Source organism: Phaethon aethereus (genome assembly GCF_964289735.1).
Source record: "Phaethon aethereus genome assembly, chromosome: 1".
In the NCBI taxonomy this organism is placed as follows: domain Eukaryota; kingdom Metazoa; phylum Chordata; class Aves; order Phaethontiformes; family Phaethontidae; genus Phaethon; species Phaethon aethereus.
This window is the reverse complement of record NC_138575.1, coordinates 23,158,685-23,221,679: the sequence shown is the minus strand read 5'-3', so window position 1 is coordinate 23,221,679 and position 62,995 is coordinate 23,158,685. Positions and strand designations below refer to the sequence as shown.

Here is a 62,995-nt window from a genome sequence, read left to right as displayed (position 1 = left end):
TCAGATAGCAACCCGATGAGAAAGGTGTTGAAAAAGAATACTCTTAGGGCCAGAGAGGTATTCGATTAATTTCTTAAACTTATGGACTGGCTTGGTAAAGACGTCAGGAACGTGGGTGGATGCAGAAGCCTGGGGTAAGGGGGACACTCGCCTGCGGAGCCCAGTTTCACTCCAGTTGCTGCATGCCAAAGCGACACTCGGGCGAGGGACACCGGGCTGCCCGCGAGCTCTCTGGAGCCCGTGCGAGCGGAGCTCTGCGCGCTGGGCAGCTGTGCCCACGCACGGGGGTCGGGCTCACGGCTTCGCCCCGAGCGCGCGGGAGAGCCGGGCCGAGCGGGGAGCCGCCCAAAGGGGCTGGGCAGTTGGCTGGGCGTGCGGGTCTGCCCTCTCCCTCTGCCAAGCAGCCTCGTGCCGTCGCTTCGCTGCAGAGCGGTAGCAAGAGCAGCTGCGTGGAAGTGCGGCCCCCAGGGATACCTGCATAGATTTAGCAAGAGCGGGACTTTTACTGAGTTTTAGTAAGGCTCTTCAACTTCTTGCGGAATACATGGAGCACCTGGCAAAGGGATGCTACCGTCAGGCCTAAATCAGCCTGGTTCAGTTCAGTTCTTCTCCTTTGAAGTGAGATGACAGATACAGAGAAACCACATTTACTGGATAAAACACAGAGCTGGCAACAAAACATGAAAAGAAAAATGACAATTCTTTTAAATATGTCTTTAGTTCCTGGAACCTTGCATGCTGTAATTTTTTTCTGACTTATTTAAACACTGTAATTTTCCCAGTAGCTTAGAGTAAAGAAGACAGCTAAGGAGGAGTCAGTGGGGGTTTGCATTGATTTCAAAGATGCTGGGATTAATAACCTAACATTTAGGTATAAACATGTAAATGATATGTATAAGCACAAAAAGCTGCTATTTCTGAAAAATGTATTTCAATCAAGCATCAGTAGTACTAGATGATGCACTATTATGAGCATATTCCTTTTAGCCTAGTAATCAAGCCAGATACTTTACAGTAGATCCACCTACGTATTATTAATATCTGAAAATTTCTGCTAATAAATCATGGACTTGATGATCTTAAAGGTCCTTTCCAACCTTAATGTTTCTATGATTCTATGTAATAAGAAATGTAAATAAAAATTAACACTCATAACTAATTGGAAAAATGTTTTTATCAAAATAAAATTTTCCAAAAAAATCGTTTTTTTAGATCTTCCACTCTTTTAACTAATAATCTGACTTTTCTATTCATAACAGGTAAGCTACACATTAATCAGACCCTCTGTCACCTCAGTTGATTCCCCAACTTCTCTAGAGCACAGAGCTGTTTATCAGTACTATACTAAGAATAGTAATGAAGTACTCAGTAATTCTGTTAACTTTTAACTTAAGAAATGTAATACTATCTTTTGCGTTACAGCCAGAGAAAGTACACATCTGGTATAATTTTCTTTCATATAGTTTACTGTAATTATAATTTATTGATAAATAGGTGAAACTGCATTATTTGAGCAATTTTAAGTGTAGCCAGGTTCATTTGAAATAATAAAGATGTTTCTCGGTATGTGTAACTGCCTTTTCACTCTGAATAAATACCGATAGCCGCAGCAGCCCTACAATGTTAAATCTACCACTGAACTTAAGTAAATGAAAGATGTGAGTTCTGTAGCTATCTGATAGGCTACACGCTCCAATCAGTAAAACAATTCTGTATTTTCAGCTGTCTACTAAAATTAATAGAAGTTGGGACCTTTAGCATGTCACAGGGTAGGGAGCCAAATTTCCAGACAAAATACTTGGTTAATAGTGGGAGGCTGTCTCTTTTATAGCGCTTGACCAAAGAAAGTCCCTCTTCTACATTGTAAAACAGTGGAAGAGACATGGGCAATTAGCACAAGCAAAACATTTTCACTTGATAAGTCAATCTGGGCTGTTTTTTCTGCCCTGTCAGCAGTGTCTGAAACCAAAGGAGACACAGCAGCCCCAGGAGACAGCCTGTCTGCCCAACCGTTTTTCTGAGGGTTCTCTTAATTTGTTTTAGAAAGCACATAGCAAACCTTCTAGGTGTCAAAATTTAATATGCCACATAGCTCGCTGCAGCAACTGACACCATAGGACACGCAAAAGGCTGTACCAAATCCATGTCCTAAAGGAACATACTTCTATACTTTGTCTCCACCTCCCTGGTTATCACAACAATCCCCTGAATAGGCAATAAGACCTGGTCTTGTCTCGAGTGATTTGATAAGCAGTTGATAACTAACAGTTCATTAAGCTCTTGGGATATATAAGCCACAAGGTTTCCAGCGTGCTCTTGTGCTTGGGGAGTTTGACAGCTCAGCAGCCCGAGAGTCACTGGAAGATGTTCTTGACTGCAAAAATACTTGTTTTTGCTCTGAGTGATTTCCTAAGCATGGCAACAGGCTTTGACATCGGATTATCCACAAAATGTGTGGTGATACCCAAGGAGATGGACATGTGCCACAAGATTGGATACTCTGAAATGAGGCTTCCCAACCTGATGGGACACACCAGCATGGCAGAGGTTATCCTAAAATCTACCACCTGGCAGCACCTTGCGCAAACAGACTGTCACCCTCACGTGAGGACATTCCTGTGCTCCCTGTTTGCACCCGTCTGTTTAGATACGTAAGTACCACAGGCCAGTACAAAACTCCAGCCTTTATTTGCCGAGCAGGGATCAAATGAAAGGCATGTTTATCATAATCTAAAGGCAATCTTCAATTTTTCTGAAATAATTCTGTTAACTTTTTTGTATTCATCGGAAAGTACTGAAAACCTGTTCCGCTTAAACTTTAATTTGCCTTGGGAAAATGAACGCTGTTGTCATAGGAGATCGTGTTTTATTTTGTTATAACTGAAATGTTATTCTTATTAATTTAGGGTTGAAGCACCTATTGTGAATAGAATCAGACTCATGTTGAAGCTTTTCTCAGGTTGTAATAAAAGCATTTTAAAAACCATGACTTAACCCTGTAAGCTCAGTCCAGTCCATATACAGTCTACTTGCATAGTGTGCACAGCTGCCACTTCTAGAATCATGTTATTACTGAAGGATGTTAAATATCAGGGGAGACGATGTACTTTGCACAGAAATCACTGTTGCGATAGTTTCTGTTACCCCTGACTGAGTTTAACTGGTTCAGCCTGGTTTTTCCTCCGGCGACAGGTTTATCCATCCTTGTAGGAGTATGTGTGTTGCCGTCCGTGACAGCTGTACCCCCGTGCTCGCCTGCCACGGACATCCCTGGTCCGACAGTCTGGACTGCGATCGATTCCCTGCGGACGAGGACATGTGCCTGGCATCTCTTACAAAGGAATATAAACACTTGCACAAAGGTAGCTGGAAGCTGGCAGAGGGGAGGGTGGCCATGCTCTGTGTTCCTGGGAATCGTGGAGATAGAAGGGACACTCTTCCGAGACAGCCTGTGATTCTGTAAACGGAGCCGTGTCTGTCTGTATTGCTTCACCCCCTTCATGCAGATGGCAGGGGAAAGTGCTAGTCCTTGCGGTGTAAGCAGACCTCAGATGGTGTAAATCAGCAGGGCTTCAAAAAAATTAAGTGTAGGTGGTCTACGCTTAGGTAGTGGAGGAAGGCGATTACCATCCTGCACAGCTATGGGCAGTATCATACAGCACACCGTGTGGGGTTTATTTTGAGGTCTCTTTATAGACTTACCAATGGCCCTTATCATCAATAAATTTACCTATACAATGAATCAGTTCTCAGATCAGCTTAGAAAAGTTGGGATGATTTATTATCTGATTTTCCTTAGGGAAACCTGAGTTATCATGACATTAATATTCAAATCTTCAAATGCACGCAGGTTTATTAACTTCTGCAGAAAAAAGGAGGAATCGATTGCTGCTAGCACACCCAAATTCATATATTGACAATCCTAGCGCAGCTGCAGCCTGAGTCACTGATAGAATCAGCCACCTAACCCCTTCCCCACCCACTGAAGCCTTATTAAAAATAATACTGCATTTGCTACTGTATTTGATGCTGATAATTGAGCTTGTCAGTCTGAACAAGGGCTGAATGCACATGGAAAATGAAAGCCCTTTTCATCCCTAGGCATGTTTTCAGAGAAGTGTGTAGACTTTTGCATTATCACTGACCAATTATGTATTTTCTCTGTGATCCCTGTGGCTAAACATTGGGCTCTCAGCTTTGACAGCAGAAGATTAGAACAAAAGATAACAATGAGATTTTGTCATTTCTTACCAGTCCTACCAAAGCCTGCCTGCCAGACCTGCCCAGCAGTGGAGGAATTCTTTACGCACAAAAGAGTTCTTGAAATTTTCTGTGACAGTAACTTTGGTAAGTCCTTACTAATACGGCTGCTATTAAAGAGACTAACAACTCTCCTAAAATGCTTTAAAATTGGAATTACAATAAGTGACAGTTTCTGCTGGGATTTCAAAGGATTAAGAGTTTGGCTGCTGACTTAACTTTAGGTTGTTTTTCAGAATATGTTCTTTCTAATCAAAATATAAGGAGGATTTATCTTGCATGAAAGATTTATTAATGGTCTAGTTTACAACCAAATAGCTCTTCTGTTCTTGTCTAATTGGCTACACTGTAGTACAACGTGCTTTATGGAAAATAATTCTGGCAAAAGCAGCCAAATAAGCAGGTTTGCCTTTTATTAGTGGTTAAACTCAAAGTAAAGCTTTGGTGTTTTACCAGCAAACGGTATGTCCTTGTTCCTTGTGTGCATGAGTTTTTCACGGCACATAGCTTACTTTAAAGGAGACTCAGAAAATCATATCCGTAAAAGAAGTTCTTACCTTGTGTTGTCTTATTGGAGTGACAGGCAATACTTCTGCGCTTGCCCTAGAAACTTCCTGCAAAGCCCTTTCATGTCAGTGCAGTGACTCTCAGCGACTTTGGCTGGCTTTAGATCAGGCAATATAAAGAAATTTCATGCTGAAAACTGTTGGTGGAGTCAAGTGGGGTGGGTAGATGCCTATAATGAAAAGGGAATATATAAGGGTGGTATCAGCAAGCAGTACTAGCTATTTTTGCTGAGGGGTTCCTAGCATGGACAAAGTGAGTTTCAGGAGAATTGCTTGGGCAAGATGGGCAGCCTCCTGACACAAGAACACCACCAACAGCTTAAAATATCTAACTATCCAAAAAGTCTGACATACGTACTGCTGGTAAAAATACATTACTCACTTTTTTGAAAATATTTTTCCTAGTTGCCTAATTCCATGGGGGAAAAAACCTTTAATACATAACCTTTATTTTTAAAAAATGTTTTAAAATGTGTACTGCTGCTGGAGAAGGCCTCACTGTACTCTGTCAGCATAAATGATTATAGTATTTTTAAGGAATCATCTTGTTTTCATTGTAGTGTTTCTTTCTACATTTGACTAAATGGAGTGACTTACATGTTTCCTTTTTCTTCCTTAGCAGTGAAAGTAAAGCTGTCCAAGAAAAGAACAGTATTTGGTGACCAAGGGTATAAAATTGAATCCCAAGTGGAATTCATTACCCAGGGCTCACTCTTGCCTTATGAAACTCAGGGAATGATACAACAGTGGCTGCTTATCAACGAAAACTGTACACAGAGGATGACTCTGACCCATCGTCCCATGGTGTATCTTCTTGTGGGGAATATTGAAGAAGGCATCATTTTAATAAACCAGGTTTATCGTTGGCAGAGGAGAGACTCCCAGCTGACTCTGGCCACTCAGAAGTGGAGATACCATAAATGCTTGTAAATATTTATCATATCATTTGTAAAAAGATTATTATACTTCTCATGCCAAACCTATCTTGTAAATAGGAATGTATTATAAGTGGAATGTAAAGTCTTAATTTCCTTTTAAATTGTATTATAAATTGAACTTAATCCCCAGTGTTATCAGACCTACTTTCTATAGTGTTACAGCAGTTCACATCAAATTTGAACTTGGCCAACCATGTATAAATGTTTCATTGTGTTATTGAAAAAAATGTTGTAATGTGTGCAAAAACTGGCATAAACAGCTTTAATCCAGCTGACTACCTTTAATGTATTTTTCTATACCACCTGCTCTGCCATTTTCTCCAGTTACTTAAGCTTTCCCTTGATTAATGTTTCATTGATCCACCTCATTTTCTCCCATTAGAGTATTTTAAAAGAAGGCAGCCCTCTGCTGGTCACTTTTGCTGGAATCAAAGTGGAATAAATAGGAATAAGTAGCTGTAAACACGGTATGTTTGGCTCCAGCCACAAGAAGATTTGGTTACTGGGTGTCATTTTACAATGACAGAGCTGACAGCGTCCCAGTAGCAACACCTGAGAGCATAGGCTAAACACAATTTTTGAAACTTTTTATTCTTGGGTGACCATCTCAAACATAACACACTTCAACTGGAATCCAAATTGGGGGCCCCCTGCTCAAAGGCTCCTTTTTATTTTCAGACACATTGAAAAAGCCAATGCAGAATCTTTACCAGTTGTCTAAGTGGACTGCAGGGAACTAATAGAGTGATAATATTCAAGAAATGTGCAATTTTACAGTGGCCACATGATTAGCATCCTCATTGTCAGTGCAGTACACTGACATTAAAGACCACGTGAAGATGAACAGAACTTGACTTTATTTTAGTTTTACAAATATGTATAATAGACCCAAGAACAGTAATTGATAATACATAAATTAAAAGCATACTCCTGATAACACCTGCTCCATCACTTTCTACCATGCACCAGAAAACTAGTAGAAAATGAGGAGCAAAAGTCGAAACAACCTATATTCAGTTTATATTGTATAATGAAGTCACTGCTTAGAAAAAAGTAGGTTGTTCAAAAGCTCGGTTCATTTGATCCTGCTGAGTCTGTCCTGGTCCCTGCAGGAAAACTGGTAAATATTTAAAGAAGCCTGTCCTTGCTTTCCGCGCGCCGGCTGCTGCGGAGGGCTCTCTCGGGGGCTCCCCAGGGCGACCTGCAGCCCGGCAGCCAGTGACCCACTTACGATGTGCAGGAGATGCCTCGGCAGATGGGCTTGGTGTGAGGGCTAACGGCGTCTGGGGTCACCTGCCGAGAACGGGGTTCCTCTTGCTCTGCAAAAATGATGGAGTAATCGTGTTGGCTCAAGTTTTTATTTCATTTCTCTTCACGTTAGAGTATACCATACAGTCCAGGGTTGTGAGTTTTTCTTGCTCTTGGATTTGTTATGTACTAAAATCTTGACAGTACCTTTGGTTGAACTATCCGTGGCACGGAAACGTAATTCAGACTGTCAGGCCTACTTCAGCGAGCTCTGGCAAAGCAGAAGCTTTTCTTTGCACGTACTGTAAGGCCTCCCGTTATACACCAGTGAAATCGGCGGCGGCACCAGTGCCGGCGAGAGTTAAACTGGGGCATTGAAGTCCCGCTCACCCCCCGGGCCGCCCGCGGGGCGGGGACTCCATTCGGCACTCCCCGAGCCGCCGCCGCGGGAGGAGCGGGCGGCCGAGCCCAGGCATTCCTGGCGGTCGGGCCGTGCCGTGCCGTGCCGCGCCGCGCCGCGCCGCTGAAGCCGGGGCCCGTGTCGCTGAGGCGCGCCGGCCTCCCGCCCTCGCCGCCCCCGGGAGCCGGGGTCTACCCGCGGCCCCGTGTGAAGGCGCCTGGGGCGGCCAGGCTTCCCCGGCGGGCGGGAGGCGAGGAGCGGAGCGGGCCTGCGGCCCACCTTAACGCGCCCTCCGGCGGCTCCGGGGCTTCGGTGAGGTGGCCTGGCGGCCAGCGGTGCGCTTTAGTCTCTCTTTCTTCTCATGGGTTTCTTTGTTTTCTCTTAAATGTCTCTCTCGGGTTTTTGAAAGACTGATGAAGTTTTAAGCACAACAGATCCCTGTAATCGTGCCAGCCGTGCTGTATATAATGCTATTTTTCATGCTTTGTGGCTTTATAACTTGGGTTTTCCTAAGTAGCCGTTTGGTTTCACGTCAGCTGTGACAGGTAAGTGTCTGTGTGCAACGGCGGGATGAGGAGGCCTGTACAGCCGGCCTGTGCTCGGAGCCTTCCCAGTCTTCATAGGGCCCCGAGCGCAGGCTAGAGGGGCTTAGAGAGATGGGGTAACCCCCTTGCCCCCACCAGAAATACCTGTGCTGGGGTTTTGAAAATTCAGATAATTGTGAATCCTCCCTGCGTGCACCCCAGTTCAAGGTCTGTGCAGCAGCTTTGCACTGCTGCCCGGCTCCTCGGCCTTGGCAGGGCTCCTCCTAAACGGTTCTCTTTGGTTCTGTATTGTAAGTACAAAGTCTGAAGTGCAAAACTGTGATGCAAGCAGATATGCTGTGTACATATATTGTCACTAGCTAATATAACATTAAGCTTTAGTATATGTTTACTTCTTGCCTGAAATATGCGCCCTGGGCTTTTTGTTTTGTTCTGTCTGTAGCAATGGCTTCAGGAACAGCGCTGATTTATGATGAGGAGATGACCACTCATAAACTACTTTGGAGTGAGTAAGTCACTGCCGTCCTTTTTATGAATAGGTTCCTATTAGGACTTCTGAGAGAAGTATCAAGTGAATGCAGCTTTTGTAAATGTAATCTGAAATACCTAGTGATAGATGCCCTGTCATTTTCCTAGAAAACAGAAAGTCTTTCCTTTTGGAGAAACATTTTTATTTTATTCCCAATTTGTATCCAGATGCTGTAATGATAATCTGAAGCTGGATTTGAGAAGCTGTAAGCCTCCAGTCTGGTAGGCCTTAACAAGAAGTGTTTAGGCATCTGAGCAGCCCCCTAAATAAAGTATTTTAAGCTAATTAAATTGTTTATAAAGCTAACGTATTGTTGATCTTGGAAAAAATATGTAGATCTACTCACTCAGCTGAAACCCATCAATTAAATTCAGTTAGAAGTTGATATATGCCACTTGCCTGAATTTACATAAATTAGACCAGTACCTTTGCAGTGCTCAGAGTAACAGTCCCCTGTTGCCTTCTCCCACAGACCCACTTCTCCTCTGTTTACCTTCATTGTAATCTACAGCTTTTCATTTCAGCATTCCCGTGTCTGTAGCTAACAAAAAATTATGCTATTTTGTTTCTTTTTCTGTTTAAAGAACTTTGCATATTTTTCTGCTTACATATTTTAGAACAGATTTTTGGCTCCATTCCAAAGCAAAAAGTATTTAAAGATTTTATTTTACTTTCACATGTCCCTCTATGAGGGTAATGAATCTTCTTACAAAAGGAAGATAAAAGCTAGGTGTTATGAAGTGCATTCATTTGCTGTGCTGGTTTGGTATTATAGTAATAAAATTATTGCTTATTTTTAGTCCTGTTTGTGATATTGAAGTGCCAGAAAGACTGTCAGCCTCCTATGAGCAGCTTAAATGTTACCATCTTGTGGAAAGATGCGTCCATGTGCCTGCCAGAGAAGGAAGCGAGGAGGAGATCCTGTTGGTTCACAGGTCTGAAACTTACTTTCATCACCATTCGGATTAAGTCAACGAAATAAAACAGATCTCATACCTCCATGTCATATTTTGGTCCATTTGATAAGGTCTGCTCCAAAATTTAATGACTTCCAGGAATTTCAATGGAAAATGTGTCACACTTAAAGGTTCTTAAGCAATGAATGTTGATTTATACAGAGGATTAAGAGTAAACTTTAATAAAAATTGGGACAAGATTTTAAAAGTGTAGAAAAATGGGTATTTATTTAGAAAGATAATATGCTCTTCTTTCTCCCAAGCATCTTTGAGGTAGAGTGAACCAAACAGAAGAACTTTGCAGCTAATTTTGAGGGGGCGAATTCAGAGGAGCAGCAGCCTGTCTCTTCTGAAGTCATGGCAATGAAGTCTGCTCTGGCACGTCACCTCGGTGTGATGATTCTGTGTATTGCTTGTGCTCTCATTTGCCCTTGTCAGGGAGTGGCAAGGGCAGCCTCCTCTGAAAGGCAAGGGGAGCAGGGAGCAAAGCATGATGACAAAGCATCTAGAGGCAGTGGCTTCATGGACGAGGGCACAATCCCACAATGCCCAAGCAAGGCGAGCAGCACAGGCCCAGTGATGGTGACCGGATTCAGCCACGAGTTTAAATTGCCCGACGAGGCCATAGCGACATGGCAGGTCTGAGGTCAAGTTAGAAAGACAGTCCACAGGTCAGGGTCTAGGTCCAGGTCCAGATCTCTGGTGTTCATGGCCAGACACAGACATGGCTACACAACACAGCTGCAGTGTAGCAAGGCTGAGAGCCTTATCTTAAAAGCAGGTGCCAAGGGAAGGAGGGGGAGCACTTCTTAGCTGAGCTGATTGCAGGGAACCTCTGCTGAGGCTCCTCTAGCTCTTTCTTTCAAGGCAGACAGCTGTACTATCTCTAAGCTGGTTCTGAACCCAGCAGCCAAACCCCATGAAGGGAGGGATGCACTCAGGGCCCTGACACCTGTGATGAGTACCAGAGCTCAATCCCAAGTCATGCTTACATTTTCAGATTCCAGAACAGTATTTTTTCTCAGAACATACTTGGAATGCATTTGTTAGAGTGCAATTAGTGCTGTGTACCAATATAATTTATTTTCCTAGTAAATACACTGCTCACTGGGTACAGAAGAGACTTGTTCACTATTTCCAATTGAGTTGCTCCTGCTAGATGACTGGTGACAAATTAATTACTAAGTCTTATCTTGGTTTCCATAGGTAAGCTCTAGTAGAGCTCTTTTCTTTCTAAAACACTTTTAGATTGAAACAAATTTTTAACTCCTATAAAAATGTTTTCTGCTCACAGTTATGAGGCTGCTGATGAAGTTAAACTAGTAATTATGCAGTCATTCAGGTTCATATGGTTTTATTCCTGTCAATGCCTTTGTTTTGAAGGCACTGTTTAGCTTTACGTCCATTAGGCAGCACTAGTGTGCCTCATTTTGTTGTGAAATTCTGGTTGTTTTGACATTGTCCACCTGGAGGAACACATATGGACATTGTGTGCTGGATTAGGGCACAGATGGGAGATCAGATGCCATCAGCCTCCATTTCCAGCTTGCTACACAAGGAGGGAGAGAGTAGTGACAGAGAATTGGGGGAATCACAGAATCACTAAGGTTGGAAAGGACCTTCAAGATCATCAAGTCCAACCATTAATCCAGCACCACTGTGTCCCCTAAACCATGTCCTGAAGCGCCATATCCACACGTTTTTTGAACACTTCCAGAGATGGTGACTCCACCACCTCCCTGGGCAGCCTGTTCCAATGCTTGACCACCCTCTCAGTGAAGAAATTTTTCCTAATATCCAATCTAAACCTCCCCTGGTGCAACTTGAGGCCATTTCCTCTCGTCCTATCACTTGTTACTTGGGAGAAGAGATCAACACCCTCGTCGCCACAACCCCCTTTCAGGTAGTTGTAGAGAGTGATAAGGTCTTCCCTCAGCCTCCTCTTCTCCAGACTAAACAACCCCAGTTCCCTCAGCCACTCCTCATAAGACTTGTTCTCCAGACCCCTCACCAGCTTCGTTGCCCTTTAGACACACTCTAGCACCTCAGCACCCTTGTAGTGAGGGGCCCAAAACTGAACACAGGATTCGAGGTGTGGCCTCACCAGTGTGGAGTACAGGAGCATGATCACTTCCCTAAACATTAGTTCTAGAGGCTTAGTACTTACTGCACTCTTGAACCAGTGAAAAGAGGGAGTTAGTACACACCTGATAAGGGAGTTATTCAAATACTTGTTTTCCATAGAACAAGGGAGGATTAGACACACATTCTCAGAGTTATAATTCACACTCTGATAACTGTAAGAATCCTAATTTATTTCTTGTTGGCATGGTATTTTTATGTAGCATGGATTGCAACATAGATTGCTGCGTGATGGACAAAGAGCCTTTTTTTGAAAGCAAGACTAACTGCTCTTACCACTGGAAAAGGGAGAAGAATGTCATATTTGTAGCACATCCAAGAAGCCTTGCTTTCATAGTGCTCCCTATTTTTTTCACCATATCCTGCAACTAGCATTCCAGAGTGCCTATTGGACTTGTGAAGTCTCACAGAAAGCTCCTTTGAACATACATTCCATTACTTTTCACTACATTTTGCATTTTAAAAAACCTTTATAGTTGCTTAGTTAAGTGTTGCGTTACTGTCTCTCTCCTCTGCAGTTCGGAACACTTGGAAGCAGCAAGAAGCAGCCAGACAATGAACGAAGAGGAACTGAAAAGACTCTCTGGAAATTATGATGCTTTTTTCTTTCATCCGGTGTGTGAGTTAAACTGCTTCCTCTATTGGGAGTTACAACTATTTGTGTTATTGCATATGAGTGGCACTTTTTTAAGTTGGGGAAAATTGGCAATACATTTTTTTTGTATTTAAGCAGACTTGCATTTATTTATTATATTATTGTTATCTGTTTCAAGTTTAGTATAATGCTGTAATTTAAATTGGTTAAGTGTCCTGTCATCTATTTTGTAATTGTATTGTGCTGGTATAGTGCACTACTCAAATTCTAGCTCTATTTTTGTCACTTAATGTCACTGTAGACTATTAGTGACCTGCAAATCGCATTTTGGTAACAGTTACTCTTAAGTGTAGCACCGGGTAATGGAGGCGAGTCTTTGGCGTTTTGTTTCTGTAAGGTTTCATTCCTTATTTTCAAAGATGCCATGTTATTCCACTAGTCAGTTCAGGAAGTCCATCTCATGTTTCTTAGCTGCTCCAGCAAGAACATCGTTATAAAGGATATGGTGATCACAGGTAAACCTAGTAGAAAGCACATTGGAATTTGTGTTGTAAAATTCTGCTTTCAACTATCTATATCCAGCCTCAGAGGGGTAGAATTTTGTCCAGACAATTTGCTGTTGGGGTGCAAAAGCATGTCATGTGTGATCAGTTTAAAACAAGCTGATGAGTGAATGATGACAACTATGGGTTTCTCTTTTTCAGAACACTTACCGCTGTGCCAGACTAGCAGTAGGAGCAACTTTGCAGCTGGTAGACGCTGTGATGTCAGGAAAAGTGTGCAATGGAATGGCATTAGTAAGGTAAGAAAATATGTAAGAAAGTCTTCACTTCTCCCCGAAATTTCCTTTGTTGTGAGTAACCATATATTGTTTTAGACCTCCAGGTCACCACAGCCAGAGAAATGCAGCTAATGGGTTCTGTTTGTTTAACAATGTCGCTATTGCAGCAGAATATGCAAAACTGAAATACGGTCTACAGAGGTAAGTGTGTGGCTGACCCTAGAGAAGCTTATCATATGCAAGTATGGCATTTACATAACTGTTTGATGTTGTACTGTTTTAGATTAATGTCTAGAGCTTTCTGGGTGTCATGTAACTTTTGGGACACAAAAATCTTATTCATCTGTACCCCCTTTAGATCAAGATGCTGTGGTTCTTCCACTGAATGTTTTCTTTTGCTGATCTATGCAGAATCCTAATTGTTGACTGGGATGTGCACCATGGGCAAGGAACTCAGTATATATTTGAAGAGGATCCAAGGTTTGAAGGATATTTTATTTATTTTTTTATGTTAGCTGGTTAAATATTGCTTTCCTCTGTAATGAAGGTTTGTTAACTTTCTAAAACTAGAATCTTGCTAAACGTTCTCCTTGCTATTTTAGTCACTCTGTTGTTTTTACTTGTTATGAAACAGAGGGAAAATTCTAACAAAATCTGTAAATCTATTCTATTGTAAAGACTAACAATGAAAATGAGCAATATGACTACCTTGGTTTGCCAGTAGTAAGATCTCTCAGTGACAGTATTCAGGTAATATCTCTATTCAGTAATCTCTTGGTTCAAGTATTCATGTAGTAGCTGGATAAAACACATGAGCTTTATATTGTTTTCTGAAAAGCCACAGGATTAGATTCTAGAAACAAGTCTGCTCTTCTGAAAATGCCTTGTCTTTGATGTGAAGGAATTACACGCATACAACAAATTTTTAGCAGTTGTCCTAGGTTAATTTTGGCATACTGTACCAAGTTTTGCAGTCCAAGTCAATCAAGAGAATTAAGGGGAAAGGACAATTCTATTTTCATGCTTTCAGTCAATACAGCCACCAGGTTCAGTTTCAGAATCTTTTCATCAAGCTGGATTTGTTTCTTCTATCTTTCAGTGTTTTGTATTTTTCCTGGCACCGCTATGAACATCAGGAATTCTGGCCATCACTCAAAGAATCTGACTATGATGCTGTGGGTCTGGGAAAAGGGAAAGGTTTTAACATAAATTTGCCTTGGAATAAGGTAAATGTTGTTTACAGTGTAATAAAGCAAATACAATTGCTTTCTATCTCATGCTTTACATAACAATTTTTGAGAAGTGCACTGCCTCACTTGCTTGGCAGATGTCTTAGTACAGTGTACCTCCTTCCTGTCAGTGGAATGTCTGCTGAGAAATATGTTTCAGAATGGCATAACTTAAAAAAAAAAAAAAGAGAGAGAGAAACGTGCACATATTTGTTTTTTTCTTGAATATCTTGCTTGGGCATCAAAACAGCAAGTGTTTCAGGAGATGAGAAAAATGATGGATATTTACGCACTTGACTTAAATGGAGTTTGTTTTACTTGACCTCATAAGGTTCCCTTATCTTTAACTTTTGATACTATCTTTCCCTAAAGTCTTGAAGAACCCTAGAAAATTTGTTATTCCAACAGGAAAATATGACCTATATTTCTCACATTTTGCAGGTTGGGATGGGAAATTCAGATTATCTTGCTGCGTTTTTCCATGTGTTGCTTCCAGTGGCTTTTGAGGTAATTGTTTACTGTTCTGCTATTTGAATAGCAAAACCAAAGACTATTTCCTAAGTACTTCTTAAGCAGGTACCACTGAATATTTTGTAGAAACACACTAATTGCCAGTAGCACAGTTTATTTCTGCTGGTATGAATAATGTCCTGATCAACTGAATAATATTTACAGAATGTTAGTTTTTAAATAACTAATATCATGATATGCAACTAATTAGCAGGAATGAAAATAGTATAAAAGGGTAATCTTAGTTTTTATTCAAGGAGAGTCTTTATTTGTGTTCCTATTTTAGCTGAAAAAAACAGCTGAACATGGTACAGTTGAAATCCAGTACAAAATTGAAAATAGGACATAAGAATGTGCTACAACTCTCTCTGTTTTGTAACAGTTTGATCCTGAACTGGTTCTTGTCTCCTCTGGATATGATTCTGGAATCGGAGACCCTGAAGTAAGTAACTTGTTGCGGCCTTTGTATTGTCATTCTGAAAACAGATTCATGACTATTCCTACCTCTTAAATGTCCTGTGATTGCTGGGTGAAATTCACTTTGACCAAGCTAAAAATACATGTTTGAGTCTTTAAGCTGACCCTAACTCATTAAATACTACAAGAAGACACATAAAGACAGATTATCCCATGGGCATAATTACTGTGTTGTTTACTTGCACCTTCCTTTAATGCAGTTGGTTCAGTATTTTGTTAAAAACATTTTGTTAAATACAAAATATATTTCATTTACAGAATCTCTCATTTTGTTAAATACAATGAGAGGCAAGTGTTCCAGTATTCCAATTCAGACTCACGTATTTCAGATTGTATGGGGGTTTTTTTACCAATGTTCTTGATTCAGGGTTTCATCTCTTAAAATTTTTTCTTTGATTTAGGGTCAGATGAATGCCACTCCTGAGGTTTTTGCCCACCTTACCCATTTCCTGATGCAGTTAGCTAATGGAAAGCTGTGCATCATCCTAGAGGTAAAGACTTTGGAAACATACTCCCAGGGGAAGGGTCTATGTTTTGGAGCCATATAGGGCAAGCTAGAAGCGGGGAAGCAAAACTGCTTAATGAAATAATTTATTCTTTTGAGAATCGGGAATCCAAAAATGGCTAAGATTTGACAATGCTCTTAAACATTAAAAGAAATGCGTGTCTTCAAAAAAAATTTTTTTTTAACTTAAAATGTTGAAACAGCAGCATATGCTCATTGTTCAAAAAAACCACATTCTCCACAGGTATGTTCAGTTCTTCTGAACAGTGACTAGTCTGCTGCTCTGGGGAGTCCCAAACTCATTAAAATGTATTTAGTGAATAAGCTGTACTACCAATGTTTTTGCCGGTATGTCTTACCCGAGGAGAGTTTGAAAAAATCTTTAACCTAAATATACTCTTAGTTAGTAATGGAGCCCTTATTAAATTCCCTCTTTTTTGATTAAAAGCCTCTGTGTAAGCCCTTTTTTTAAGAGCTGTTGGTGGGTTTTTTTAACCAATTAGAAATATTTCCTCCTTTTGAAATCTAGATTTCGACTTGCTATTTCTGCTGCATGTTAGAAAAATGGTGGCTTTTCAGGTAAATAAGTGTGTGGAAATATTACTGCCAACAAGGTCTCCAAGAGTGAACAGTTTATGAATTGATTCACTTGGCCTCTGTTTTGTATGACCTTTCTTCCATCATCCAACCAGCAGGTTATTATAGGTATTTCTGTCTACTAGTTGAAGTGCAAATAAGCATCCCCTCCCAATACAGATGATATGACTGCTCCACGGGTGCCACGCAGGAAGCAGTCTATCATCTGCAATCTAGCAGTCTTAAATCTATCTTCAGTTGTTCTCCAGATTCTGCCAAATCATTAGGACAACCTTGTCTTTAAAATGTCAGGCTGTGGGAAATTTCCCTTGTACAGACAGTTTAGAGGACAGGGGTAGTATTTGCCTTCTAAGGAATCTTCCACAAGAATTGCTGAAGATGGCATGTCATGGATAGGGATGGAGAAGGAATATGTTTTCAGGGTTTTCATGGCAAAGTCATGACTGATTTCCAAGATGAATCAAACCATGATAAAGTGAGTTGAATCACAGGATGCCAGTGAAGTTCAGTGAGTAGCCTCTAACTTAACTGTTTTCATATTGAAAATCATTGACTTAGATGTGCTTGCACATCATCTTCCATTTCTGTAAATTCAGATATATTTCAAAAGTTTAATTTAGTTTCCATTATGATATTCAGATAGATAGTACAAGTACTTGTTCCTTAGGTGACACACAATATTTATTTTTTCTAGGGTGGATACCACTTAAAGTCATTGTCTGAATCAGTCTGTATGACTGTAAAAACTTTGCTTGGAGACCCTGTACCTCAAATAACTGGAGAAATGGCACCTTGCCTAAGGTAAGCATATGAAGAATTTTAGATTAACCCATGTGTCTATCAAAGAGACTAGAGATATGCACGCTCTGAACATTATGCTGAAGCAAGTTTTTAATATGATACTTTATAATATATTCTTTTCTGTTTTGCATAACATGCTTTCCAAAAAGGTAATCCAAGGTACAGTTTTGTATACTTTTGTTTTGAAATTATTTCAGATTGCCAGAGTTCTTAATGGCTTATAATTTTATGCTATTTATCCTTGAGCTTTGTTATCCTGTAAAGATCCGTCTCACTCAAGGCTGAGACAATCCTGCTGTAATCAAGGCAGTGCCAGTTAATAACAGCCAGTACTTGGGAAGGTATGTAATTGCAAGCGTTAGTCCTTCAGACGCCAGAGCCACTTCAGTGGCTGTAGTACAGCAATAGCTGGAGCTAACCTTTCTCTCATCACTGAGAGCTGTGCAAAGCCAGTCTTGACTCCTTGTTTTTCTTGCATTTGGCCTATCGAGGCGTGGGGTATGAGAGCACTCAACTGTGTAGACCTGTACCAAGATAATTAAACTTAGGGTCTAACTTCTTCTTCGAGACGGTAAGATTGTGTTTGCACAGTGGTGAATCTGACCTAGTAAAGCATTCTGAATCTTGGGCCTGAGTCAGTCCCGCATCTAAACAGTGTCTGTCTCTCTACCTGTTTGTACCACCTCCTTCACATCTCTGTGTTCCATCTTCAGTCTCTCTCCCACCTAAAGAGTTGCTCAGTGCCTTTTTTCAGCAGTAATGCTCCTCATGCACCTTGGTGGCAGCACCTACCGGTCAGCTGTGTTAGCTAAAACTCGGAGCTCAGATTCGTCAGGAGAGCAGTGTAGATATGCACAGGCTGTGGGCAGAGTTGGATTTGGTAAACTCAGATGGAGCAAAACTGGTTATTTTGCTGCTAGTACATCTCATAGTACCTGTATCACCTCTCTTTCTTCTCTACCAACTGTAGTATCTCAGGTTGCTATCATCCTAGGTAACAGAGAGTTGATTACATATTCATCCATTATATCAGTCCAGCTCCTGAACACCTTACAAATAATCTTCAATACATGGACTTTGTAATGGATTTTAACATCTCTTGTATTATGTTTGTATTATAGCTAACGTAATAGGACCATTTGCCTATAGTGCTGCGAATAGCAGTGATGATAAAAAAGATTTTGACACTAAGAGTAGCAGGGAATGTGATTTACTTGGTTTCTGCCCCACTCTGAATCTTCCTGAACAGATAGTCTTGCTTTTGAGTGAATCTAATTACATCTTTACATTCTGTAGATAAAATCTCTGACAGACCGAAGACTGACAGGTGAAATCCTGCCTTTCCTGAAGTCAGGGACAGGTGTTCTTCTTCCCACAGCAGGATCAGGATTTCACTCAATGTGTGTAAATGTGTACTTAAAAGGCACATACTGCATGTGTTCTTCACTTTCTTTTTTTGACTCATGCATCTAATCTTTCCAAGCAATCTGCCCATTGACTCTCATTCTCTTTATTTTTCTGTTCTGCATTCTTGGAATAGACTAGAGGTTGTTCATTTTCAGTTGGGTTTTTTTGGTTTTGTTTTTTCATGGAGTTTCCTGTATTTTCTTTACTACTGATACTGTTAATTGTGTTTCTTTCGTAGTGCAATTGAATCTATTCAAAATGTGAGAGCAGCACATAAACCCTACTGGAAATGGTTGATGTATGAAGGTAATGTCTCTTTCTTCAAGCAAATGTGATTGGTAAATAGATTCATACAGATATTCAAAATGATTAATACCAGTGGATTAAAATAATTGAACTACCAATTATTCATCAAGTGACTGATGAGGCACTGCGAGACTTCATTCAGGGCCAGGGCCCCAGCTGATCTGAAAAGAACTTCTGAAGCTGGCAAACATCAGGCCAAAAAGTAGCGCTTTGATATCTTTGCTTGAGGATGCTGTGTTCTGTGTCAAAAATAGGGACATAATTGCTAGATTGAAGCAAATGTAGCAGCACTGAAAAATAATATCTTGTGGCAGGAAACAGTGTAGCTAGTGTGGAAACAAATATGCATACTATGAATACAGATGTACTCTGTTTTGTAAATAAATGTAACCAAATATTAACACACTGCTTGGGAATTAATGCAGGTGAAACCCTTTTTCTCTCCCCTCTTTCTAGACACATCATTTTTACAAAATTTGAGCACCAAATCACACCCACTAAAGAAGGCTAATGCAAATCCCTCCACAGAACATGAATCTAAGATGACTAACAACAATGAAACTGTCAAAGTAGAAAGGTTTTTGGAACTGCACATGAAAAACATTCTATTTCCAGTGCCTCCCATCAAAACAGCAGCAACAACTGCCTGTAAAGGTTCAGCACATTTGCTTCCTGTACCTGTTCATTTGGTGAAGGAAATGGATGAGATGGAAATAAAAGTTCTTGTCAGGTTGGTCCTATCTAATTTTCAACATATTTATGAGGATGACAGGTCTCTGTACAGACTGTCATCTAGCTCTCTTTCTGCCATGGTCATCTTTGTGGCCGTAGTCTACTCAGTTGTAGCCAGTTTCTTTGAAAAAGTGGTGTTGGTTATCACTCGTAGCCTTGAAGTCCTTTAAAGAACTAATCAGAATACTTTTAGAGAAAACTGTTTCAATGGAGATAGAACAGTTAGTGCAAATGTATTCATTTAGAAAGAGATTTTTCTAGGAAGGTGCCTTAAAGCTCTGTGTTCACTTTTAGCTGAAAAAAATGCCAAAATGGTCTGATTTGAGAAGCTCAACTTTTTGTTTTAGTCTAATTTTGACAGAACTCTATATCCTGAATATCATCAGACTTTTTTTTTTTCTTTACAGTGCAGAATGGAGAGAGGTTTAGAGAGCTCAAGACTGTCAGGCAACAGTGTTGTCATCTTCCTGCTAGAGCTAGGTTTTTGAGAATGAATGTGTAGCACCTATACAAAATGTACCCCATCAATGCTAACTGCAAAGTACTGTATCAGTGTCATCTTCAAAAGCGTTGTTGCCTCTAACCTAGTTTTTCTTCATATAATTTATTTTTACAGTGGCTTTTATGCAGACCTTGTGAAAGAGGACAAAACTTTGCTCTCTCTTGGCAGTATGTTGGCCATCCTAGATAAAATACTTCAGAAGGAGGTAATAATAACCTGCTTTGATCTTGGGGGTGTGGGGAGAGTTGGATTCCTCTGATTTCTGCTTCTACTATATCATCACCCAGGTGTTAGTTGCTGTGAAGTTCACGTCTCCGCTAATCTCAGCTAGAATGTGCTTAGCTATGAGAGTGAGTATGCAAGATGAGAAAACAACTCTTTAGTGATAGTTGTTAACCCCAGGACATCTTTCTAATGATCTTTGGCCAAGACCTTGTCCTGCTTTTCTTCAGTCACAGTGTATGACTCAGTAAGAACTTTCTTGTCACTCTCAGACATACAAGCGAGCCAGGCATTCACTCTTCCAATCGAGGGGAGCAGAAGGTGGTATATCAAGCACCAGTAAGCAGCAGCAAGAAATATAAGCAAGAAATGTAAAAAAAAACGTTCTGTCTCAGTGCATGGAGTTTTGCTTCCTGTATTTAGGAGAGACTCTACTTCTGCATTACCTTTCATTACAAGATGCCATGCTTTGTGCAGCTGCACTCACTTCCCATTATTTGTGTAACAATTTACTCAGGATAAATTTTGATTTACACACACAACCCCACACACCCTTTAGTGGAGCTGCTGAAAACACTACTGTATGCTGTGATTCAGAACAGAGTCATTCCAAATCAGTATTTGGATTCTTGCAGGGTCAGGAATGACGAGAAGGCAGGCTTAGACGGGTGCATGTTTGTATTTATGCATAAAAAGTGGAAAAGCAAAGAGGAAAAACTGCAAACAAGTTAAGAATATTACACCATAATAAATTAGTCTCTCCCTTTGAATGAAAAGCTCTCTTTAAAGTAGCAGGCCTGCAAGGAAGAGTAACGGCCAGAATGGCCTCTTTCTTCTAAGCCATCTTCTTGCTGTTGCAAGTCACGTATGTAGATTTCAGGGACAAATTTCTAACACTATAGACTGCACATACATCTAGGAGAGCCTATAAATAGATCAAAAAAAATGGTAACTGGCAAAAAGAAATAGAACTTTTCATGAGCTGCAGATGCTTAGCTGAGCTTTTTTGTGTTGACAAATACAAAGAGGAGTAGGGAGGGGGAGCATGCATTATCTTTTTGCTTAGCTTTCATGTAGAGTTCAAAGCACTACACAAATGAATACTTAAAGGTTGACTGAGTAATACTGTCATTGTATTTTGCAGAAAGGAATAGCTTGCCTAGGTTAAAGGAAGAGTCAGAATTAGAGTTCAGGGACAACCTTCTTTTCATAGGGTGTATTTTTCTGGTGCAGTTTGCCTACTGGCACTCTGAGTGTATCCAATATGCAGACTATCAAGAGAACCAGTAAAGATGACCTTCCCCTACAAAAGCTATTTTTACAATTGCCTTTCAGCATAGCACCATACTTTTCAAGTAATAGAACAGCTCTTGGCATAATAATCAAATATGGCCTTTCTGTAGAAAATGAATTAATAACATTTTCTTAACCCTGCTATGACAAATTGTTAAGATCCCTTTCATACAACTATAACTTTGTTTGAATGATACATATAAACAAGTAAAAACACAGTTGTTACAAATAAGAAATGATGTGATCTTGTGCAGCATTAATTATTTCTGAATGAAAAATATATTTTGTAGGTATGCAATGGCATTGCAGAATCACCCGCAGCTGCTGTTTCTGTTGCTGTTGCACTAAGACATTCTCTTCGTTTTGGATTTCAAAGGTGAATTTTTATCTTTTGCATTTGGGGCCCTTTGACAAAATGTAAAAATAAGATAAAAGTGTGTAAAACATGGCAAATTGTCTTTGAAGCCTTAATTTTAAAACAAATAGCATCTCCATACACACAACATTTTCAATATGTAGTACAGACAATATTGTACATGCCAGCAAAGACCTTTTGCCTTACCAAAGGCAAAACTTTTGTAAGGATGAGTTCTGTGCTAGGCTACGTTTTCTTTGTCAGATTTCAATTGTCTTTGGCCTAAAGACATTTTCTGGGTTTTGTTTCTTCTTACCAGTATTTGGTGGGAGAAAAGGAGTTCCCTTGAGCTGTCATAAATGTGCTTTCTTTATACTTCAAATGGACCAAATTCAGAAACAATATACATCCTTTTTTATGCATCTAATCTACAAACTCTTTAAACAAATTGCACTAATTAAAAAAAATTACTTGTAGAGGTACATGTATGCATATTTTTCTTTGTTTTCTGCAGAGTGCTTTGTGTATTTGTTGGAGACATGCAAATCGTACCAAACACAGAAGATGGGTGAGGTTTCTCTTTACTTCAGGAAGTCAAATCCCAAAGGCTTTATAAATGTTCCTAAGTGTCCATATGTGTGATGAAATCTGCACTAAGGAATTAGTCATGATCTGATGTTCATTAAGTTTAGCTTGATACAAAACACCCCCAAATATATCTCTAAAGACAAACTACTGTCTCAAAATGACACTTTATGAGTTTAGTGGTAAGATTAAAGTATAATCCTTCTTAGTCCTGTATTAATGGAAATTTAGATTGTTATTGGAAATAGAAAGTAATAAAGAAGGCAATTATTAATTATATTGGGTGTACCCCCCTACAACTGCTGAGATCACATACTGCTGATGCTGAGTTCCTTACAGAAAGTCATCTTTACTTATCTATAACTTTTTTTGCCACTTCCCCTTTTTCTTAGAAGTAATTTGCCCATAGTCTTCAATGCTCTTTTTAAAAATACCTTAAAAAGTATTTCAGTTTTAATTGGTGTTTACTTTATGGCATGTAGTAATGCACATAGTTATTTGCTCCTGTGTTATGAGTTGGTATTTAAAGAACGATGAAAGGAAAGATCTTTTTATCTCATTGGAAGTTGTTGCTTAAATACTCAGATAGGGTTTTTATTTACAGAAAAATACTCATGATACATATTTGTGAGAAAGAACAGTCTGGAAAGGCCAGCTCCAAACACTATTTTTCTCTAAACTGGAAAGAGGTAAGATTCACTTTCTGGAAATAACATAGGAGAAAACCCTTTTTTAACAGAAAGAATAGAATGTATTTACCAATTCATAAAATGATGCTGAGAATTACACCCCTCGCTGCAGTTTGGACCTTTGAAAATATTTCCTTTTCTTGCTTGCCCTTGCCAGGGTACTACTCCTTCACAGATCTTTAGAGTGTACTAGAATGCATAGGTTTGAGGAAACCTTCAGTAGCTACTGTACTTCAAGAAGGCAGAGTTACAGTGTGAAGACACTAAGGAAAAGATGAATAATCTGCATGTTTAATATAAAGCAATTGCTGTGAAAATAGATCAAGATCAGTATCCTGTGTCCTAGGTCAGTCAAAAGCTTTTTGAGATTCACCTTACTGTTCTGTATCTGGCAATTTGGGGCTTTACATTTGTGCTAAACAGTTTCTCATTGTTCTTAAAGGATGCTGAAGGAAATGACTTCTTTTCTGCTGTACTTGGATTCATTCTTCCTGTAGCATATAGTTATCAACCAAACTTGACAGTAATAGCTGTTGGACCAAACAGGAGCCTTGGAATAAGGGGGATTTCTCTGCTTTTTGCTCTACTACAAGGATTATCCGAGTCGCGGATTTTTGCAGTGATCGAGGTAAGAAGTGGCACTAAGCCATGGTACTTCAGAGTGCCTAGGACAGAACTCAAATCAAGCAGCAGCGTTCTTGGTATGAACTGCTTCAAGCTGCCCAGTAGAAAATACCGGCTGTATCTGTACTGTCTTTGGTACCCCTGAGTTCACGACGCAAATGGCCCAAGCTTCTCTCTGGCCTGAGAGCAAGACCAGACACAGATGCATACCGAGCTGTAGGCAGCCTGCATGATTGAGAAGCTGAGGTGTGAATGCAAGCCCATGGTTATGTTTACAGACAGCAGATGTTCTGACAATTTGCCACAGTTTGGGGATTAACTTCCCTTTCCACCCGGGATTCACAGCTCAGAGTTGTCTCCTGAAAAAGAGGCATTTGTTGTCTGTTAATTATATGGCCTCTTTCCATCAAATGTGATTGAAAGCAGCCCATTGTCCTGTTTATCATAAAACACTAAATTTCCTCTCCTTCTCTCCTCCATGCTATACTTTATCACACTTGACTTCCGTCATGCAGAAAAGACATCAAAATGGCACATATTCTTCAAGTGAACTTAATTGCCATAATACATAACTGAGGACTAATCTACCCAAGCTTTGTGTTTCTGATAGAGGGCATGGGAAAGGAAATAAAGAATATCTGGATCTTTCTGTAGTCTAGTGTTTCCCTCCACTACCACATGAAGGATTTCTAAATTCAGGAAGTTGGAGGCTGTATCCAGACCAGTGTGTGATAAGTGCCAGTGAGCATATCTTCCATGAATTTGTCTAACTCTTAAAGAACTCAGTTTAGACTCCTGGCCTCTGGAGCATCTTGTGGCTTGTGTGTAACACAATTTCTCTGTGTGTTCTGTTAGAGAGTAACTTTGGCTTGCTTTTGTGCCTTGTAGTTATTCTTTAATGATGAATTGTTCATGTATGCCATTTTATTCTATTTTTTTTTCCAGCAGGCATACAGTTAAAGAAATACTACTCATTAAGTTGCCAGTCAAGTGGATTTTGACATACTTTATTCTGTAGCCTTCTCAAATGTTATTTGTTTTAACTCACAGTGCTGATACATAAATTGTCTAAGCCAAAATAATTTGTACATTGATATACAGTATACAGATATTGTGTATTTGCACATTACTAATTAGGAGTATTAAAAGGAAAGAATTATTGATACTGTGAAGGCTAAACTCAGCAATAAAAAGGAAGTTAGACATACATCTTTAAAAAATGACTGATACTTTTATATTGGTACTCTGCAGGTAGCCCCGTAACAGGATTATCTAATGTGTGTGGATTTTCTAATGTGTGGGTTTGGCTTTTTAGAATAATTGAAAAAAGACTTCTATCTTTTAAAAATGGAATAGTTACAGTCTTCAAAATAAGTGTTAATAACCTTCATATACTATGGACACCTCGGAATATAATTTCTATGAGCACATGACATTGATTTAGACTGTCAGGAGTCCAAAAAATGTCACTTTTTGATGAAGCAAGATAGATCACTATTTTCTACAGATAGAAAATAAATGATGCATGAAGTAAACAAGCTCCATGCTCCCTTTCCCTCCTAACATTTTCTACCTTTACCCCAGCACGATTTCTTTTCAATCATAAAAGAAAAAACTGAGATTCTTTCTCTATTTAAAAGAAACAAGTTTTACAGGAGATAAAAATTAATTTACCTATTTCGAACAAAACTTCTCCATTTTCACACATTTTTATTTGAAAATTGAAAGTTACTCATTCTTGCTACTAATATTAGCAACTTAATTACAAAAGCTTGTTTAAAAATATTTCATGTAAACCATGACAATTGCTTAAACGAAGAAAGTATGGTTCCCAGGAATATTTTTTTTTCTTCTTAAATAGGACACAGAGATAAATTTAATGCAAAGTGTAGCCAAAGCATTAGTGGGTGCTTCTACGCCTCACTTTGGAGTTTACATACCTCCTACCCAAGAAAAAGTAAATAGAACAAAAATATTAAGAGACCAGTTTCAGCAGGAATGGAAAATGCTTCAGTGTTCAGGTAAGTTGTCTGCTTTTATCTTTAATTCTTACTAATACCTGGGAGTTTCTGAAAAAGTGGTGAAATACAGCTGGATCCTGTAAGTCAGTGGAATATTAAAGTCAGGGGGAGCACATTGATCTAATGTGAAAAGGATGAAACTCTGCGTGATTTTAATTCTGCCACTTGAGCCAGAGAGCAACAAATTTCATAGCACAGTAATTGTACCCTTGGGAACTTTCAATACTGTTACTCCAAAATTTTGAACTGAAACTACCAAAACATTATGTGCTTAAAGAATGGTCAATAAGAGTGCAGTGGCTCTGGCTGCAAACATATTTTCTGAACATAGTGCAGAATCAGGTTACATTTTTAGACATTTAACTTGTCCACAAATAACTTCATTTAACTCAATAGTGATTAGTCATACTAAAGTACATTCATAAATGGCTGAGGATTGGGTACTGAGGATTGGATTTGTATAGGAATCAGATTAGGCGGGTGTGTATGTTTTCAAGCATACTTGTCTAGAAGCATTTCTCTACTGAATAACTTCTGTTTTTCAACAGAAAAAGCAATGATAAAGGCAGGCATCTCTGACAGAAAATGCCCTGCTCTCTTTCAGAAGAAATGGCCAAGAACAGTGGTCCGGTTCCAATGAAAATGTTCTTACGGGGAATTGTGGTACAAGCTTGATTAATAACTGTTTTTCTTATTGCTGTTCTTTTCAGTGAAGGATGTGATTTCAAGAAATTGACTTCACTTCAGAAACATTTTACACAGCAGAAGAAAAAGAAAATGTGTACTGTTCATGTTGCCTTTTAAATCATCAGGAAAAGAGATGATCAATCTCTAAACAGAATAAGAGCCATTCGCAATTGTCTCCTGTTTTTAAAATACTTAAAAATCTGTATTTTCAGCTAGAGAGCTGTGCTTGAAAATTCTACATTGGCACTAACTATTCAAGATGGACACTTAAAACAACTCCTGCACTTCATTACTGTAAATTGGGACCTACGTCATTTGTGACACTGTAAAGTCAGGCTCACATATGCAGTAGCTTGACTGCATGAATGTTAAAGGAGTCCAGAAGACAGACAGCAGCCAAAACTTCTTAATATTATTCAACATAACACCAGAGTGCTTGCACTGCTGCCACCACCACCATTTCACTGGGAGTTTAAACTTAACAAGTCCTTCAAATTAATGAAATTTCATTTCATTTCATAATCTGATTTAAAGGATTCACCTAATATGGTCTATTCTTTTACTTTTTCTAATGAGTAATTGTCAGTTGCAAGAAGTTAAAGAAAAGCTGCTGAACAGCTATGGTGTGTGCATTTCCTATGTCACACCTGTGATGATTAAATTTAATTTCCCTATACAGGGCATGAGAGAAAGAAGAAAAATATTGTACGTATATAAAATTACGAATGCATAATTGAATAAAGTGGTGTAAAGCGGACTTCACTCTGCCCTCTTTTCAAACGTAAATTGTCTATATAACAAATAAAACCCCAAGATCCCCAGAGATTTGGTAGAGCTGACATCATGTGAATTCTCAAAATTAAATGAACATCCCAACGCAAGAGCCACAGTACACCTTGTTTTGCAGCATTCTGGATACTTATTTTCAGGACCACTTTTCTGTGATTGTGACTTAAATAATATGACTTTTTGATTTCAAACACCTCAAATTATGTTTATATGAGTAATGCTACTGGGATCAACTTTACATAATTTGAATAACTAAATAATTGTCTTCGCAGTTCTCTTTTTATAACTGTTCCCAGCGATTCCCTTCTTGTTCATCCTGGTTTTCAGTTACTGCTGCAATGATACCTAATCCTTGAACACTTTGAAATTAAAGTCTATTTCAAAAGAAACTAAAAGCCATGTCAAGCATTTTCACAAACAAAAGTTGAAGAACATGAAGAAGTTTTCAGGTCAGAATTTCTTTGAACTTAACTTCAAACTCCAAAAAGTATTTACTTGAGATGGGAAACTGGGCAGTGGCCAAGCTTTTGGCTTCAAAACTTGTCACTTCAAAACTTTTCAGAACAGGAGCTTTGTTGGTTTATTCTTCTCTCTCTCCACTGAAAAAAATGCTGTGTGTTTTTTTTTTACAATTCAGCATTTTCAAGGAAAAAGCATTTTCTTAGAAACAGCTCACTCTACCTTTGTTCAACTGAATTTCTACAGGCAGTGTTTGAACGATACAAGTGCTGTATTTTGATACGTATTTTTTCTAAGATCTTGATAAAATTTATTAAAACATTAATTATGGGGGGAAGCGTACGTTTGGTAGAATTAGTTTGCAAATGTCAGAAGAGCGTAGAGTTATGTTCTGCGGGTCGGGCCCCGATACAAGCATGGTTTACTGCTCTCTGGCAGTAGCGTGTACGCTGAACGCACCTCTCGCACACCGAGTGCCCACGTCGGAAGCTCAGTATCGCAGAAGCGTTTAAAAACCAGCGCGTTAGGTAGCGGCGCTTAGCCCGCCCGGCCGTACGGGGAGGCGCCCCTCGCTCGGGCCCGGGGAGCCGGGACGCCCATCCCGCCGTGGGGCCCCGGCCTGCAGGTGCGCCCGCGCCGCCTTCCGGAGCGGGGCGAGCAGCCGCCTTGCCGCGGGCTCCTCTCCGGCGCGGGCAGCGCGGCCGCGCCTCCTCTCCGCGCGCCCTGGCCCGTCGCGCTTGCGTGACGTCGGCAGCGACGGCCCGCGGCGGGGGAAGGAGGCGGCCGCGCAGTCCCGCCGGCGCTGTGGGAGCCGGCCCAGGTACGGCGGGGGCGGTGGGGCAGCCGCTCTGGGGGCTGCGGCGTTGTCCCGGGGACGGCGCTGATGCTGTCAGCGTGCCCTGGCTGGGGGTGATTCGGGGGGTGGAAGGGCTGCGCCCGGCTTGGTCCTTAGTGTAAGCCCCCGCTGCCGGCAGCTGCTCCTCCGGGGGTGCCCCCGGGCCGCCTCAGGGATGGCCGGTTGCCGTGCAGGCCAGCCCTGCGCTGCCTGGCACCATCAGCACCCACATCTTCTCGCCTGCTCTCTGCGTGGCCCCGTGACTTCTGCAGGTGGGAGGGAGGTGGTGGATGTCTCCTGAGAGAAGCTAGACGGGTAAAGCTTTTGGAGGTGTTCCCACATGAATCCTGTATTAGATCAGGACAGTCTTCTCTGTTCCATTTCAGTCTGCCGAGCAAAATCAGACGTGTGGAGTTAAGTTTGCACCACCGCCACTCTGCTTGTGATCAAAGTCATAGTGTTATTTTTATAGCTTATGTCCTACATATGTGCTAGGTCAGTTTTCTTCTCGGGCTGTCTCAGTTCAAGTTAAAGCATACTCATCAATTTCTCGTACACATCACAAGCATTTCTTCCATTTCCTGATATTTTTCAGGTCTTCACATGAAAGCAGAGGCCTAGACTGTAACTGCTGTAACCTGACAGTTTGGTTTGAAATGGAGAGCATTACACAGTTGTTCAGTGATTTGTGTGAAGCACACTTGACAGGTGTGCCATGGAAGGTCCACATGGGCAGGCAGAAGATCAGCAAGAGAAGGGCTAAGCAAAATCTGAAGAGGGTTGCTTATAATGCTCTGTTCGTAAACCTTTTCCAAGATGAGGCTCGTAAGCTGCAATCAAACGTTTCCAGGCTTCCAGTGAAAAACAAAATTTTGATGCTGTCTTTCAACTTGAGAGTTGGTGGCCTAGGTGCTCAAGCAGATAGACTGGAGAATCTTGTGGAGGAACTGGAAACAGCTGAATGCTTACCATTTACTGAAGTTAATGCTGTCTTGGATCTCTTAGTACAGCTTGCTGGAACAGGTCCTCCTCAGCTAGTACCACAAAAAAAGGACTATTTTCTGAACAACAAATATGTGGGGAGAAATGTCAAATATCAGGGTTATGATTATTATGATGTAAGCATATTTGAAGCTGATATACAATCTCTCATAACAAATGAAGAATGTCAGTTCAACGACACAATTCAAAAGACACTTCAGATAATGGAGGCTGCACCTGGCACTGGGCTCCCTGCCATAGGCTTGTTCTCACAGATCTATCCTGCTGGTGACAAGTTTGAGAAAGAAACACGGGTCTCGCTCTTCGGCGCTCTTGTCCATAGCCGTACGTATGATATGGACATCAAGTTGGATTTACCACCAGTGCCCGACAATGCAGATTTGTCTGGACTTGCAATTAAAGTATGGTATCGTTTGTTTTGGACTTAAGAGCGTATGCATGCTTTCAATATGCTACTTTGAAACTGTGGTTTAAAATATAGGTAGTCGTTTAATCTGTAAAAGCATGACAGTGTTGGAATTTAAGATGGAGCAAGGATCCTTTTCTTTGTTGGGAACCAGATAAGCTTTTTGGATACAGAGACGTGTGATAACAAAAACCTTGGTCTGGTCTTATAGCTGTGTAAAGAACCATCATGTGGCCATAGGCTTTATGAAGTTAAGCCATCACCTCTATCTGTGCCTGCCCCACCCTAGTAATCTTTTGGTTGCATTTTTGCCTGCTTTGTATATTGAACTCCTTTGTGGTTTTACTTCCTTATAACTGTTCAGCCTGACTGCATAAGCATTCCTGTCTGAATGTATGTATTTTGCTGTTCAGATTACATTACCTAACCTGTGTTTTCTTCTTGGCTTGTTGTATCGTAAAACATTTTTTTTGGTTATCGTATTTCATTAAACCTCCTAGTTCCCACTGTCCTTTCACCTTTTCAAAGTGTGTACAGTTTTGACTGCATCTTTTCTTTTCCCTTTTGCTGTCCATTCTATTTATTTTTGCTACGTTTTATTCTCATAGAGGTACTAGATAACCTTGTTGTGTTTTTTTTCTTTCTTTGCATTTTTAATGTGTGTAGGTAGGTTTTTTTATACTTCTGTACTTTTAATCCTCATTTTGTTCCCTTTACTTAACATGTGGATAGCTCTTGCAGTTCCCTTAACTCAGGGTCTTAATTGAAACTTGAAGGCAGACACATTAAAAAAGAAAACCCCTGTGCCATTCAGTGTACACATACGGATGTAAGTTGTAACTGAGGGGAGGCAGAACCTTTTTGAGTAAGTGCTGTACTCTTTCCATCAGACTGGAAAATTTGCAATTTCTTGATGATTATGCTGCTTTTTGTGTGGGCGTGATTGTCTTTTTAGTAAAATTGAGTACTATTCCGCGCATACAGCTCCCATTGAGTGGGACTTGAGGATGTGGCATATATGCTGTTTGGACACCTTCTGATTTTCTGCATATGAATAAGCATAAGGGAACAAACTATGTTAGTCATAGTTAACAAAATGTTTAAAAATTTGAAGAATTAGGGCCTGGATCATTTGCTCAAATGAAATACTGAGCAGTATGATTTTATTAGTGTTACGTATTGTTGAATATCCAGACCTCAGATTCTCAATTTGCAGAACTATATGCTTACCAAAGGAGTAAGTTTCAACTTTAAGACCAACATATTTAGTATATTATTTTGATGGTGATTGTTTTTTTATGTGTAGGCATTAATACCTGTAGGGACTTGACAAATGGAAAGCAAGCTTACAGGAGAAGGTTACGGGAATAAAAATAGATACACATGGAGGGTGCATGACACAGGTTGAGTCATGTAGAGTCACTTGATCACGAACGGTAGCAGAACATCTTCGTTATTAGCATATGTTTCTTCAGTAAAATGTTTTCATGTGTAACATCTGAACCCTCTCTAACAGGTTCCGCAAAGTATAGACCAATCAGAAGATGAGGGATTCCAGTCAGCATCCAATCTGACTCCTGATTCTCAGTCAGAGCCAAGCATGACTCCAGACATAGACTTGTGGGATGCAGTGCTTACATATGGACCCAGCAAACGAAGATGTTGGGAAAGAATTGGGTAGTATGTGTCTGATGTTACTGTCAAACTTGCTGTGCATCATATGCAAATGCACGAAGGTGCCTTTCATCTTAGTTCCAAAAGACCTCAGTTATAAATAGTGAAGTGTGTATATTTAATTCACAGAATTCAATATACTGCATTAATGATTGAGAAAGGAATAAAGGTCATGCAGCTTCAACAAACTAGTGTGTAGATTGCAGCTGTTTCATAGGAAGAGAGAAAACAAAATCATCTTTGTCAAAAACACTGAAGAGATTATGGGGACACTTGCTGTTTGTGTGAAATGCAACATTTTTCTAACTAATCTGACTTCTTATGTACTATCTAATTTATCTCAGTCTAAAATGATTCCCTGTTTTCAGTTTCAGAAGCAAAAGTGGTAGTTGTAGAGCACTGGAATAATTGAACCTGTATCTCTCAGTATTGTACAGTGTTGTATTCTTTTTCCTTGTCTGTAACCAAAACAGAAATTATTGTAACAGATTTCTTGATGGTGTTGGACTAGTAGTTCTTTTGTCTGTGAGTTGAAGACGGATCTCATGCGAGAAGGCTCTATATAGGCTTTTTAAAGCTTCCTAGCTTCCCTAAAATGGTAGAAAAAAAAAAAGGCAGGTATGGCAGGTATCTTCCTTACATTCCTGATGGACAGTAGTGTGCCTGATTCCTGGAGAAACTTTGCTCTATATGTTTTCTGTAATTTTAATTAATAATCTAGTGATGTGGCTGTTGCAGTATTATACAGTGTTTTTTCAGATCTGAGCCGGAGAAGCTCACAAACTCAGAAGTTCCCTGATGTGATTTTTCAAAGCACATTCTAGCTTTGTTCCTAGTATAAGATGGTTTTTCTTGCTACCATTTAGATTGTCAGGATCATAGAGTCAAATATATGCCTGACAGCTTTCATATGATACATGCTACTAGAATTCAGATTTTTTGGAAGAACTGGAAGGAGAAGTTGTTTTGGAGGGGATAGTAATCCTCACTGGGGAGAGCTAAAATGTCTTAGTACAAGTCAGTATAGCATTTTGAGCATATTGCTCTTTAATGTGTTTGAATATTAGTATTACATGGACCCTGGAAATCTGGTATATTTCCTAATGTGAAAACTGCATCAGGGAAGGACACAAAAGAAGGTGGTAGTTCTCAGGCAAGGTTTCTGTCTCTGAACTGATGTTCAAATTGTCCACCTATTTCTTCACTGTACCGAGTTTGGGCTGCAGTTTCATTGACTGAATGTGCATTCCCTTGAAAATGTAGCTTTTTCTGTGGTCAATACTGGCTGTGTAAAATTCTGAAATGCCTTTTTTTTTTCTTTAGGAGATGTTTCCTTCTTTTCATGTACTCACCTTGTAATGTTGTGTTTACTCTGATACAGCCCACCTGGTAAAAAAGAGGAACCATATCTTACTGAAGCTGGGAGAGAAGCTTTTGACAAATTTTACAAACTTCGAGAAGGGGAATTGCAGCTTTTCAGTAATACTGTACTTCAGCTTCCACAGCTTGTGCTAATGAAAGAACCTGAACTGGTTAAGGATGTCTTGAATGTCCTCATTGGTGTGGTATCCACTACATTTTCACTCAATCAGGTATGGAAGATTTTTAACTGTGCTTCTTGGTTGCATAATTTTCTTTTTTTCTTTGTAGACATTTCCTCTTCAATACATTCATTTCTTTTGAGATCTTGCCATTGCCGATACTGTTAAAAAGTTGAATGGAAACTAATGGCAATAAGGCAGTATTTATATATTGCAATAGACCAAGAGTATTTGTAGTCCTCTAAGCAAAAATAGGTTTACAAATACTTGAAAATAGATGTGTGAACAGTTTTGTAGATAGAATTTTCTTTAAGAAACTAGATGAGTCTTAGTCTGTGTATCTGAAAATACCATTCAAACTCCTGAAATTTTGCTACAATTTAATGTTTATCACACTGTCCTAGCTATATAGTCTCACTTACCAGAATATCTAAACTGAGAATTTGTCCGTTGTCATTTTTGTGTGTAAATGTTGCTATTTTAAATCAGAATACAGTTATGAAATATTTGAATCTGCCTCTTTTTTCTTCCTTATATCCTTTTAGGCTGCTCAGACATTTGTGATAAAGGAGGGGGTATATGTATCTGGAACTTCACCAGAGACAATGCACAACCTACTCTCAGAAGTTGCAGAGTATGGAACTTATTACACACGACTAAGTCGTTTTTCCCTTCAGCCAGTTTTAGATTCTTCATACAGCAAAGGACTTGTGTTTCAGGTAAAACAATTGCATTAAATCATCTAGATTTAATGGGCCAATTACTTTAGGTAGAGAAGGTAACTTTGATTTTGTATGAAGCTGGAACTTCTGCATTCTGCAAAACTGCAAAGCATTTAAATGTAATGCTGGTCCCAGGTCAGTAATGAACAGTGCCACTGTGCTTAAATCACAGCTTTGTGTGCTTAGGGCTTGCTTGCACTGAAACACATGATGAAAGTTCTTCATTACCTGAACTGTGATTTGTTTAGTCATGTTGTTCTGTTGAAGACTAAAGGAATACAATTTTTAGAAATTTTAAAAACATTACAAATTTATACATTAAGATGTATAGAATAAAAATACAAGAACTTTCTTAATACAGTCTGTATATACATACTACATATTAAAAAAAACCCCAGAAATAGAGAGAAATACTATATTTAATAGCTTTAATTACTTTTTCTCAGTTCAGAATTAAATGCAAATGTTCCCTGTCAGTCCTCTGGATGTTATGCTGAACTGTACGTATACTGTGTAATATCACGTGATTTCATCTCTCTCTAATTTACAGAATTAAGTTAGGATTGGTTATGAAAATGTAGCCCTTCTGGATATTTGATTTATAGTAATGTTAATAGAAATTGAATAAGAAGGTCTATCTCTTTGTCTTGTTGGAAAAAGTTTTCAGTGAGTTTTTCCCAGTATCCAGTTTAGGAATGAAAGTAAGGAAACAGGTTTCCCTAGTTTCATATTATAGCTGTTAGAGAACGAGATGCTCCTCAAAGGGCAATTCAAAGAAGCTGAACCAAGATGCTTTATTATACTGTATGTGAGTATAGGCTCTATGCGTTGGGTATATAAAGAGTATAGAGGAGTGCTATGGCTGATCTGAATGTCTGAAGCTGCATGGACTCTTACTTTTTTCCCCTTACTTTGGTATACAAGTCCCTCTTACCTGCGCATGCTAATTATTTTAGTAAAAGGTTTGTTTTCATGCAATGCAATTGATGCGAGACATAGATAGATTATTAACAGCTTTAACAGCAAGACTTTAAATTTCTGTTGCTATTAGGCATTCACAAGTGGGCTGAGAAAGTATCTTCAATATTACCGAGCCTGTGTTTTGTCAACACCTCCTACTTTAAGTCTTCTAACAATCAGCTTTCTCTTCAGAAAATTAGGTCGGCAGTTGAGGTAAGAGAATAACATTAAATATTTAAGCTTTTCATAGCAGAAAGAACACAAACTATTTCTACACTAAAAGAGACAATAATACACAGGCATTCTTACATAATCTTTCAGTATTTTTCCTCTATTTTAATAGAAAGATTTCTTTATATCCAGAAGATTCTAGGGAAAACATGTAAGGTCTTTATATTCAGTTTCGTTACCCCTGTTACCATTCAGCTGATGCAGTAGGGTTTTTGTATGATATTCAACTAGCAAAGTTCACATCACTGTGATCTCTGAGACTTCTGGCTGAAATTGCTACCTATGTTTTAATTTTTTTTTTAGGTATTTAGCTGAACTTTGTGGCATAGGAACAACAGCGCTGGGGATCAGTGGTGGAGCTGGTGCTTCATTTCCTACGGTGATAATTAATTTGATGGTTTCGTGTTTGGTTTGGGTTACAATGTTAATATTCTTCAAAATTAGGTAGGATTTTACATAAAATACTGAGTATTCGTCTCTCTGCTACCAAAGATACGACCTTGGACCTCCAGTTAGAATGCCATGATCCTTTCTCCAGATACTTGAAATTTGGAATTTTATCCTCTGTTTTCAATTCCTAAAGAAACAAAGGACCCAAAGTAAGCCTTAGAGTGCATTTCATTTCATTCTAAAGGAGATGTTTGTAGCAAGTCAAATGAATCCAACTCTAAACATCCCTGTTTCCCTTGAGTGACTATAAAGGGAGCTTGAGGTAACTAGCTCAGATAAAGTGATCTTAACTGCAGATAGTCAGAGGAAGTGAGATGAATCCTGCCTTCTGTGTTGAGTGAAACATGTAAAGCTGTGTATTTACGAGTCTTTTGTTATTAAATTTGCAGTGAAGTTTGTTGCCTAATATTAGAATATTTTTCAATTTTTTTAGGGTGTTAAATTGCTTTCATATCTGTACAAAGAGGCTCTCAACAACTGTAGCAATGAGCATTATCCAGTTCTTCTGTCTTTGTTGAAGACAAGCTGTGAACCATACACAAGGTGCGTTCATACTGTTTTCTGCATAATTGTGTTTAAGAGCAGTTCTGCATTAGTATTCTGGTGAGTAACTCTGCTAATTTAACAACGGCCTGTAACATTTTCAGAGGAAATATGAGATGTGGCTGTACCTGCAAAATACGTATTAAAATTAGTTCATTTTGCTGAATTCTTCTTTCCTTCTCTTTTCCAGCTGAGTAACAACATAAGGTTTTTATGTGTGACTAGATTAGCAAATAAATGTGTGTAAGTAAGACTTCTTTCTTGCTGTTGGTCCTTGGAATTCATACTGGAATATAAGACTCAGATAAACTTCTATTTGTTTAATTCTCACACCTGCAGTAAAATCCTGAAACTGGCAACTAACAGCTTTCTCTTTGTGTTGCACAAACTGGAGAAGTTCATGCTTATTTCCGCTGTCTTTTTCTTGTGGGCTTTTCAGTAAGCAAAAATTAAAAAAAAAATCTGTTGTTCGTTAAGTAGATGTAACTAACTAACAATAGGAAGTAGAGTTCCTCGGATTGCAACAGTTTTGTTAAGCAGTGCACATCAATTTAGAAATTGTTAGTTTATAGACTTCTGAACAGACAGTAAAAATTTTTAAATAGCTATTTATAGGGATTATAGCTGTAGTCCACAATCAGTTTACAATACTTAATACATGTAATGATATTAGAAAGAGAAAACCAAAATCTGTCAAAATGCTCTGAATTTAACATTTCTCCCATGACCACCCTTCTTGTTTTTTATTCCTTTTATGTAAAATGTTCTTCAGAGAAATTTAATTTCAGATTTACCAGAAGACTCATTGAAGTATCTTCACAGCTCCTGCCCTGAAATTTTTAGAAGGTTGTAAAATTTCTGAAAGACCAAGGGCAGGATGCCATGCCATCACAAGAAACCTAAAAGATATGAAAATGTGCTTACTAGTGTGTGATACTTACAGCATTGACTCCTAAATTTGTTGCAGATCTCTATCAAAGCATCAATCATACACAATCAGGACTGCTATGGAAGGCAGCCTCCATTAGCTGCAGAAAGTGTTATCCCACTCATTTATTCATCTGAAAGAAATGAAATACTAGAAGTTGTTGCTCAAATCAATCATAGAAACATCAGATTTAACACTTTAAAAGTTCTTAACTTTTTACTTACAACCTTAAAATTGAACAGTGGTTCCTGTGCTAAATGTTTCCTGTTTGTTACACTGACCCAATGTCTAGAAACAGTCTTAGTATTGCGGCTAGTAAGAACAGAAAAGATTAGGTGCTCTGAGCCTTTTTATCTATAGCTTCAGATAATTGTATTTTTTTATTTCTTGAAAAGTTTGGTTTCACACAGAGGAAACATGAAAAAGCGTGAATAAATATTCCAAAATAGTAGCTCTCATTATTTCATATATATTAAAAATGTCTCTGTGTCCGGGGAAAAAGTGCTTGGTATTGCATCTTTGTTTTACATGCGCACACGTGCACACACACACACACACACATATATATGTTTTATATTTCAGTTTCTCCTTGCCAGAGTTATATCTCTTTGAAATAAATCCTTCCTGCTTATCTCTCCCTGTGCTTTTGATGTGCTGTAAAGATTTCTAGAAATTCTAAATATATACTTAGTTAATTAATATATAGAAATAAAAAGATTGTTTTAATTAAGGCAATGTTTCGTCTTAACTAATTATCATTGAAGTGTTCTATATAAAGATGGTTTCTTTTAAGAAAAATAGAGACACAGTCGAGTGTGTAACTTTAAATATCAGTGTGACAGCACTTAATTGCTGGGTTTTATCCTGCCTATAGCTTGTGCATTTTGATGTTCTAAAGAATAGACTTACTGTTTGGTTATAATAAAGTTGAGAAGGTGAGAGGATTGATTTTCAATATTGTACAATTATATTTTTTTAGGTTTATCTATGATTGGGTATACAGTGGTGTATTCAGAGATGTTTATGGAGAATTTATGATCCAGGTGAATGAGGATTATCTTTGTTTCAGAGGTACAGTATGTATATGGAGCATTTCTAATTTATATAATTTGTGCTGTTAGCTAAATAATTAAAACTATACACTTTCATCTTTTTCTTTGATACATAGATAAACATTACTGGACTCATGGTTATGTTTTGATTTCAAAAGAAGTGGAAGATTGTGTCCCTGTATTTCTTAAACATATTGCTAATGATGTATACATATGTGGGAAAACCATAAACTTGCTGAAATTGTGCTGTCCTAGGGTAAGTTTTGGTTTGATTCCTTCCTATTATATTGAGAAAATTATGTCTCTTTAGAGAAAGTTTCTAGGTTTTTAGCAAGTTTGCTCCTTTATTGAAAACTGGTATTGCATAAGTAGGATGTTGATTCATGGAAGGCAATTACTTGCTCTCAGATACTTGTGAGCTGATTATCCACTCTACTTGCTAACACCTCACTGTGGAAATACAAACTTTTTAGCAACATCAAATTTATTGTATCCAATGCACATGCTATATTTCTTATTTTCCTTTGTATTGAAAGCAGAAATGTTTTAGGCTTCCAAGCAAGTGCCTTCCATTTTTGACACAACTCACACTACTATTTTTTGGCTTAAAGATGCCTCACTTACCAGGTCTTGACTCAGTTCTGCATAGCTCTTGTGTTTCACTCGTATCACTACATCTCCAAGAAGTGCTTAAATAGTTCTGTTCAACATCTTTGTCAGCAACATGGACAGTGAGATTGAGTGCACCCTCAGCAGCCTTGCTGATGACACCAAGCTGTGTGGTGTGGTCAACACACTGGAGGGAAGGGATGGCATCCAGAGGGACCTTGACAGGCTTGAAAGGTGGCCCCGTGCGAACATCATGAAGTTCAACAAGGCCAAGTGCAAAGTCCTGCACATGGGTCAGGGCAATCCCAAGCACAAATACAGGCTGGGCAGAGAATGGATTGAGGAGGGAGAAGGAGAAGAGCTTGGGAGTGTTGGATGATGATAAGCTCAGCACGAACTGGCAATGTGCGCTTGCAGCCTGGAGAGCCATCTGTATCCTGGGCTGCATCAAGTGTGGCCAGCAGGTCAAGGGAGGTGACTCTGCCCCTCTGCTCTGCTCTGGTGAGACCTCACCTGGAGTCCTGCATCCAGCTCTGGAGCCCTCAGTGCAGGAAAGACATGGACCTGTTGGGAGTGGGTCCAGAGGAGGGCCACAAAAATGATCAGAGGGACGGAACACCTCTCTTGTGAAGACAGGCTGAGGGAGTTGGGGTTGTTCAGCCTGGTGAAGAGCAGGGTCCAGGGAGACCTTATTGCAGCCTTCCAGTACCTGAAAGGGGCCTACAAGAAAGCTGGAGAAGGACATTTTACAAGCCTGTATAGTAATAGACAAGGTGTAATGACTTTAAACTGAAAGAGGCTAGATTTAGATTAGATATAAGGAAGAAGTTCTTCACTACGAGAGTGGTGAGGCACTGGGACAGGTGGTCCAGAGAAGCTGTGGGTACCCTACCCTTGGAAGTGAGCAACCTGGTCTAGTGGAAGGTGTCCATGGCAGGGAGGTTGGAACTAGATGATCCTTAAAGTTCCTTCCAACCAAAACCATTCTGTGATTCGTATTTTGCAGAACAAGTCTTGTCCTTGATAAGAAAATCATGTTAAACTACTTTGTATCTTCCCTCTTCTCTGTACATGTCTAACAATGAAACAACCACAGAGGTATCTGAAGTCTCTAGGCACTCTTTCCCAAGTAACTAGTATGCTCTTTCTTTTTAAGATCAGAGCTGCCCAGTCTTGACAGAGCTGCGCAGCTCAGTTTCAGATAACTGATACCAGTTATCACGCATAAGCCTAATATCACAAGTGAGATGATGCTCTGCTCTGCTTATCTGCTCTGATAAGCATGCTCAAACCATGACTCAGGTGTGCCAGTAGTACTGGGGTTTTTATAAAACAGTGTCAGACATCATTTCCGTTATAAATTACAGCTTTATCAGTCACTAACATGGCATCTTGATAAATAGTACATTCCCTCAGGATGTGGGGAATCCAGGTTCAATCACCTGTCTGAGAGTGCCAGTCGCTTTTCATCCCTTTCCATGACAATGCCCTAAGCAGCTTCCCTTCTGCTTCAGCTAACACGGTCCCAGGAACACAGCTCTGGGCATCCCGTCTTCTGGCTTTTACCAGTAGGCTGGGGAGTCCAATGTGAGCATGCTTGTGCACTCTTCTTTTTTATAAATCTCACTTATCTGTTTTCTGCACTGAGTAGAACAGCTTCAGAGATTTAGGGAGGTTGAGGTGGGGCAGAAAGACGTAAGATACTTACCTTAGAGAATAGATACTCTGTGATGTGCACTGGCCATATTTTTGAGAGTTACGTCTTATGGAGAGCTCTGTCCTGTAGGTGTGTGTTAGTTATGTTCCAGACGGTCCCTATTAAATGGGGATCTGGGGAGGATGTAAGTGAACAAAACCTACCTTTTGATAGCTGAGTTACTTGTGCTTGGTTAATTTGAATATTCAGAAAAGTAAAATTTGAAGCATTTAGAACATTACTGGTATAAATGTATCAGATTTTAGATCCCTGTCCAATTCAGTGGGAAAGAGGGTACCTTGAGAATTTGACCTGTGGTCCAAATTCTGGAATGTTATACCTCTTTCTCTTGCTTTGAATGATATAAATGCTAAAAACGATGATAGTATTAAAAATTTTAGATCCTGTCTGGAGACTTGTTTCAGTGTCTTGAAGCATTGCTAAGTTAAAAAAATACAATATGAGTTCATAATCTAATATTTTACAATTTTTTAAATGCCTTTAAAAGGAAATTTGTCATTTTTCAGCATTATATATGTTGGTCAGATATACCTGTTCCCCGGATTTCAGTTATTTTTTCGCTTGAGGAGCTCAAAGAAATAGAAAGAGATTGTGCAGTGTACGTAGGTCGAATGGAAAGAATTGCCCGGTACAGTTCCATAAGCAAGGAGGAAAAGGTAAATGAATAAAAGAATAAAGACCTTATTGCTGGGATTTTTTTTTTAATACTTATTTTTCATTTTTGTTATAACTTTAAAAGAATTTGTATTCATGGTCAGAATTTTTTCATTGCTGAGTTGCTGTTTGAATTGTAATTGCAGCAAAGTTATTTAATACAACTTTTAAAAGTATAGGTGGTGTGTTGTCATTTGTTGGAATTTTCATATATTAAATGAGTTTTGGACTTCCATCTTAGTTCTTTGCAGCCACAGATTTGCCCTCTTACTGAAAAGTGCTGAAAAGATTGATAGATTCTAATTTAACAAATATGTCAAGCTAGTTAGTACCTAGATAAGACTCTTTTTGTAATTGGCATAGCTAATTGTGTTTTCAGGACTCTTTTAGTTACAAAGAGATTTCTGTCTTTCAGATGCTATCAATGTAGTACATATATCAGATGGATTTGGTTTGTTGTAAGGTCTGGAGTATTAACTTTCAATATTAGTTTATAGGCTTTCCATTTAATTAATTACTTTATTCATATTTCTGTACTGTAATCATAGATTAATAACCATTGTAAAGTGTGCACCTGTCTTTACAATCATGTATTTTCAAGGTTAAAATAATAGAAAAAATTCACATCTGTATTGGTGTTTGTTTGGTGGGTTTTTTTAGGATTTACGCATGGAAATAGCCAAACAAGAATTAATTGTCCATGCTCGAGAAACTGCTAGCAAAGTACTAAAAGCCATTAATGGTAAGTTGTGGTGGTGTTTCATGTGTTTTCTAGTGGGTTTGTTAATGTAAACTAACAATATCTTCATTGTAATACAGATCGACAAATATCAGAACGAATGGCTTTGGATGCAAAGAAACGGGAACAGTTTCAGAAGCTGAAAGAACAATTTGCAAAAGACCAAGAGGTATTTCTATGTGTCTTTCTAAAGGCCAACTGTATTTCTTAGGCAAATAATTGAAAGGGTATCTTGGCTTACTGTACTGAAGTTGAATGAGTAGCTCATGGGGTACAAATAAGAACTTCTTGCAGACATGTACATTACAGCTGGTGTTGAGAGTGGCTTTTAAAAATGTTAAATATTTATGCAGCGTCGCCTTGCAATAAAGCAAGAGGAGATTGATGATGATTTCAGCTATGCCCGAGAGCTCAGAGAGAGAGAAAAAAGACTGAAAGCTTTAGAAGAAGAACTGGAAAAAAAGGCAAGGTAAATGTATCTGAATAGTCTCCCAAAGCTTAGATACCCCAAAACCATCATAAAGACCCCAGGAAAAATTATTGTATATTAAAATTTATGGTACTAGCAGTTCCTAGACATTGCTCTACAAGGGTAATGTTTGCAGTTAGAAGATGGATGTAAGGATTTTTTGTCATCTATGAGCAATTTTGTGATTTAGGAATGGTTAGTGGCTGATTTGTGCCAACCCTATCCAGTCTTTTTTGTTATGATCAGAATTTCAACACAAAAATTGAACAACATCTTACAAGTAAAAATTGAGTCCTCAGAAAAAATGGTCACATGCATGTCAAAGCAGAAATAAAAAGCTAATGGAGGAGTTAGATTGATAATTATTTGAATTGCTCTTTTTATGCATCTAGTTGTATTTCACTTTCTTCTGTTATATCTAAAAATTCTTAAGATAAATGAGGGACCTACTAAGAATAGTTACAGAAATACATACTGACTAAGAATACAGTCCTGTTTTCTTCACCTGTTTCTTCTCTGTGACTGAAGCCTCTGGCTTCTACTTTAAAAAATTGCTTCTCGGTTCTGAAGTGCTAAAAGGTCTTATTCTTTAGAAGGGAACATGAAAATCAGTATGTGAAAATCTGTAACTTAGCTTTATTTTTACTTTCACTTAGGCAAGAATTAATTGACCATTATAGCAAACTTTCTGATGATGCAGCCCGTAGGGAACAAAGAGCGTTATGGAAAATCCAGCGACACAAATTGGAAACAGCCCGTCTTAAGTTTCTGTTAGAAGATCAAAAACACATTGAGGTATGTTCTGAAAATATTTAAGAAATGTAATTTAGAAAATTTGGTACTTGGTTTGGTCCAAAACTTTGACTTTTGGTTTTGTGATTTTTATTTATAGGAAATGCTTGAAAAACTTCCAGATGGAAACTACAGGAGAAAATTAGATATTATCCCTTATAAACAGTGCCACTTGGCTTTAGATAAAAACCCTGTTGTGAAAGATCCACATTCACAGGTGAGTTTATTTTATCACATCAACTCCAGGTTGCTGTTCAAAGTGTCCCTCAAGGAAGTTCATTTCATGGTTCATTTCATGGTTCAGTTCAGCTCAGTATACACAAGGTTCACTGTAACAGCAGGATGAGTAGTTGTCACGTTATTTGTAGTACATGTGAAAAATTGGAAAATTTTAAATCTTACATTCTATAAAGTGGTACCCTAATAAGTAGCTTGATTATATGAGTAGCTGTACAGTGTAATAATTATTTCTTCTTTAGGTGTCATCTGTGAAACCTCTGCATTCTAATGAGACAGTTGGCAGAAAAGAATCTGAGCCTGGACTGGAATATGCTACTTCTGCTGATGAAGCATTGCCCATGCCAGAGCCGACAAGTAATAATGCTGATCAGCATTTTCAGCCTAAAGCAGCAGGATCTGAAGGCAATCTCAGAAGTTCAGAGAAAGCATGCAGTCCTCTATATAGTGCAGATTCCTTGCCTGAATCCAATGTGAATATAGAAGATTTCTTACCAAAGCCACAAGATGAACAACCTGTTGCCATTAGTGTACAAGGATCTTTGCTAGATGAAGCATTCCGAAATATTAACTCGGATCTTTCTGAGACTTCTCAAGTAAGTGAAAATCAGCCTGCCTTGAGAGGAGCACTGGAAGGAGAAGACAATGCACCATTGCATCAGCAAAACGAGTATGATTTTAATACAGTTCTCAGACCATCTGCAGCTTGGCAGGGACATGTTAGAGTTGGAGAAAATGCATTTGATGTGGAGTATAGAAGGCCTCGGTGGAATATTCATGGACATGCATCAGATGGCAACATTAGAGTGGGAGAATATGTACCTTGTGTGGACGCTTACCAACCACGTTCAAGTCCTTATGGGCATTCTTCAGACTCCCATATAAAAATCAGCAGCTATACTTCTGAAGTTGAGTCTAGCCGACCCCGATGGAATATTCATGGGCATGTTTCTGAAGCTCATATTAAAATTGGGGAATATGCTTCAGAGGTAGAGCCCTCAAGGCCTAGGTGGAACATTCATGGACATGCTTCAGAAGCCAATATTAAGATTGGAGAGTATGTGTCAAATGTAGCTCCTGCACGGCCTCGATGGAACATTCATGGTCATGCATCTGACGCCAGTATCAAGATTGGTGAAAACGTGTCAGAGGTGGTCTCAGCTAGACCTCGTTGGAACATCCATGGGCATGCTTCACAGTCACACACCAAAATTGGAGAACTGGAGCCTTTGAAATCTCGTTGGAGCCCGTTTGGTCATGCATCCCAGTCAAGCATCCAAATAGGAAAGTGGGCCCCATCTACAGAAAATGATCCAATACCTCATCGTAAAACCATTTCTGGTCCTTCGTCTGACTCCACAGTTCAGACACTTCTGTACAGTGAAGAATTATCTGCTGAAGGGAGCAGAGAGGAAGCCAAAACATTACAAGTTAAGGAAGAGACTTTATCACAGTCTGGCAGTGTTCCCGTCTTTCCTGATGCTTATATTAGAGATGACAAAAAAGAAGATATAATGGAAGAGAAACATGAAGGTAAAATTTATTCAGTCAGCATTTCTTTAAGGTCTCATGACTGTAAATGCTTATGTTCAAAATGGGTACTTACTACTTAATTCCTTGCATAACTTTTTCAGACACTGTTAGAATTCAGAGGAAAGAATTTGAGCTTTGTCTTGGCTCCTATATACAAGAAACAAGAAAATTTTAAAAAGTTCTAGTCTGAAATTTCGTGAAACAGGACATTGTGTGATCTTGAGTAGAGAACACACATAAAACTGTCTGGGTTGGACTATGGGGAGGGACTGTTATTGGGGTGGTTGTTTCTGTGATAGTCTATAGAGAATTTTTTAAGACCTTCAGGAGCAGATCTGAAGTATGAACAAAGTGTTATAAGCAGGTCTAAGTAAATGCTGTCTTTAATTTACTTGTAATTACAGTAATTGCAGACGTGGTCAACAAGGACCCTTCTCCAGATTCCTCACAGAGCGTACAGGTAAGAAACAAAATGGTTGTCAAGAAGACTTCATTTTCCTTCGAAGGATTAAACACCCTGATAGTTAAGGTAATAAGTTTCTGTCCTAATCTAGTAGTCACTGTAATACTATATTATTTTTACATGTCAGGAAAGTACAGGTGAGTAAGCATTTTTATTTGCACTTGGAACAACTAGTCAATTATCTGTAAGAACACATTAAATGTGAGCAGACGAAGCCAGCATCTTGTAAAATTAGACAATTTTTTTGTTTTAGGCAGAAGAACCTGAAAAAGTAACTCCACAAGATACTGTGCCACAAGAAACCTTATTTTCTGAAGCTAATGCTCCCAAGAATAAGGAGGAGGAAGAGGAAGATACGTGGAAGAAAGAACAAGCTTATTTGAAAGCCTTATCGGATCAGTATTGTATTGAAAAATATCAAGATAGTTATGATTTGATGTGTGAGTAGGACTGTTGGAACAGTAGGTCAATAGAAGATGTGGTAAACCTGAGCAAGAAAGCGGAGTGCCAGAAAAAAATACCTGAATTATTAGTAAATTAACAATATTATGAACTGCAGTAGCTAAATAGTTTGCTTCTAGGCACAAAGATGAGAAATACATTTTTACACATTATGGCTTTCTAACCTAGAGGGGTTTGTAGAGATTAATAGAAACAGATTATCAAATTGCTTAAATATAATAACTTAGAATGTTTATGTATTTTTAAATTTAGCAGAACTACCAGTTTCTCATCTCTTGCATCATGTGATACCAAGATCGTACACTTTTCCTGTGGATCCTATGGTGCAGTCAGCAACAGATGAAACGGCTGTACAGCTGAGTGAGCTCTTATCTCTGCCAGTGCTGATGAAACGTTCTATTACTGCTCCACTTGTATCTCAGTGAGTATTTGTTAGAAATAGTGAATCCATAATTTAGCAATTAATGTCATGTTCTTTATTAGTTCTTTTTTGAGAGAAGAGTTGCACATAGATTTGTTCTCTTAAATTTTCTCTTTGCTTTCAGTGGATGGCCCATTACGAACTAAAAAGTTCAGATTTACATTATAAACAGTAACATAAACTTCTATTTTTATGTGTAGATTAAAAATGTGAAGGTCTATTTGAAATACCAGGGCTTAGAGAGAAGTGTTTGCTCTCAAACTTGTGGATTATGTAGCAGTGGTTTTGACACCATTGGTTTCCTTCTTCTTTTAAAAAGAAGGTGTATTATTTCTAATGCTTGTGCTATTTTTTTTTTTATTTGGCAGGTGAAAGATAAGGGGGAAAAAATCTTTTGATTACATGAAAGCTCATGCATATTGATCAGGGTATATTTTATATTTCTGTGGGAACTCCAGCTTCAATGCTGTTTTGAAGTTTAATAGAAGCTGTTCTTGTTACTGTTGGAATATATAGGGAAACCACATATACATGTTGGACCATTTTATTATTATATCTAATAGTATATTAAAGAAAAGTTTGTTACTATGTGTAAGATGAGCTTCTGTCATGAAAACAGTTATTCACAGATGTGTTGAAATGCTTCCTGTTTTGGAATCTTCTTTCTTGGAAGTTTGGATTTCCATTTATTAACTCTGAGTATGCTCAGAGTTGCATATATATGCACCAGTCTTTGGTGCAATGTAGAAAGATTTAATTATCTAACTTAGTTTTGAACATCCAGATTGCTTACCAGAACGATTTGTATACAGATTCATGTATTCAGCAAAGTAAGCGAGCCTGAGTTGTGTACTGGCAGAATTAGCCTATCCCTGATATAGAAGTGAAATTATTTAAGGCTAGCTTGAATACCTGCCCTATACTGCCCTCACTATCTAGTGTCAGACCTTTACCAATGAGGATATTCTTCTCAGGGATTTAATATTCTTTCTTAATCTGTTTGTGTAGGTGACAGAGGTAGGACAGAAGGCTATTGATAGAATGTTGCTCCAGGCCCAGCAGAATGTTCTAAAGATCATTATATGTAGCCAGTCTTAAAATACTGCCCCAGTACTGTTCAAAACCCAGTTATCTGAAGTGGTAGGTTTTAATTCCGGTACATTCTGGATGAAGGCTTTTTTTGTCTCCTTTTTTTGCTTATGTGAATATCATCGGTCTTGGATCTCAGAGTTAAGTACTAGAGCATTAATCTAATGTAGCCACAGCTGAATATTAACAGTAAGGAAGGAGCTGCTTGTAAGAATAATACCTTTTTTGTGTTTTTATTCTCAGTGTTTCTCTTGTGAACAAAGCAATAGTTGATTACTACTTTGTGGAACTGAATGTAGAGAAACATTTTGAAGCACTGAGACACTTTTTGTTAATGGAAGACGGAGAGTTTGCTCAGTCGCTCAGTGACCTGTTGTTTGAGAAGGTATTTGCTTTGTTGTCTTAACCCTTGTTTTTGGGTTGTCAGCTTTAGCTTGACACTTCTGGATTAATTTGGATGGGAATGAGGGAATGGTGTGAATTAGAATCCTGGCTTGTGCTGTTTTCCTCTCTTGTGCCATGTCAAGAAGTCTTGTAGCAAGGAACTCTGTTCGTGTTGTAAGAGCTGAGGCAAAAGAAGATCTTTACTTGGAAGGGATGCCCATGCCCAAGGAAATCCCAAGGAAGAGAGTAATATTTCCTATTGCTAATCCCAGCAATAGAGTACAAGGATTTGGCATATTGAAGATAATAATTTCTAACTTGGACAGATAAGCAGTCATGGAAGGGTATTTCAGTCTTTCCTGTGAAAACTGCTGCACCATTGCTCTGTCCCCTCCCATCTGCTGGCAGCAAGGATGGAAAAGCCAGTTGCCATTTGCTAAAATCCAGTGGAAAGGCCTGTGTTGCAAAATACCTCCTCTTATCTCAGATATCCTGTAAGAGCAGAGGGGAGGGCATCTGACAAGAGTGCTGGGCCCTTTGATGAGACAGTATTTTCATGACTTAACCTGTGTTTGTGGGGAAGACAACAGTGTAGGAGGGGTATCCTGGGTTAATATAGGTGGTTGCCAGTGGAGATACATGGCTGTAGGATAGCTAATGCATTTCTCTGAACCCTAAGAATGCTTTAGATCCAATTAGGGAAAGCATTTGGGGGCTTAGACTCAATTATTAGCTTTATTTGTAAGCCTCTGAGGGTGCTGAGTTGATGAGATAGGCAGATTGGAGTCAGATAGCTCATGCCAGCCCTGTCGCTGGCTTTCTACCCCACTAAAACCTGTAAAGGCTGTATTCCCTGCAGCAGGGATGTATAGCAGCTCCTTGAACCACAGCAAACTGCAGTCCAACGTATCAAAATAAATCAGTACAGGTATGAGATTACCTTCATGCTGTAAACAGTAAATAGTTCAGAAGTTGCTTCTTACGCTGTTTATGCATTCCTATGGCAGAAGTAGAAGCTTCCAGTCGTAATGGTGGTGCAAGGCAGGATGGTCAGCACTTTACCACTCTACTTTAATTCACCTGTGTTCAGGAGTCAAGACTCTTTATTAATACTGTGTAATTAGGATTTTTTTTTCCCCCCCTAGCTTGGGTCAGGACAAACACCTGGTGAATTGCTGAATCCACTGGTTCTTAATTCTATCCTAAATAAAGCATTACAGTACAGTCTTCATGGTGACACCCAGCTTGCTTCCAATCTTTCTTTTGCCCTCAAGTATCTTCCAGAAGTGTTCAAGCCCAATGCGCCTGATGCTCTGAGTTGCTTAGAGCTAAGATACAAGGTAAGAAAGCATAGAGAAAGGTAGAATACTGCAATTATACCATGGTTCTTATGTACTATGGGAGAGTGAATGTGTTCTTAATAATGGAATACCTTTAGGAACGGAGTAAAAAAAAATTGTGTAATGGAAATTACAGGATTTATGTAGCCTGGCCATTGCATTACATTATTAAAGTATATAATTAATTAAAATGCATTAATTTGTATGTCCCTGAAATACTTATATCTGAAATATAATACCTAACACAAAAATGTAGTATCATCAGCACTGTTATTTCTTTTAGGTTGACTGGCCTCTGAACATTGTAATTACTGAGAGCTGCATGAATAAATACAACAAGATCTTCTCCTTTTTACTTCAGCTGAAGCATATGGTGTGGACGCTTAAGGATGTTTGGTTTCACTTAAAACGCACTGGTAAGTATAATGAGGGAACTACAGAGCGTCCTTTTTAAGATGCTTTTAGCACCCTATGCTAGACAATTGCTTATAAACAGTCATGCCAAGCTTCAAAAGACTCAAATTTTTTAAAGAAACTTCCTTGGCATTTTAAACTCTGCTAACAGAAACCTTAATTCCTTTAAAAACCCTGATTTTTAGATGGTCTCTGTGGGTGTTGATGATAATATATTTCTGTTTTTATTTTCAGCTTTAGTGAGTCGCGCATCAAATTCTGTTCAGTTTCGACAACTCCAGCTGTATAAACATGAAATGCAGCATTTTGTGAAAGTTATTCAAGGTTACATTGCTAATCAGATTCTTCATGTTACATGGTGTGAATTTGGAAACAAACTGTCTTCTGTAGGCAACCTGGAAGAAATTCACAGAACACATGCTGAATACCTCAACAAAGCAATCTTCAGGCAAGCTACTGTACTTATTTTTAATTCGAACATTTAAGTTAATGTCTAGCCTAACATATTTGTGCAAAACGTGACTTCAACCTGACACACTAAGTAGTTTTTACGTATGAAAGTGTTCTTATATAAGGCAGACAAACTTCATGGCATGTTATGAGGTCCATACTTGGAGTTTTTCCTCAGCTACCCATCCTCTTCATTTCCCCAGACTCCTTGGACTTGCGTCCAGCTCCTGTTCACCCTGGCTCTGCAAGCTTCAAGTCTACTCAGGACAGGTCTTAACTGAAGACTAAGGGCACACTTGCCACAGTTCTGTTTTTCTTTCACCCCATCCTTGTCATAGCCTGTGTAAATGAATGCTGTTTCATTCAGCATGGGTAGTGTGCACAAGCAAGCCTAGCTGAAGGATTGTAAAATGCTGCTTCTGTAGGTTGTCTATGCCTTTAATATATGTGCAGTGACTAGGACTGGACTTTGAAGGAACAAATGTGACCTGATGCCTCTGTCCAGATTTACGAGCAGTGCAAGAGACATCCATCTTTTAGGAATCACAAGCTTTTAGCCCTTTGGTTACTGTATATGAGGCAGAAGGGTGGTGTGAATAAGAGGAGAGGAGCTAGGGTTTATTTGGTTACTTGTTCTTAAAGAGTATATGCTGCAATGATAAAGTGAGGAGATGGAGAGAGAAAGGTGATAAAGAACAGAAATTATAAACAAGAAAAGAAAGCTGTCCTTTCATGTCTCTCTTTTTCAGTTTTAATTAGAAAAAACTTGCCTAAAGCTGTTGTTTGGATACCAGGTGATGGGATGAGAGGGGATTAAAGTTTAAGGAGACTCAGGGCATGATAATATTTTTAAACATCATCTCTTTTGCAAATGCAGATGTCGTTCTAGAAATCAGATACACCAGTGCAACTATCAGTTTCTTGGAAGAGCAAGCAAACTACGTTAGGTTTAGGCACCTTTTTTTGAAATCACCATTACGGTTGGCTGCAGTCTTGTGGATTTTTTTAAAAGCAATTAAAGAGGAAACCTCTAAAGATTGTCACCCTTTTGTATTTTTCTTCCCACAACCAATAAATTATGTCAATTACATTTCTAAAGTTGTTTTTGTTCTGTTAGGGGTCTATTGACAGAGAAGGCAGCCCCTGTGATGAACATTATACATAGCATCTTCAGCCTTATTTTGAAGTTCCGCAGCCAGCTGATCTCTCAGTCATGGAGCTTTGATGCAGGGAAGCAAATGGCTGTTCATCCCAACTTCGGTCTGATGCAGCAGTCATACAATACCTTCAAGTATTACTCCCACTTCTTATTCAAAGGTAAGAAATTCCATAAAGTCTAGATAGAAGAAAAAATCAACTGACAACTGAAAAAATCACAAAGAGGTTTTGGAAGTATAACGTGAAAGTAGGAAGATGTGTGTATTTAGTGCGTGTTAGAAAATCTAGTTCCCAAATGAAAACTGCATTATTGTGGTTTGCAAAGATCTGCGATTCTATCAATTAAAATGTCCACACAAGAAATCTAACAGATATCCCAATACTGACCATAAGTTTTTGCTAATTTGCAAAGTATTTGGTAGTTAGCTCTATATATGTGCTAGCATTTTTCTTTTCTCTGGAATTGAGTTCTGAAACTTTTTATTGGCCACAATGAGAGGTAGTTAGATACCACTTAGAAGTAATTTTAGATATGTCTGCATTAGTTGATTATTACCATTGTTATGAGATCTGAAAATTCTCATTCCCATGTTGGACTAAAGCTCAGAGAGCCTCCTAGCACTAGTTGGAGCTTATATCCAGTGCTCCAGGCAAGTCCTTTTCAACTGCATAGATCATTTGCCAGATGTTCTTTCCTTTAACATGATAAAATTTCTTCTGTCAGCTTAGCCTATAATGTGAAGAAATGGTTATCTGTCTTTCATCTCCATTTATCTTTCAGATCTTGCTTGTGTTTTTAGTACAAGTTACTTGTCCTTCCCCTGAGTACAAAGCTGGTTCATGGGGTTTGGGTTTTGGTTTTTTTTTTTTTTTTTAAGAAAAACCTTAATTCTTGAAGGAAGTGCAGCTATATTCTATAGTCAGACTATATTCTTCAGGAAATGAGCTGCCCTTTTTATTCTTTAAGGGTGTCCAAAAATGGTGTCAAAGGACCAAAAACAGATATTTCAGGATGAGTTAGAATGGCTACTTCCAAATTCTACAGGAAGTCAGAGCACCTCTGGAAGCCACCTAAGCCCATACTACGAGATCTATGGTTGCTTCATGGACAGAGATTAATAGACCGTTCCGTAAGGAAATTTGCTGAGTGACCTAGTCTTTACACCCTCTTTATTAAGCACTACAAAACAAATGTGTGCTTGTTCATCTACACTTCTGCCTTCAGTCACCATGTTTTGTAAAATGCTCTCTTTCACAATGGGTTGATCCAGAATCCATTGAAAGCCAATGCAAAGTAGTCTGGACTTCAATGGCTTTGGCTCAGGCCCTACCTTCTAACTGTACACTTTCCCTTCTTCCTTGCATGTTACTGCTGCCTGCCAATTCCCTTTATATTAGTGCATGGGATGTTTATGAGCTTAGGGAGTTTCTCTTGCCTTTTTTCCTTGTTATTAAGAATGTTTAGGGCAGTCAGGTTGTTCATTCTTAGAGCTTGAGGGGTTTGTCCCAGGAATTTCTTTTTGGTTTTCTCTCACAATGGACTTTGCTCAAGAAAACTTCAGCAGAGCTTCTGCTTTTGCAGAGGTCACCAGAGGACCTAAACATGCTTCCTGGTCAGTTGAAATTACAATAAGAACATACTGTCTTATTGCGAAAGCAACTTGAGAAAGCATTTCCTTATTAGTATAATACAGTTTCACTTACTTAGAACTGTCACATAATCTTTCTTTTGCATCTTACTTGAAATACTTCGTAACTCCAGAAAGAGGTACTGGACCTTTCCTAGGCAAAAATATACATTTGTTTCTATTGTCTTCAGATTTCTGCATTAGGCTTCCCGCTCCCCTCCCCCCCCCCCCCCCCCCCCCCCTTAAAATGCACAGAAACGAGCCAGGCTGATTTAGAGCATTACTCTTAGTTGAAGCTTATTTTATTTTTGGCTTTTCTTCCAGTGGTAACTAAGCTTGTAAATAGAGGATACCAACCACATTTGGAGGACTTTCTACTGCGAATCAACTTTAATAACTACTACAAGGATAACTGAACTCTCTAGAGTAAGGATCACTGATAGCATGGTAAAACAGAAACAGATAAACCTATATGCTTACAATTTATAGAAGCTTATGCAAATGCCATGCAAGAGGCATTTTTCTTCAGTGAAATAACCCACCATCTAATAGCTTGAAGAATATAACCATCACATGCAGAGAATTATGTTTCTTAAAATCCACCACACCTGCCAGTTGTTTGATCTGCCAAGAATTGATGTTGTCATTATTGCAAAGATAGAAAAGCTGAGTGCCTGGTCTTAACTGGGGGGAGAGTGCCAAGCTGTATATCTGTGAATGTGTAAATGTTGTATTTCAATGGTTGTGAATTTCCTCCAATGTAAATACATGTATGTGAAATAAATTAACAGATACTTTCTAAAACTGTTGAGATGAGTATGAGGTACAAATGTTCAGACAAAGTACCTATTTATTTGATGTGTTTTATTTTCAAGCTGTTAATTCTTAATCTAAACATAGTAACTAACTAATTTCTCCAAGGCTATTAGTCACAGTGGAAGAGGGCATGGTAAAAACACCTTGCGCTAAGGCGACCTGCTAGGAGATACAGTATTTGACTATTCAGGCACTTGGTAATCGTTGGATCACTGGTGATCCCTGATTTAAGCTATACACCTTATTTTGTGGTGATTATGTAAAACACCTAAAACAGAACTTCAGCATCACTAAAATAAAACAAAGCTCTAGTTCCAAATATATTCCAGCTACTTCTTTCAACAACAGGGTCACATTTTCAATTTGCTAATAATTTTCCTTTTCCTTGTTTGTTTTCTTTTTTTTCTTCAATATTGTGAAGAGAGACTATTGAACTTGTAACTTCATGGTATGAGAATGTTTGTTGTAGAGAGGCAGTCTGCTTTGAAATACGTTGATTTTGAGATCCTGAAGTCACAGTTGCTTAAAATGTGGATATATTCATCAGGAGCTCATTGGCTGATTAGTGCCCACTTATTTCAAAGTACAGGCACAACTACTGTATTACTAGTACTATGGATTATTGAGTATGATTGATTATTTTCTGATGATGTTGGAGCAGGTCCAGAGGAGGGCCACAAAAATGATCAGAGGGATGGAACACCTCTCCTCTGAGGACAGGCAGAGAGAGTTGGGGTTGTTCAGCCTGGAGAAGAGAAGGCTCTGGGGAGACCTTATTGCAGCCTTCCAGTACTTACAGGGGGCCTGTAAGAAAGGTGGGGACAGACAAACTAGCAGGGCCTGTTGCGGTAGAACAAGGGGTGATGGTTTTAAACTAAAAGAGGGCAGATTTAGACTAGATCTAAGGAAGACATTTTTCACCATGAGTGTGGTGAAACACTGGCACAGTTTGCCTGGAGAGGTGGTGGATGCCCCATCCCTGGAAACGTTCCAGGTCAGGTTGGACGAGGCTCTGAGCAACCTGATGTAGTTGACGATGTCCCTGCTTACTGTAGGGGAATTGGACTAGATGACCTGTAAAGGTCCCTTCCAACCCAAGCTCTTCTATGATTCACAACTGATCAGCAGAAAAAGTTACTCATTACTTATAGTATCACCTAAAAAGCACTTTTCCATCCCCTTCTCCAATTCATTTGCAAAGACTACTATCATCTCTCCCCTTTCCAAACTGATCTAGCCTGCAAGCAAACAAATCCCACTGCATGAGGCTCTGGGTGGCCGAGCACAGTACAGATGAAGAGCCATGCAGAACTGCAGCTAACAAACTCCTCTGAAGCTGCTGTAGCACTGAAGGCCCCAGAGGACAATTGGCTGCTGCCAGTGTTCCCAGGCAAGATAATCCAAAAGGGAAGATCCCTTGCACTGAACTGCACTGAGCCAGTCAGCCCCAGAACACTCAAGAGAGTAACGTAGGTTGGCCAGGATCTCTGGAAATCATCTAGCCCAGTCCCTGCCTAACACAGTCCCTCCTCTAGTGACATTTTGAGGATCACCAAGGATTGAGATGCTACCACCTCTGGGCAACTTGTTTCAAAGTTTGGCTGCCCTTCTGGTGGAAAAAAAAAAATATATCTACTCAATTTCCCATGTTGCAACTCTGTTCATTGCCTCCTGTCCTGTTACTGTGCTCCCTTGAGAAGAGGCTGCCTCTACCTTCTCTACACTCTCCCAGCAGCTGCTGCAGACAGCAAGGCGTTTCTCCTTAGCCTTCTCCTGAGGCTGAAGAAACCCAGTTCTCTCTGCTGCTGCTATGCACACCCCCCCCGACTGTGCTGCCCGGCCCAGAACCAGGTTTTGACTCCACCACCACCAAGGCTCAGAACAAGCTCACACCATCGCTCATCTGGCTGCCAGTACAAATATTTCTCCTCTTCAAACCCACATTTCTCCTTTCTCTGCCCCCTCCCCATCCCCACCCCATCAACACCACCAAGGAGGAGGCGTAAGCTTTGCTCAAGGAAGCCATAAACAACCCAAGTAATCTGATGTAACATCAGTGAGGTTTTGGTTTAAAGCCAGGCATGGGACTACATAAATCCCTCGTCTCTGCCAGTAACGAGCTGCAGAGTAAGTGGAGAGTGATCCTCACCAGCAACTTGCTCCCTGAGCCTGTGGGTGCTCCCAGCTGGAAGGGGAGTCCCCTGTACCCACAGACTGCAGCAGTAAGAGGAGACCCTAAGTTCTGCAGAGTCAATTTACAGATTGATAGATCCTGGTACGCCACTTCCTCATGGGTGGCGGGGCCACACGCCAGGGCATCCATCTATCTCATCCGACATGGCCTATACCAGATGTTTTCCACTCTGAAGAGTCCCATTCTCTTGGATATCACTGAGATCTTTGGGAAAAAAAAATCTGCACAAACTACTCAATCCAGTTTATTTAAACAAACAAAACGCATCTTCACTTTCTACCCAAAGGCTTATTTCTGTGAGCAGAGTGTAAAATCACATCCTGCATCTCTTGACATCAGGTGGTGGTTTTTATTCCTCCTTACATCACTGGAATTAAAGAGGTGTTGGCACAGCTCTTATGGCCAAGTAACTAAGAGGGAGGTTTCTCTTTGAAAAAGGTGAGGGTCCTTACCTTGCTCCAGGCATACCACCAAAATCGCTGGCAAGGCAGGAGGTCACACCTGTGTTAACTCGCTCCTCAGAAAATACTGCAAAAATATGAAGTGAGGTTTCTGTGATACAGCAATAGGCATGAACAAGAATATTAAAATTGCATTTTTTATTTTTTTACTAAAAGAATCAAAGAAAGCTGTAGCACTTGTTTGGGGAAAAAAACCCCAAACAACCCACAAAACATTCCAAAGTGAGAGCTGACAGTAAAACATTCGGCAATTGTAGATTTACAAGCTCGTGAAACAGAGTTATAGTGAAACCTTACGAAGCCATGAGAGGAGTGCCACTACCACGCGAGACTATCCAGAGACAAGTTTCCAAGAGCTTCTCATTTCAGTTTGTAATCTGGGTACCACTTGCTTTTATGGAAGGGTAGTTCAGACTGTATAGCCACAGACTAAGTCTCATCAAAGTGTTTCAACAGAAAGCTGCTGGTGTGAAGAGTCAAAAATTCATTTTGAGCACAAGTCCATGGCTTTTAAACAAGTGGAATATTTGACCAGTAAGAAATACTATTTTCAGGTTCACCTATTGCAAATACAAGCTGTAAAATGATTCAAGTATTTACACTCCCAAATGTTATAAGGTATACTCCCTTCTCTCTGGAGAAATGAACTAAGAGATAAAAGTTCTTACATCGACAAAATTTGGTCTAATTGTCCTGAACAATCTCCTGCTTCCACACTGCTCCAGGAACAAGAACAGAGGAAACTCACTATCATCAGAGCTGAAACTACTGCTTGCCTTTTGAAATGAGAGTGCTGGAAGAGCACAAGCATTCCACTTGGCTTCTGATCATCACGCTTCTTCAAACACGAAGCACCGGTATTATTGCATGCACTGAGGAACTGAGCAGTTCAATGTCAGCGCAGTTAGACCATGGGAATATCCCCTTTAGTATTTCTATCCGACGGTGAACATGCTGCATCTATTTCAAACATAATTTTACTGAGTGGCACACCAAAGCAACCACACCAAAGGTCTGCATTCCACCTTTCAAGCTTTCTACACCTTTTGCACTTGATCTATATGTAAGCAAAGAATGTATTTAGCAGGAAACACCACCACATTTTCATTCCTTGCTGTTACATTCAATTTCCCTTTTTAAGGATAAAATTGCTGGCAAATTATTTCAGAGTAACTCTCTCTCCATGATTTTGGCATTATAGGTGCAAAATAATTTGTATCTTTATACGCAACATAATTTGGTAGTTAATTCAAGTTGTCCTTTTTCCAAACACACAGTTAGTTATAATATCATAGAATAACAGAATCACAGAACCATTAACGTTGGAAAAGACCTCTAAGATCATCAAGTCCAACCATCAACCCAACACCACCATGCCCACTAAACCATGTCCTGAAGCATCACGTCCACATGCTTTATGAACATCTCCGGAGATGGTGACTCCACCACTTCCCTGGGCAGCCTGTTCCAACATTTGACCACTCTTCCAGCAAAGAAATTTTTCCTAATAACCAGTCTAAACCTCCCCTGGTGCAACTTGAGGCCATTTCCTCTCATCCTATCTCTAGTTACTTGTGAGAGGAGACCAACACCCATGTTGCCACAACCCCCTTTCAGGTAGTTGTAGAGAGCCATAAAGTCTCCCCTCAGCCTCCTCTTCTCCAGGCTGAACAACCCCAGTTCCCTCAGACTCTCCTTGTAAGACTTGTTCTGACAAGCTTCGTTGCCCTTCTCTGGACACGCTCCAGCACCTCAACATCCTTCTTGTAGTGAGGGGCCCAAAACTGAACACAGGATTCGAGGTGCGGCCTCACCAGTGCCGAGTACAGGGGCACGATCACTTCCCTACTCCTGCTGGCCACACTATTTCTGATACAGGCCAGGATGCTGTTGGCCACCTTGGCCACCTGGGCACACTGCTGGCTCATGTTCAGCCGGCTGTCAAACAGCACCCCCAGGTTCTTTTCCGCCAGGCAGCTCTCCAGCCACTCCTCCCCAAGCCTGTAGCGTTGCATGGGGTTGTTGTGACCCAAGTGCAGGACCCGGCACTTGGCCTTGTTGAACCTCATACAGTTGACCTCAGCCCATCGATCCAGACTGTCCAGATTGCTCTGCAAAAGCCCTCCTGCCCTCCAGCAGATCAACACTCCCACCCAACTTGGTGTCATCTGCAAACTTACTGAGGGAGCACTCGATCCCCTCATCCAGATCATTGATAGATATTGAACAAGACCAGCCCCAGAACCGAGCCCTGGGGAACACCACTTGTGACCAGCCACCAGCCGGATTTAACGCCGTTCACCACAACTCTCTGGGCTCGGCCATCCAGCCAGTTCCTCACCCAGCGAAGAGTAAACCCGTCCAAGCCACGAGCCGTCAGTTTCTCCAGGAGAATGCTGTGGGAGACGCTGTCAAAGGCTTTACTGAAGTCCAGGTAGACAACATCCACAGCCTTTCCTGCATCCACTAGACGTGTCACCTGGTCATAGAAGGACATGAAGTTGGTCAAGCAGGACCTGCCTTTCCTGAACCCATGCTGGCTGGGCCTGATCCCTTGGTTGTCATTCACATGCTCTGTGAGCACTCTCAAGATGAACCTCTCCATAATCTTTCTGAGTGCCGAGGTCAGGCTGACAGGCCTGTAGTTTCCAGGATCCTTCTTCCAGCCCTTCTTGTAGATGGGCATCACACTGGCAAGTCTCCAGTCATCTGGGACCTCCCCTATTAACCACAATTGCTGATAAATGATGGAGAGTGGCTTGGCAAGCTCCTCTGCCAGCTCCCTCAGTACTCTTGGGTGGATCCCATCAGGCCCCATAGGCTTGTGGGTGTCCAGGTGGTTTAGCAGGACCTTAACTGTTTCCTGCTGGATTATGAGGAATTTATTGTGCTCTCCATCCCTGTCTTCCAGCTCAGAGGGCTGAATACCCTGTGGATACCTGGACTGGCTATTAAAGACTGAGGCAAAGAAGGCATTAAGTACCTCAGCCTTGTCCTCGTCCTTGGTGACAATATTCCCCCCACATCCAATAAAGGGTGGAGATTCTCCTTGGCTCTCTTTTTGTTGTTAATATATTTTTAAAAACATTTTTTTGTTATCCTTTACAACCATGGTGAGATTGAGTTCTAGCTGGGTTTTTGCCTTTCTAATTTTCTCTCTGCATGACCTAACGAGATCCTTGTATTCTTGAGTTGCCTGCCCCTTCTTCCAAATGTGGTAAACTCTCCTTTTTTTCCTGAGTCCCAGCAAAAGCCCCCTGTTCATCCAGGATCATTCTCCACACCATTACTAATAGAGAATTACTCACACCCCCCCCCCAATTAGTATCAGAATGCCTTTAAAAAGACTTGATCCCTTAGGTATGATGTAAAATCATTACTTTTTTAGACCATTCTGTTAAGCCAAAAGCTTGGCCAGAGGTCTGCCAAAATACTGGTCCCCTCTGCCTCCCAAAAGCAAACATAAATTGAGAAACAAAATCAGCACAGAGTTACGTTGACCAGCTTGGAACAACTTCTCCCCCCATCAGCTCCCTTCTGGACCAGGCATACTGTAAGAGACCACTGGTTCTGCAAATTTGTCAGGGGTATATTTGAAGCACCTTTCAAATTGCCAGCACGCTTCCCTTCCCTGGTGCAGTCCTTTTTACCCAGCGCTGACTTTCTGTTAAAGTTTCCATTAAACAGTTTGGTTCCAGATTCTTTCGAGAAGGCGACCAGCTGCACCGGCTAGCATTACTTGTTGCCCACTTCTTCAAGGTGTTTCCTCTTTCAACTACACCGTTCTTCCACGGACTAGGTAAATACAACTTCAAGTTTGTCCTTTTCTGTAAGGACTCCAAAATGTCACAGAAAGTGCTGCGGTTGTCAGAGATTCTAGTTTGTCACAAGTCACTATTTGGCATCAGTTTCTCCAGGCTGAAGGCAAGACAGAATGAATGTTTACATTCAAAGCATCACCTATTTACTGTGGCAGCAAGGACGACAAACATTAGTAGTACAGATGGATAAGCAGTAGCCCAAATGTTCTCCCTGGTTTTCAATAGCTCATATTTTGAGGAAGACTTAAAGAGCACAATTCAACCTGAGCTAGTACCCAGCTTGCACAGAGTGGAAGAAGAATTTACCGGAGTACACTTAAAACTCACAGTGTAAGACAGCGGTCTCTTTGGAAACGAGAAACCTTTGCATTAAACCAAACTTTTGTCAGGATTTCATGTATCTGAATCAGTAATAGAGTCCTTTAGAAAGACGCTCAGAAAGCTTAAGTAATAGCTAACTACAGAACAACTTTTTTTTTGCTGATGTGGCAATAATGGCAACCAACTTTCCCCTGAAACCTCAACTGAAACACTATCAATAAGTAACTTGAAAGCAAGCTGGCTCCCATCCTCCTCCCATATTGTCTATAATCTTTTACACAAGCTCAAACGGCATGCTCCTGAATGGCAACTTTCAGCATAAAGATTTTCAAAGACTGTGGAAGCCACCTAAATGGCAGAGGACCAGAGTGGGAGCAGAAGAATCCCACTGACCAGTCTGAACTAACAGGTACCCACCTGCACGCTTCTCGTACAGTGAGACTCTGTTAAAAGCAAACAAATAGACAACGAACCTGGATTTGAGTTTTGGTGTAGTTTAAGGTTCACACTAATCTGGCTAACTGGCCTTGCCTGAGTCAATTGGCTTACAAACTGCACCCATGATTTTAGTAAATATTTACACGTGTTGTATGCAAACCTGAACCTGAATAAACTTTACCACCAGATTTTCAAGTGCAAATGTATACAGTCTCCCTTAATTCTGCTCTTAATATATTTAAAAAAAAAATTCAATTTTTACCCCCAAACCCTAGCCTGCACAAATTCTCTGAAAATAGATAATGATTAAATATCAGTCTGAAGGTTCACAAGAAATGAACTACTTAATTAAATGAAACATAGCTTCAAACAAGCAACACTGAATCTATTCCTCCATTAAAGAGGACTAGAAGTCCCTGCATAGAGAAAGGATTAAATAAATGTTAGAAGTACTATTAGTTGAGACATCAGACAAAAACAGATCAGATTCCTGACTTACTATTTTTGTCTTCACATAAAAACAACTCCATTTGGATATTCGAAATTCAGCCTACTTCAACATAAAATATTGCTTTCTACTTGCAATGCAGTATGAATACAGGAAAGATTTTCAGTCTCAAGACATTTAAATTCTGATATATATAGACTGTCGATGGTCATTGGTTTGTTCCAATGATCCAAGCTTGTTTCAAATTAAGCGCAGCTGAGGACTGTTGCAGATACATCCAAATGTAGGGTTGTTTCAATAACTTAATAGCACTTTGATGTTTGCCTTGCTGAATTCTTCACTGCTGAAGGAGGATCAGAGTCTTCAGTTTACAGCAGAAAACAAAACAAGGCAGTTATGAAGATCATGTAACACAGAGCTCTGAAGCCCACAGCGGAGGTTTACTGCAATATGGCAGTCTGCTTCTGGTGTCTTGAGCACAAGCAGCTGCTGTAGCAGTTGCTCCCTCCTCTTCTGCATCTTCCTTAACCTCTCTGAAAGGTTCTGCTTCTTGGAATGGATTCTCCAAGAGTTTCAGTACATTTCTTACCTAGAGAAAAAACAGCATGGTTATGAGAATTTAGAAAGTAAAAGGCAAGACAATGCAAAGAACCTGACACCAAATAACGATTGAGTATATTGTATTTAATACACAAACTCCATGCAAGCCAAATATTAAATAGATGAACAATATGCATATCAAATAAGCTGAAAACTGTAGAATCAGAACTAGCTGAGTTTATATCTGTATGGAACTCAAGCTCAAATAACTTGAAATGCAAGTATCAACTACAAGTTGTTATGCCATTTCTCAAAATAAATTAAATTTTCCCATATTCTGCACATAACAACCCACATGCTGAACTCCACACGTCAAAGCCATTAAGTTGTAAAAGATAACACTCAGCACAGCAAGGAACAAGTATAAATTAATCCCCAACTGCCTCCCTAGGTAAATGCCATTCTGAAGACAGTAAAAGAGGGTAAGTGTCTTGTCCTAGGATCAGCCTACAAAAGCTAGTGAAGTTCAGATTCAGATTTTCAGTTCCTTTCTTTGTTCTGCAGTCATTAAAATTACAGGTCAAAAATAATACAGACCTTCTGAACAGTAAATTCCCAGTCCCCTTACTGCCCGAGATGCCAGAATGAATCTCGCCTAAGCACAACATCAGTAATCAACAGCACCACTACACATTGACACAAACCTAGAGAGGTGTTAAGTAGTCATAGCATACCTCTGAGAAATCCCCATTTTCAGCTGCTTCTATGGCATACTGGGCAATATAATTTCTCAAGATATATTTTGGGTTGTTTGAATTCATAACCTTCACACGATCAGTGTTCCAGGCATCAGCATCACTAACATTTTCTATTTCTTTTTGCAAACGGCCTCTGAAAGTAAGCAAGTGAAAACAACTGGTTTGGATCAAGAATCACACGTAAAAGTTGACACATTTCCTTGCCTTGAGATCCTTAGTTTGCAGTTCTTAATAAACAGCACATCACCTATAATCCTCTCAGTTTATAAAATGCAGCACGACAACAGAACACAAAACACCACTTCATTTATAAGCAGCATTACAGATCGTCAGCAGGTCCTGAGAAGGCTCGGGAAGGGGCACACCTTGCACATTCTCTGGAAAGTCAGACTGAGACATTGGTGCATGCTCTATTCTGCACTGCTCCACAAAAACCATCATATTCAGATCTTGTCTTAAGTATTTCTATGCTTGTTTATTGGTTAAAGCTTTTGATGTTCTGACGAAAGTAAAAAGATGAAATACAGCTGAGGCAGTTTGATCTA

General features: G+C 39.6%; 4 protein-coding genes across 4 annotated transcripts in view; 3 read left to right on the top strand and 1 right to left on the bottom strand.

Annotated features, from left to right (window-relative positions):
* Window positions 1–2,364: 2,364 nt before the first annotated feature.
* Window positions 2,365–5,756, top strand: LOC309416177 (secreted frizzled-related protein 2-like; the record flags this gene model as incomplete). Its single annotated transcript, XM_082013828.1, has 4 exons — window positions 2,365–2,651; window positions 3,193–3,362; window positions 4,255–4,347; window positions 5,446–5,756. 4 exons carry the CDS (start codon window positions 2,365–2,367, stop codon window positions 5,754–5,756), a joined length of 861 nt encoding a protein of 286 aa, XP_081869954.1.
* Window positions 5,757–8,401: 2,645 nt separating this feature from the next.
* On the top strand, window positions 8,402–23,939 carry HDAC10 (histone deacetylase 10; the record flags this gene model as incomplete). Its single annotated transcript, XM_082003630.1, has 18 exons — window positions 8,402–8,466; window positions 9,287–9,421; window positions 12,103–12,199; window positions 12,884–12,981; window positions 13,057–13,161; window positions 13,372–13,440; window positions 14,060–14,186; window positions 14,631–14,696; window positions 15,082–15,141; window positions 15,578–15,667; window positions 16,973–17,079; window positions 18,725–18,792; window positions 19,249–19,522; window positions 20,141–20,231; window positions 21,832–21,917; window positions 22,411–22,464; window positions 23,086–23,170; window positions 23,613–23,939. The coding sequence occupies 18 exons, from the start codon at window positions 8,402–8,404 to the stop codon at window positions 23,937–23,939; spliced, it is 2,004 nt and encodes a 667-aa protein (XP_081859756.1).
* Window positions 23,940–29,241: 5,302 nt separating this feature from the next.
* Window positions 29,242–52,358, top strand: TUBGCP6 (tubulin gamma complex component 6; the record flags this gene model as incomplete). The annotated part of the gene is made up of 25 exons (XM_082009758.1): window positions 29,242–29,988; window positions 31,510–31,673; window positions 33,049–33,259; window positions 33,754–33,927; window positions 34,982–35,103; window positions 35,425–35,500; window positions 36,005–36,114; window positions 38,022–38,113; window positions 38,211–38,350; window positions 40,927–41,076; window positions 41,735–41,816; window positions 41,894–41,982; window positions 42,167–42,282; window positions 42,939–43,077; window positions 43,175–43,291; window positions 43,554–44,844; window positions 45,249–45,304; window positions 45,561–45,747; window positions 46,022–46,190; window positions 47,523–47,664; window positions 48,809–49,003; window positions 49,287–49,419; window positions 49,652–49,865; window positions 50,985–51,184; window positions 51,993–52,358. The coding sequence occupies 25 exons, from the start codon at window positions 29,242–29,244 to the stop codon at window positions 52,142–52,144; spliced, it is 5,268 nt and encodes a 1,755-aa protein (XP_081865884.1). The 3' UTR covers window positions 52,145–52,358.
* Window positions 52,359–61,555: 9,197 nt separating this feature from the next.
* SELENOO (selenoprotein O) overlaps window positions 61,556–62,995 on the bottom strand; it is a gene marked incomplete at both ends in the record, with an annotated part of 12,933 nt that continues 11,493 nt past the window's right edge. The window contains 2 exons of the mRNA XM_082012857.1: window positions 61,556–61,741; window positions 62,427–62,583. Coding sequence (XP_081868983.1) covers window positions 61,556–61,741; window positions 62,427–62,583 — 343 coding nt within the window. The remainder of the gene's footprint in view (window positions 61,742–62,426; window positions 62,584–62,995) is intronic.